The 71,372-nt window shown below is 49.1% G+C and overlaps 3 long non-coding RNA genes across 3 annotated transcripts in view; 1 reads left to right on the forward strand and 2 right to left on the reverse strand.

Annotated features, from left to right (window-relative positions):
- Positions 1-6,754: 6,754 nt before the first annotated feature.
- On the reverse strand, positions 6,755-32,504 carry LOC104865503. The gene is made up of 5 exons (XR_781172.1): positions 32,314-32,504; positions 17,384-17,463; positions 16,185-16,597; positions 10,940-11,047; positions 6,755-7,353 (listed from the first exon to the last, which is right to left on the reverse strand). It is a non-coding gene; the product is annotated as an uncharacterized LOC104865503 (long non-coding RNA).
- On the forward strand, positions 20,484-21,802 carry LOC104865502. The gene is made up of 4 exons (XR_781171.2): positions 20,484-20,780; positions 21,108-21,319; positions 21,515-21,576; positions 21,650-21,802. It is a non-coding gene; the product is annotated as an uncharacterized LOC104865502 (long non-coding RNA).
- Positions 32,505-67,211: 34,707 nt separating the features above from the next.
- LOC104865504 overlaps positions 67,212-71,372 on the reverse strand; it is a 32,430-nt gene continuing 28,269 nt past the window's right edge. The window contains exons 3-4 of the long non-coding RNA XR_781173.1: positions 67,563-67,711; positions 67,212-67,320 (exon numbers count right to left, since the gene is read on the reverse strand). This is a non-coding gene — a long non-coding RNA (uncharacterized LOC104865504). The remainder of the gene's footprint in view (positions 67,321-67,562; positions 67,712-71,372) is intronic.

The following is a 71,372-nucleotide window of genomic DNA, read 5'->3' on the forward strand; positions in this document are numbered from 1 at the left end:
AGTTGCTGTTTTATTCACAATTTCCATGTAGTTTTGCGGGGGGAACCCAAAGTATTTGTCTTCTGTTATTGCTCCTTCTTCCCTATGTAATTAAATGAAGGCATAAAATCTTGTCAGGACCGTCTCCTGACTTTTTAAATTACATGAACAATATAAAGCAGAAATAAACCGTTTTTCAGGTAAGGAATTAAGAAAAATCCTTCGAATTTCCAGTGGGGTCTTGAGTGAGAGCCAGCTGCATCATTAGCCCTCGGCAGAGAAACAGCACCGTCGCTATTGAACCGTTTCACTTCGCCCTTCCACCCCAACTCGGTTTTTTGCCCTGCTGCTGCTGTTCCAGATGTTCCCAGGATACCTCTTGATTTTACCCTTTCCTGCAGCTGGATAACTCAGGGGCTCTGCCACTCGCAGTTTAGGTTAAGCAACGAGGAACTCCGAGGCGTGTCTGTAAAATGCCCACAGAGCATGGAGAAGGCTCATAATATTGCTTTTTCAAGGTGCAATAAAACGCCTAAGTGTACCAAGGGCTAGTGGGCCCTTGCACACAACAATTAAACGTTAGCAGGCCCCGGGGCCCTGGGAGTAGGGCCTAGCAACCCTTTGAAGCCCTGTTTGCCAATTAAACACCGTCTGACATTCAGGTCAAGGTGGCAGGGATCCAAAGCAGAGATAGGAACGTCAAGCACTTCACCGGCATTCATTAGCTCCCAGACATTCCTGGCCTAGCCTGTTTCTTTACTATTGCCAAATCCGCACCCTGCTCGGGAACTCAGGGCTCTGAGAAAGTTTACCCAGATAAGCTTATTATGGAAATAGCACTTTGTCACCGAATACTACTCACTCCTTGTTCAATTATCTTTTATCTGTTTGGAGTGTTTGCCAGCCCTCCCCAGGCTCCCCAGGATGAAGCCGTTGGACTGAAAGTCCCAGGCTGCAGGGAGGTGGGGGCTGCACTGTTCTGTGCTTGCCTTTCTGATCCAGGAGTGCCGCTCTCTCCCCAAGTTGAGAAACAGCTAAATGGACTCTGGTAAAAGATCTTGCGTATGCTGATCACATAGCAAACCGCCTCTTCTTGAGACAGAGGCCCAAGGACCCTGAGGCCTAAGCCAACAGGAATGGGGGAGGGAGTGCTATTCTGATCACAATAGTGAGTATTTTACGCATGTGACTGGGTGGAGAGGTGGGCGAGAGGCTCATCCACCTCCCTCTAACCTGTGTGTGATGTTTCTGGATTCTGGGGTTTTACAGATTTTTTTTCCTAGGGACCCTTTCCATGTTCTTATTGTCCTGAACAAAGAATTGGACAAAACACACACCAAAGATGGTGAAATTTTACATTTATTAAAGGTAGGAGAAGAAGTATGTTCTGCAGAGTGAAAAGGAGAGCGGGGGAGAAAGGTTAATGGTGGATGTCTCTTACAGCTCCTGTTCTGAGGATGAACTCAGATCTAGGCTGTCCTATCAAAAAACCTGCTTCATTTTGTACCAGAAGATCTGAAGATGGGCTTTCTGATTGGTCCCAGGTGCAGAGATTGGGGCATGGTTTTCCTGCACGTATGTCCAGCATCTCTGTGATTGACCGGTCAAGTCCACTTGCCCAGCCAGCTGGTCATGCCCAAATCTCCTGCCTCGGTGAGGTGCTCTCTGCGAACCCATAACTGTGGAACCACACAATTGAGTTCCTTATCTATAAGCCTTGGTAGGATGCTCATCTACCTCTCCCGCATAATTTCCAGGGAGTCGTCAGAGTCTATTGTTGCCTGAGAGTGCTGTTTTGTATCTTAGCATGAACTGTAGTGGTTGGTGGGCAGCTATGCCGACAACTTCTTTACTGCTCCTCTCAGCGCAAGGTTGGAGATTAGTTCCCCTCCCTCAAGTGGGACTCACTGCTAAGAGTGAAAGTGGGAAGTAATGGAGGGCACTTCCAAGCAGAGTCTGTGAGTGACTGTAAAAGCAGCTTCTTCTATTTGTCTGCTGTTTGTCGCCTAGCACTTGCTCTGGAGGAAGCCAGCTACCTCACCCTGAAGAAACTCAAGAAGCCCTGTGGACAGTCCACATGGTGAGGGGTGAGAAGCAAGGACTTCTGCTATGAAGCATGTCTGAGCCTTGACACGGACCCCACAGCCACTGCCGCTGGCATGACATGTCCCAGTTATTTGCCGGGAACCTCAGCCCACGGCATCACTCAGCCAGTCTGTCCCCATATCCCTGATCTGTAGAAACCATGAGCTAATGCATATTTATGGTTGAAGTCATGACTGGAGTAGCTTGTTACATAGATAATTTACCTGCCTCAACCAATTGCCAAGACAGAGCTGCACCGAGGACCTGAATCGACCAAATGTGTTCTTACTTACAGTCTGTGTGACCTGAGAAGAATAACCTGCTGGCTGGCACTAAACAGCTTCAAGGCTGTTCTCACCTCAGCGTCTCTGGGCTCTTGCCTGGGAGGCAACTCCAGTGGACTTCAGAGAACTCAAAGCTCTGTTCCTCGGTCAACTTTCAGTGTACTGAACGCCCAACCTCCATCACACTGAGGAACTTCAGGAAAGAGCATGGGTTATTTATGTCTGCCTTCCCCATCCACCCACTGATCCTGAATCGGGGTGTGTTTGATCAAGCCCAAAAGGTTCCGTTGAAAATTCCTTTAAGCCAATGGATCCCTGTTGGCTTTATAGTTACTTACAGAGACATATCAGTGTTTCCTCACATAATATGAAACATTTGTTCTAGGATATTGCCCCTTCTGCCCATTCAGAAGAGCAGCTAGCATTTGTAAAAAATCAAGCTGCTTGTCAATCACCTCATTATAAGTGGCTGAATCCAGTAGGCCAAGCTACTTACTTTCTTTTCAAAGACCATTGGTTACTTTTCCTTAAACATGTATGCAGGAAATTATAGAACTTTCCTCCAATACTATGAGAACTGAACAAGAGAGTGCATGGAAAACCTTTATGATAGTGCATGGGAGTGAGGGCTGTGTGGACTGGCGGACACCTGGGTCGTACCGGCAAGGCCAGGTGTAGCTTCATCAGCTGAAAGGGAGAACCCAGTTCCAAAGGATCGCTGCTAAGCCATGAGCCATCCAGGGCTTGCTGTGGTGACTAACTGTGGAGAGTGACTAGGGCCTTCTTGGGAGACACAGAAGGCTGATATGTATCACAGCCTGATTCTTTATAACTCCAACTGAAGCTTCCCTTCTGTTTATAACTTAGAAATAATTTTCTTTTCCATGCAGAGCCAAAATGTAAATGTTTCTGTCCTAGTTAATTTGTCATTGCTAGGACAAATATGCTCTAAACCCATGATGTAAAGGAGGGGAGGTTTATTTTGGCTCATATTTTAGTCCATTGTCTGCTGGCTCCAAGGTGGAAAGCGCATGGCAGAAGGGTCTGGCGGAGAGCCGCTGGCAACATGGTGGCCAGGAAACAGAGAGAGAGGGGAGGAGCCAGAAAGGGAGATGAACCCTCCAGGCCACACCCCTATGACCCACTTCTTCCGACCCATCAGCAGCGAGTCAGCTCTAAGCCCTTATAACCTAATCACCTTCAGGCACATGAGGCTTTGGGGCCACTTTAGATCCAAACCACAATGTCCTTATTTTCCCATGGTTGAATAGTGGTCATTATTTCTAATTTAAAAAGTCTTGAATGAAGAAAGTAAACAAATTTTCTCCCAGATAACTAAAAACAATTGCTATTAATCATAAATAGTGTGCATTCCTAATCTTTAAAGTTGCAAGAGTAAGAACTCTTACAAATGCCCTGTTTTGGTGTGAGTTGGAATTAGAAATTTAGTGTTCAGGGTATCTGATTCTGTTCTGGGATTCATATACTCAGTTTCCTTTCTTCTTTCCCTAGAAGCAAACTGGTGTTTCCTGAAATGTAAATTGTAAGAAATGCTTCCTGCGGACTATAGTTGAGAATATAGTGCAGGAGTTTAGGTTCAATAACCTCAAATTCATGTCATTCCTCATAGAACAAGCAACCCTAGGGCAGAGGACCGCTGCTCAGGGGCAGTGAGGAAATGGGGCTCACGTGCCTGGACCATGTTCTTCACGGGCCATGAGACCCCAGGACGTGAACCTCAGGCTGGCTCTGTCTTCAGTTCTGTCTCACATGTGTGATGCTGTCTGAGACACACACTCAGAGCAGGTTTGTGCATTAGACAGTTGTTGCTGTGAATCTCTGTGTCCCCTCCTCAAAACCAGTGGGACGCTTACCGTTTAATTGCTCAGTTTAATAAATTTAGAAATGGTGGCTCTCATAGGAAATTGAAACAATAATTAGAAATATTCTGAAATATGCATCAACTTTAGATGTTTTTTCTGTAGCATATTAGCCTGAATGTTTTATGGGAGTGAATTAGTCGCTGCAGGCAGAGAGAGGAAAGAGAAAATGTGTTCATGTTCTTTCCCATTGAGTAGCATTAAAGCACATTAAAGACCCTCAAGTATACTTGTACGCCAGCAGACTTCTGAATCAGTTGTTTGACGAACCACATAAAAATCTAAATAATGTAAAGCTCTTAAGAACTTACTGGCCAAAAATATTTGGGGAGCCAGAGGAGATAAAATATATATGCAATTTATAGACTTGACAGATTTTATAACCAAATTGGGTAATACCTACAGCTGAGAAAGAATATTAAAAAACTGTGCATTGTGGTGTTTTGTACCTTCTACTTTCAAAGAAATGTTTTGAGTTAGAATTTAACTTTGCTGTTGCTATCAGTTCATAAAAGAGTTCAGTGGGTTTGGGTCTCTAGTGCAAAATTCCAGATTTGGAAAATGCATGAATATTTTCTTCTTACCATGAGAGATTCAACCAGTTATCCTGGATCAAAACAGGAAAGAGACACCCCTTTGGCAGTTTTTCTTACCAACGTAATGATAAAGCCAGACCCCGTTTGTTCATGACAATTCTTTGCCAGTAGAGTTGTGAGACTTCTTTGATCCCACTTTGCCATCTACTTTGCAACAACACAGCTTCTTTTCTATTAAAATATTAGGTGAGTCCTGCAACAGAACCACAAATTCATTTTTTGCTGATCGTCACTCTAGAAGACTTTGTATCTGGAAGGTAAATTCCTCCACCTCTTTTTTCTTCTTATTATTGTTATTTGAAAACAACAGTTGAAAGCAAACTTCAATAAAAATTTCAATTATTTATCTGCTTATCACTCAAATTCTCAAATTATTTTGAAATTTTTTCTGGAATACCTAACATTACCATTGTATTCAACTGCACATCCCTTAAGGTGGGAAGAGCTAATATATTTGTAATACACTGTGTTCTTTCTGAGGCTATCATATTTTTTCCTTCCACGTGGATCTTATTAATTTTTGTTCTTGTACATTTATTATTTAATTACTACTGGGTGTTTTGTATTATTTTGGTATTGTAAGTAAATTGGTTTCCCATTCCTAGCATGTGCTTACTCCTGAAACATACGATATTCATACAGTATTCTATAATATAGTTTTTTGTGAAACTCTTAATTTAAAAAAATTGCTTTCATTGCCTGTGGTTTTTCTGGATATGTAGCAGCAGTAACAGATACTGAAAGCCCCTTCAATGTAAGCTTTCACACATGTGGTAACTGCTGGCCAAACCTGCTTACCTCCCTCTGCCTGCCATCCGGTCCTAGCTCACATCTACCAACCCTTGCCTTCACAGAGGCAGAAGCCCCAACAAGTCTACCACCTTCCTTCCCACTCTCATTCTTCCAGTTTGCTCTCACACCCAAGTCATCTTTTCAACATAGAATGCCTAAGCCACCCTAGTGCATCAAGAGTCAGCCTCTTTCTATTCCTCCCCAGAAAAGAAAGACAGTGCTCTCCACTGTGGCCTGCTCTCCTGGCCTAGCTCACAATGTAGCCCCAGCCTCAGTAACCCTTGACTCCTGTCCCTCTTTTCTTTGCAGGACTGGGGATTGAACTCAGGGCCTTGGCGTTGAGCTCCATCCCAGCTCCCTCCTTTTCTTATTTCATTTTGAGAGTCTTCCTATACTGCTAATTTGCCTGAGCTGGGCTTGAACTTGGAATCCTCTTGCCTCAGCCTGTGACCTCCTATTGTGGCTTATATTTAGATATCCCCCTAATTCCTAATGTGCTCACAGGTGACGCATTTGGGAGGTGACTGGATCGTAGATGTGTGATATTGGATTATCCTGTCTTGCTTTCTGCCTACCCTGCCATGGACTGTTTCTCCTTCACCTGGTCCCTCAGCCACATTGCCCTGCCTTGCAACTAGCCAACTATAGACTAAAACCTCTACAAACTGTGAGTCAAAATAAACCTTTTCTCCTCTAACAAAAGTGTCAGTATTTTGTCCCAGGAACAAGAAAGTAACTAAGACACCCCTCTTCTTATATGTCCTTTCTTCACTGCCCCAAATACCTTCCTTACTTGGAAAGCTCCTAACATCTCCCACCTGATTCTAGATGGACTTTCTTTGAGAAACATTTCCTCTATATCAAACTCCCAGTTACACAGACTCCAATGACCTCAGGAGCCCTCCTGTGTAACATTTATCAGTAATACAACCTTACATGTTCTATGTGACCATTCAGTGAATATCTTCCTGCCCCTCTTACAGACTGTAGACACCAAGAGGCCAGACAACCATTGCTATTTTTCACACCATTTACTATTTACTCCCAATGCTTAATACCTAGCACTTACAAGCCAGATTGAATAAACATCTGTGAAAAAAAGTTAAGTAATAATTGTGATTTTTATTTTTATCTTGACTTTGGGAAGAACGCCTATAGCATCTCACCACTGAGTACATTCGCACTCAGCAGCTAGCAGAGATACTGTTTTTCGTGTAAAGGATGCCTTCTCCAGGTCCTAAATCAAGGTGTCACCACCGGGGCGCAGACGGAAGCCCTTGTCAGGTCACCGATCTCTGGCCTCTTCTCTGTCCCAGTCTGCACCCACAGTGCTTCACTTCAGATATCTACACCGCTCGAGAGGCAGCTCTGCGGTCCATTCCCTTCTGCCATTTGGCATTTGTTTCTGGCATCAAAATCTCTCGGCTCGGGCAGAGGCTTCAAATGAACTAGACGGAGAAGATCACTGTTTCCAAAACGATCATCTTTTTAAAGTGGGCTCTATCAGGAAAAAGCATCACTAGAAGGGTGGTGTGGAGTTTTCAGGCTCAGCTCTTCTTCTGTGACTAGACCCTCATATGCAGCTCGAAGGGAGAGCACAGCACTCCCCTCTTCAAGATGGCTGTGTCACCCTCTTCAGATGGCAAAGCATTTGTTGCTCCAATTTGGGCTTCTCAGCCTTCTCTGCCCAGCCTGTGGTCAATGCGATTTCTTCTAGTTTCCCAAGGGTTCAATTCCCTGCAAATGTGAGATTATAAAAGTTTATGTTATGGGGTTCTTTAAAGCAGGAGTTTTTAAATGATTTCAAGAACTGCTCTCTCCACACATGTGTAAATACCGAATAGTTTCTCTGGTGTGAATAATCTGCAATAATACATAAGATCCTAATAAGATTACTGACATTTAGAAATGGGAAGAAAGGAGCTAAAGGTGTAGGGAAGGTGGGATGGGTAGGGGAAGGGTTATGAGGGAAAAGAAAAAAATGTGAGATGACGAAAAGCTGGAAAAAAAGTGTTTTTAGATGGGGAGGGGAGGAGGGGGTGAAGGGAGGGCAGGGGTAAGGGGAAAAAATGAGAATCAAGACTTGTCATGTAGAGGTACAAGATCCCAACAATGAATGCAACTGTACTGTATCCCTAAAATGTACCAATAAACTCAATTAAAGCTGAAAAAAAAAAGAACTCTCTCAAGGAGGAGGAAGTCACAGATTTTTAACTCTCGACTGATTGGTACTCTCTCCTGATGGCAGGCATTGAGGAAAACAGGGAAGAAACAAATCTCTAGAAACTTGGAATTTACAGAAGAGGGAAGAAGGAGAGAAACTGACATCATAAGCAAGTACCACACTCTGGGACCTTCAGATCAGGGGCTGGGGCATAACCTCAATTTCTTTGTTCTCTAGGACTTAGGTAGCTCATTTATGGAAATGAAACATGCAAATTTTGTTGTGAGATAAACTGTCTCCTCCACTAAATTATCACAGCATTGTCCCATTAGGAAGCTGTGTTTATGCACAGTATCACGCTGCCCTGCATTTCACGGCCAGGAGCACTTTGGCTTTCCAGCAGCGGCTGATACTGAGAGATTTTACACTCTTGTTATCACACATCTGTAAAAGTGTCATGGAGGACTCAGTTCAGAACAGTACCACGATTGTCTTTATGGGACCTCAGGGGAGAAATTTCACAGTGTCTCATTTCTGGGAACTGGCGCTCTCTTGGAGAGCTGATGTGCTTTTATTCTGTGTGATCGAGTTTGGTAACTGATCCTCCTTCCCCTCACCTTGGCTTCTGGGAAATTCAGAGTTGACACTGCAGATCAATACATGTGGATAGGCAGAACATTAGAGTATGCAAGTGGGTGTGAGCAAGATTTTCACCTTGCAAGTCTTGCTGCACGACAGTAACAGGTGCCTTTACTGGTGTTTTATCTTTCTTTTTCTATTTTTCTTTCCATCTTTTTGCACCTTTGTAAACTACCCCAGATCTTTTTGGAAAGGTACTGAATATAAGCAATAAATAATCATCACCATACCCCTCCAGAGGATAATCTCAACAAAACTACAACTGAGTCAATGCCCAGAAACAATTTATAAAAAAGAGGAAACATCCAGAAATATCTAGATTCATGACTCTCTAATTGTGCCTTGCACCTACTGTTACATGCTGCTCACCACTTCCAGAACAATCAGCTCAGAGTGTGACTAGGATCCTGCCACTAGGATACAATACTTGATACTCACAACTTAAAGAGGAGAGGTTTTAAAATTTTGGCTCACAGTTTTTAGAGGATTCAGTCCACAGCCAGCTGGCTCCAAGACAGAAAGAACACGGTGGAAGGGCCTGGTGGAAGGCAGTTGCTCACATCATGGCAGACAGGAAGCGGAGAGAGAAGGGAGGAGCCAGAGAGGAAGATAAACCCTTCCAGGCCATGCCCCTAGTGACCGACCTTTTCCAATCAGAACCCCCCACCTAGTAGTAAGTCAGCTTTAGTGCCCCCATCAACTACCTTCCAAAGGTCCGACCTTTGAATGCTTGAAGCTTTGTGGGAGTCATCTAGGTCTAAGTCATAACGGAGGATAGAGGGCATAGCCCTGTGTCTGGCAGGTGGCAATAGGTGCTTGAAAACAAGAATGGTCTCCACATCAGAGCTCAGGTTTACGCCACCATCCCCTCCAGAAAGAAGGCATTACCCAACATTACAGGCTGAACGAATGGGCCTTGTGAGGACCGTAGGGCCAGGAGTAATTTGTTTGACCTCCAGCACCCTTTCTAAATGATCTTTAATTGGAGCCTTATGATTCCAATCCCCACAGAAATAAAACAGGTAGGGAAGATGGTCTCTACTACTCTTTTCCCACCTTTGCTTGGCCAGGAACAATGTAACTTGTCCCTTGGTAGGGGCAAGATAGGATGTCCCATGGTAGAATGTTGGGGGCCTCTCTGTGATGTGCACACCCATGCACAGACATTGGTCCCTAAATGTCCACGGGCAAGACATGTGCCGAGTAATACCACTCTCCATCTATGGAGGTTATGAAGCCCATGTACGCCAAAGGATCTCCCAAGTGAGCACAACTATAAGGCCACTGTGTTACTCTCCCATGTGCCAACTTGTGCACCAGGTTGCAAATAGGGATGCAAGAAAATGTTAAACGTGTGCTTATATTTTCATTCACTGTGTCTTTTGGGAGGACATGGATTTTACATAATTCAGTCTGGATAAGTCTAGGTCTGCAGATATGATAACTGCAGTATGATACACAGGTGTGAAAAGTCATGGACACCCATGACTGATATATAGTTCTGTCCCGGGGCACATTAGTTATGGTAGATTTGCTCCTATAGAATTAAACCCAACACACATTAGCTTAACACGGCTAAGGAATTAAACTCTTACAGGTGTTGGAGCAACAAAAATCAAAGGCTTTTTCTAGTTGGCAGTCCTGGGAAAGTGAATAAATACCCATGGTTCTCTCCTTCCTTGCTCATTCTGGGACCCAGAACTCCTTCCAAATTGTGGCCCTGCCATCACAAAAGCCTCACTGTCATCTGCGTTGGCTTGACAGAGAGGGATAAGTGGGAGGTCGCTCACACTAGAGGACTTTATAGGCCGGGCCTAGCAGAGGTTTGGCTTGGCCTAGATTTCCTCAGCTATAACTCAGGCTATAACAAGTCCACACCTAGCTGCAAAGTATCCTGGGAAGTGTAGTCTCACTGTGGTCCAGGAAGGTGAACATAAAGGATTTGGTGAACAACTGGCCATTTCTATTCACAGGAACAACAATTAGTTCCAATGAATGTTAAAAGAGGACATACTTGAGCTTAACTTTTACTGGTGCTGGGTATTGGACCCAGGGCCTTCTCCCTGGGCTATGTTCCAATCCTTCTCCCCACCCCAACCCTGCCTGTTTTTTTTTTAATTTTAAGACAGGGTCTCACTAGTTCACTAAGTTGCCCAGGCAGGACTCAAACATTCTAGCCTCCTGCCTCAGCCTCCTAGAGTGCTGGGATTGCAGGCATGTCAAAATTTTAAATGTCCCGCAGTGCAACACAGTGCCTTGGGCCATGTGAAAATATTCACATCGCCATACCACAGTAAGGTGTCCACATGGCAGGGTTACTACTATGATCCTTTCAGCCTAGAGTGCAGATTTTGTCATAAAACTAGAGGACCAGCACTGCCTCATGGTAACTTGGAGAACAAAGAGTTTCTTTGTGAAAAATGTCTTCATTCAAATCTCTACTTAAATATTTTCACTTCACAGAGGCCTTCCCTGACCGTCCTTTCTTATAAAGAATCTTTGTCTCCTCTGACGTCTTACCTGAATTTATTACCTGCTGTGCTGATTGTACTGAGTTTCCCATTCGCATTCCAGAGGGAGCCCACTTTGTTCTGTTGTTCGATGCCATTTACCTATTCCCGGCAGTACCTGGACACAGATGTTTACAAATATTGAATAAATAAATAGAAGATAAAAGCAGAAGCTTAAAGAATAAAAATATTGACCTACAGCACAATGTTCACACACATTTAATATAAAAAACAGCTGGAAAAACTTAAAGTTCTTCTAATTCAACATCTTCATTGTCTTGTTCTTTTTTTCCCCCCTCCTGCTACTGGGGATTGAACCCAAGCCTTTGTACTGAGCTACATTCCCAGTCCTTTTTAATTTTTATTTTGAGACAGGGTCTCACTGAGCCACTAAATCACCCAGACTGGACTGGAACTTTCGATCCTCCTGCCTCAGCCTCCCAGAGTGCTGGGATTACAGACACGCACCACCACACCCAGAGCTTCATTCTTTTGACATGACTGTCAGTCAAAACAAATCCTCTGAAAAAGGAAAAAGATATGGAGAGGAGAGTTCCCTAGGGTCTTTTGTGTAAGGGCACCAGCCACATTCAACGGCTCTGCATCCCATCACCTCCGAGGCTGCCTTGCAATATGGAGGTATAAGATCACAACACGTGAATTCTGAAGGACGCCGAACTCCAGCCCACTGGAGCAGATGTTAACGCAATAGCACGTGTGTGTGGATGGGAGGTTCTCAGTACCCGTGAGGCCTCTTGGCAGACTCCACGCTGCCATGAGTGAAGAATGATGTGTGCGTACAGGTGGGGTGTGGAAGAGAACCCTGGGACTGGGGACCAGCAAAGCTCAGAGCTTGCTTCTGCCTCGCAGTAATTATGCACAGTACAGGAAAACCTCTATACCCATCAGCCCTTACGACTCCTCGCCTCCAGACTAGGCCTGTGAATACTTCCCAGGTGCTGTAACTCACGAAGCAGTGTGTCTTTTTATTCATTTATTGAGACAGGGTCTCACTGTGCAGTTCAGGCTGACCTTGAACTCACTGCGTAGCCCAGGCTGGCCTTGAGCTCACAGCGATCCTCCTGCCTCAGCGCCTCCACTCCTGGCTAAAGTAATGTATCTCAGGGGACCCACAGCACAGCGGTAAGTCAGTGCTTATCACCTCAGAGCCAAATCCCCTTGGGACTTTGGGGATGGTGTCCGGCCTTGCTCCGTGACCCCAAGTACGTCCCAAAGCAGGTCACTCCTTGAGAAAGAAGATATTTCCAGGACCTCCTGATCCCCACAGTGCTGAGCACAGGCTGGGTGGAATGCAGAGCGTCAGCGACTGGCTCTTGATCATCAGATTGTAGCACGTCAGTGTTCCACAGGTTATCATTAGTCCCTCGTTTTCAGCTTTGCGCATACTAGAATTTACGTTGTACTCTAAAATGGGCGAAAGCCGCCAGGCGTGATGGCGCACGCCTGTGACGCCAGCACTCAGGAGGCCGAGGTAGGAGGATCGCCGAGAGCGTGAGGCCAGCCTGGGCTACACAGCGAGTTCAAGGCCAGCCAGTACTATGTAGTGAGAAGCAGTAAAATGCACAAAAGCATTCAGCTATTCTTTTGACCTAAACTCCACCATGAACAAGTAGACACCCTTTATCCCCGCTGTTCGGGAAAGGAATCGGGTGCCTAGTGATTAAGCGACCTGCTCCGGGTAGGGGCCTTCACACGTGACAGAGAATAACCCCAGCCCTGCAGTGACTCGAGGTCTGAGCCTGTGGCCCCCAGAAGAGCTCCCTGCATTGCCCTGGGGCACCATGGGAGCACAAAGGGACAGAATGCACATTCCTTCCTGGACTCTCGGCACCTTCTGGGACTGACAGGTGCCTGGGTGCGGGCAGAGTTCGCCGGCCTCCCGAGATGGCACGTTTCAGGCCTTTACATCACGTCTGTGAGATTAGCTTCCCTCTGTTAGGTAAAAATAGTCCTGCACTCAGAGAGCCATGGCAGGGCGCATGACGCCCTTATCTAGGCCATGCAGGCCTCCCTGCACTGAGTCCCACAGAGCGCCTGTCCTGGGAACCACTGAGCTCGGTTTGGAGCCCGGAAGCCAGAACGCTGGGTCGAACTGACCTCCTCTTCCTGACAGCTCCCAACCCTATCTTACCCCGCCAGTGTTTTCTTTGTAGGAGTAGAGCGCGCCATCCATTCTCTGAAAGGATCCCTGCCTCAGACTTAGAGATTCATTAACTGGACAAATGTTTGTTGCGTGCACTGGCTTCGTCTACGGCTCATAGAGAAATCAGGGAGCGGAGGAGACCATGATTCCTGTCCTAGCAGATCCTGCTTGTAGGAAAGGGAAATGAGCAGTCAATAATAGAGATCATAAATAAGGGGAGGGAGACACTGCTTGAAGCGGGTGTGTGCCAAGGCGGGAGTTGGAAGGGGACCAATGTGGGAGAGACAGTTTGCAACTGCAAGTAAGCAAACACCCTGCATTGCACAGGCGATTTCCTAGCGGAGGCTGTACAGCTACTGGAAGCAAGTCTCAGACATTGGGGACAATCAGTGCAGAGGTCTGTGACATCAAGATGCCTGGTACACTCGAGGCATTGAAGGAGGACAGGGCAGCAGGAGCAGGGTGAGTGACGGGTGCAAGGGAAAAAGTAGGACCACTTCCTTGAAAACCAAGCCACACAGGGTTGCCCCTTTGAGGGTTTGGATTTTATTCTGAATAAAGTAGGGAACCAGTGAAGAGGACTAAGAAAGGAGGGAAATAATCTGATGAGGTCAGAAATAATCTGACAGGTTGTTTTGGACAGGGTCTTGCTATGTAGTGCCTTGAACTCACTATGTAGCCCAGATCGGCTTCAAACTCTTGATCCTCCTGCCTCAGCCTCCCATGTACTGGGCATCTGGCTAATCTGACTGCTTTTAAACAGAGTAACTATTGACTCCTCTCTGAAGAATAGACTAAGGATATGGGTTAGGCTGGGAGGAGAAAGTGTAGCGGCAAAGAGACCAGTTAGGAAACCAGGGAGTCATGGGCAAGGTGGTGGAACAGGTGTGTAGGGTACGGAAAGATCTAACCACATTAGCACCCTGAGAAGTAAATGTTGTTATGCGCATTTGTTCCAGCAACCCATGCTGACTAAGACAAGACCAGGAGCCAGAGAGAAGTGAGGGGAGAGAGGACAGAGGGGGAGGACCAAGGACTGTGCCCTGGGCTTTCCCAAGGTCAGACTGCAGGAGAAGTGGGGACCTCAACAGAAGACACTGAGGAAGGGCAGGGAGGGTACAGGGTGGTAGGAAGATAGACGTGGAAGAAGATGATTCTACAAGCCAGGTGGAGGAGAATAAGAGCCAGGACCATGGTGCACACCTGGCACCCCAGGACTCAGGAGGCTGAGGCAGGAGAATCACAAGTTCAAGGCCAGCCTGGGAAGACCCTATCTCAAAAGAAAAGGGAAGAAGACAAAAAAGAAAGAGGAGGGGAAAAGAGAGAGAAGAGGCAAAGGAACAGGAGGAAGAGAAAGAGAGCGGAGAAAAAGAAGAGGAGGAGAAAGAAGAAGAAAAAAAAAGTGGAGATGGAAGAGGAGAAGGATGAGGACAGGAGAGAGAGGAGGGGGTGAGGAGGAGGAGGATGAAGAGAAAGAGGAAGAAGAGGAGGAAGAAGAGAGAAAGGAGGAAAAGGAGAATCTGGCACAAAAGTGGAAGACATGGCTTTAGATAGAGGCACTGCAGTTCATTTAGAATAAAAGCTTCCAAGGCCCTGTCTATAGTTTAGGGCTGAGTAACTCCCTCCAAGAGTAGCCAGTACTGTTGTAGGCTCTGCTGAGTTCTTCCTTCTGCAACTGCTTAGCGCTTCTGATGAAGTGCTGAAGTAGTTACAGGCAACATGCATGAGGCAGGCAAGATTAGGTTCAAATCCAGCTTGTCACAAATGTGATGTTTGGTTTGCGTCAAGATTCGTTGACCTTTGGCCTAGAGTTGATTCATGGGAGAGTATTCTAACATCTGTCCTTGTCCTTTAAATTCAAGCATGGTGCATGAATGAGTTAGAAGACGGAGCTCACGATGAAATAGTTTCATAAACTTTGGAGTTGGAAGAGCTGAGAATTCACCTCTTTATAGTCAATGAAGTATAGCATTAACCAGACTCCTTGAGCAAGGAATGAAACCTACTCACCTCTGTTGGACCACCATCCAGTCCAGGCCTGCACAGGCATAGGAGGTGTTCTGTTCAGTATCTTGTAAAGTCACTGTGTATTGTATAGTAGTAGTGTAGTATAGTAGGGACTGTTTATTGATAGGGAAAATGAAATCACTATGATTCGTGCCCTCCCAGACTCATTTCCCCCAGTTTCTCAGATAAAATTAGGCCATTCCTGCTGCCCCCTGATAGAGACGAAAGAGAAGATACCAATCTGGATGAAATGTTGATAACCATTTCTATACTACATATTTTAGTTGCTTTTCTCATTGGTGCAACAAAATACCCAACATCCACAAATTTAAGGAAGAGAGGATTATTTGCACTCACAGTTTGTAGAGGTTTTAGTCCTTAGTTGGCTGGCTCCAAAGCAGGGCAGCATGGAAGAAGGAAGCAGTGAGTCTTCCTCTCCCTTTTTATTCCATCCATTGTACAATCCTATTGGTTGGTGCCACCCACATCCAGGATGGGTCTTCCCTCTTCAGTAAATCCATCACCTACACCCAGAACTATGCTAAATAAATCAATGGACTGATCCACTATCACACACCCATGAGCCAGTCACTCCTGAAAGCCCCACCTATGAGCACAGGAGGCTTTCGGGGGGACAGCTTGATATAAGACACAGCACTGCAAAATCACCTTCTATTATTGAATAAAAATCATTTACTAGTAAGTGAATAAAACCGAATTCAATTTTTAAACCTTTTTATTAGTACATGTTTTCAACAAATCATGAATATATTCATCATGGGGAGTTGGTACCCATTGTATCTTAGTCCTCCTTATTTCCCCTTCCCTTTTACTCCATCCTTAGATCCCCTTCCCCTATGGGTCTACTTCCCTGTTTGCTGTCATTTTTTAACTTTGCTCTTTAAATTACTTATAATTGGAATTTCTCATGTAAGAGAAGCTGTATGATATTTCACCTTCTGTATCTGATTTATTTCACTTAGCATTATGATCTCAAGGTACATCCATTAAGCGCACATGGTACCTACTGATGGAGGTAAAACTGAGAGGAGAGATGCCAGTTATGGCCAAGCAGTGAATTTACCTTTAGGATGAAGCAGATGACAATGGTGATGATGGTGGGATGAGGAGGATGACAGTAATGATGAAGAAAGGGAAGAGGGAGGACTGGTGGCCATGCCCACAGCATCTCCGAAGGTGGTGTGTTCTTCTGGCTGAGGCAGTGGCATATGACGGAGCTAGAGTCAAGACTGGATTTAGCAGTCCTTTGACACATTAGTTGCTTATCCCAGGCTTTCCAGAAATCTCTCAGGTTCCTCATGGATATAACAAGAAGAAATATAATCCTTGCATACCTCACAGACTCGTGGTGAGGGCAGATTAGCTCATGGATGAGGATGAAAAGCAGTGTGTGAGTCTCACAGTTATGACCACCTGTCCCTTCTCCACCACACCACTTCATTCTGTAGAGCACATCTTCTTCTGCTGAGCCTTGTCCTTTAAAGGAGAGAAGCCAAGTAAAAAGTTACTCAGAATGGATTATTGTTGGTTCTGGTATCACTTTATAGGAGCAAATTGCATGCAGCTGATCTCAGGCTTGTCAGTGGGTTGTAGAAATGTTTGCTGCCCCTCTTATTGATTCCACTGGGGAGGAATTCATCACCAGACTCCTGCTCTGACTGAAGGCCACAGCCTCCCTCTTCCCTCATTGTAGCCCCTGGTCTCCTTACTACTGGGGCCCTAACCAGGTGGTCTCAAGTCAGTTCCTCCTGTGGCCAAACCCTAGCTCTGCACCCCAGCTTGAAGTCCTGTGAGCCCCTTGTTCAAGGGCCTTCTCTGGGCACTGATGAATCTTCCTGATCGATGTTTGGCACAGAAATTCCAGCTTGATGCTGAAATCAACTGGCATCCAAAAGCCCTGCCTTCCCTCCCCTCAATCCCGAGACCAATTCCTGACCATGTCGGTGCTGCCACACACAGGGTTTCCAGGCTCTTTGGGGACTCTGACATCTTCACCAGCACCCCTACACCCTGCTTCACCCAGCACCTGAAGTCCAAGAGCTGAATCTCACTCCTATGCCACAGCACAGGGTCAGGCATCATCTGTGTTGTTCCCTTGGACAGGGACAACTTTTGCTCAGCAAATAGCTCGCAGAATTTCCCACAATGCCCGGCGGCTTCCATGGTGATTGGGGTGGAGCTGCATTGACAGCTCATATCAGAGTGGTTGAAGAACGTCTATCAATTCAGGGCTGAGGCTGTCAGGGTCTTCGTATCACTTACATCACTTTCTTCCCAGCTCGAACAGTTCTCAGGGCTAGCAGTCCCCACAGCATGCCCACAAGTTAGGGTTAGGATGCAACCTGCAAATGACATCAGCCTTATTGTGTTTAGCAGTTACAGTTTCAGGGCCTCCCTTGGGGACAGCTAATGATAATGACTTTCACTGGTTCATCTGTGACTGACACTTGGCCAAGCACATGTCTTTAACACAGTTCTCCTCCGAGGTATGGAAAGGCTTCAAGGAAAACCTTCTTGTGAAAGAATTTCAGGACACGCTTCTGACTTGCTGTTATGAACAAAACTACCAGGAGAATGCATGCGCCTTTTATAAATCAAAGCTTCAAAGTCCTGCAATTATGTCACCAGTTACATCAACAAATGTTTTAAATTTACCTGGGTTTTTAGATAACAGAATGGAAGAACACCATGATGAGATTGTCTTAAGTTCTTTTTGTAGTGCTAGATGCCAGGGACACAAAATACAAACACCCTCTTTCTCAAAAATAAGATGTAGCTAGAAAATAAGCAACCCAGAAAACTAAAGATCGAAGTGCCAGCCCCAATGGCCTGCCCTCGCCTCTCCTGCTGTCTCTGTTCTCTGGCTCAGTGGCAGCTCTTTGAGGCAGCGGGGCCAGGATGGGCTGATGGGGCTGGAGATTTTGATCTCTAGTTTTCAAGGCTGATTGTTTTCTGGCTTGGACTTATTTTCAGGGAGACGTAGCATCACTTCCTGTAGTCAGATATCTATGGAAATGATGGCATTGCTTAATCATTTGCTTGTAACACCTTGTTGCCCGAAAAGCTTTCTGGTAAGCCTGCCCTTGCAGTACATCTCCCTAGCTTCTCTGCTATAAGAAGGTGCTAACCCTTCCTCGGGTCTGTAAGGCTGACAAGGATCACAAAAGATTCTGCGAAAATGTTACATAAAGCTAGAGAAGAAGAGGCGATCTTTGCAGCCTCTTCCCAGAAATGACATCTATTGGGACCATACGGCCCAGAGTGCTCTCGGGGACCACGCCAAGCATCTACTCAGCACACACCTTGTGGCAGCCCCTTTGCTGAGAGCTCTCATCCCAGCCCTGCAGCAGACTGAGAAGCAGACATGCTACCACTTTCGTCCAAGGGAGACACTGCCTCTCAGAGGGTCTGGACACAAGGCCGGTCATGTCGCAGCGCCACGCTTTCTGCATGACATCATGTGCCTTCCATTCAGTTCCTGCGCCACTGGCCAGGAGCCTTGGAGACATCTGGCTCTGGACAGAGGAAGAAGGGGCAAAACAAGGTGCCCTACTAAGTGCTAGGCTGGGTTGGGGCCTCTCCTAGCTCTCCTTGCTGCCTGGCCTCAACCTTGGCCCTCCAGTGACCCTGGGGATCACTACCAGGTCCCATGTGCATCCTTTATAATGTGATAGCTGCCACCAAACTTCTTTGTAATGAAATGTTTGGGGCCACTCAATCAGATGTTCGGGTTCGATAAGAAATGGATGCCTCTTTATTCAAAGCTCTATGGGGATCTTGGAAAACATCACCCTACTCTGAAAAATGAGGGATTTTAAAGATTTTAGGGGAAAAAAGGCCCCAATGATTTGAGAACTTCTGTATCTGTCACTTGGCCTAGCTCCTTCCCAATGGGGCCACCCCGGTAACAAAAGCACCCCCTCCCTCTTCCCAGCGGCTTTCAGGAGAGGCCAGAGGAGGGATTGGTAGGCTCTGGTTTTAAGGGTTTTGTTTTGGGGGAGTGTTCTTTTTTTTTCCTTGCACTCAGAGAATAAGTTAATTATGATTGGTTAAAATTTGTGGGTTTTTGCTTTTATCCCTGAACCACAATTAGAGCTCCTGACAGCCTCCTGGCCCTCAGAAATTCCAGCTGGTATAATAATTGATAACCGTGGTTATGAATAGATTGGAAACAAGACTGTGAAAGAATGTTCAGCCACTTCAGAGGGCCATTTATAGCGCGCTGAAGGGAAAGGAGAAATTCAGGCCTGGAAAGCTTAGAAACAGAACGAGTTTTTATCAGTTTCCTTGACGCTGGCAGATCAAAGCCTGGGTTGTGCTTTCTAACGGTGGCAGATAATGGGGTGGCTGCTAATTCATTCTGCTGCCGGCGCAGAGGCCTATTCAGAAGGGTAAACTGGGGAGTTTTCATAGCTCTGCTTTGTAGTCTTTATCATAGTACCAATGCAAGAATCACCTTTTTATTTTAATGAGGCATTTGAAAAGTATTTGATTCCCTCTGGCTAGGGGCTCTTTCCCCCGGCTGAGACTGTAAGAAAGCACTGCCCAAGGGAGCCTCATTTTCTGAAAGCAATAGTATGCGTGTCCAACCCACCTGCCCCCCTTGTCACTTTAATAATTTCAATGTGAGAAAAAGCTGGGCGAGTGGGGAAGGAACACAGCGAGATGGCCATGAAATCAGAGCTGTTTTCGTTTGCTTTCTTTCTGAGTAGGCGGTTGGCTGGAGAGACACAATTTCAAATCCCTCGTGTGACTCCAGGAATAGCCTGATGACTCCCCGAAGCTGCCCCATGAGTGGAAGAAGGAATGGCCACCAGGTCACCTCACTGCTGTCTTGTCTAAAGTGCCCGAAGTGTCTAAAATAGAGGCATTTGAAAGCATTTGATGATTGAGATTGACAAAATCAATGAGTGATCCCCACTGAGCCTCCCAGAATTCCCTTAAGTGTTGTATCAGTCAGCTTTACGTCACTGTGGCAAAATGCCTGCCATAACTTACAGGAGGAAAGAGTTATTGTAAATCACACTTTCAGATATTTCAGACCAGGGTCAGCCAGCTCCACGACTCTCAGCCAATGAGGGGCAGAAACACCATGGGGAAAGGGCACAGCAGAGGAAGGTTGCTCACCTCATGGCAGCCAGGAAGCAGAGATGGAATAAAAGAGCCAGAGAGGAAGGGGCCAGGGTCAAGATATAGCCCCCAAGGCCCTGCTCTCTTGATCCACTACTTACAGCTGGGCCCCATCTTCTGTTTCCTGCTCCTCCCAATGATGCCATCGAATTATGATCCCATCAGTACATTGTGATCCGTTTCCTTCCCCCAGTGCCTATCAGCAACCAAGCCTTAAGCACCGTGACTCTTTGGGGAGACAAACTGCATCCCAATCATGACAGCCATGTTGTTTAGATATTTTCAATACTGTAAATTTTGTTTAGCACTGTTATGGGCTGAATCCTCTCTCTCTGTTGAAGTTCTAGCCTGCAGCACTTCAGAATGTGGCTGCATCTAGAGGTAGGGTCTTTAGGGAGGCCGCTAGCCATAATGCTAAGTAAAATAAATCAGACACGGGATGTTAAATATCACACAGTTTCTCTTATATGGGAAACCCAATGTATAAATCATCTATAAAGCCAAAGGAATGAGAAGTGGCAGGAAACAGGTAGGCAGACTTTGTGGAAATGGGAAGAGGCTCTGAGAGTGGGGAAGACAAGAAGGAGGAGCGGGGAGGGAGAAATAAAGATAAGTAAGATGTGTTATGCATACATACCTATCCCCCATGATGAATGCATTTATATTTAATTAATTAATTTTTTTATTTATTGGTTCTGGGGATCGAACTTGGGACGTTGCACTTGCAAGGCAGGCAGCAGCACCACTGAGCTAAATCCCTGGCCCTGCATTTATTATGTATTACAAAGGTATACCGATGAAAAATTTTAAGAAGAGAGAAGCAAAGTAGGTAAAATCTATTTTCTCCCTTCTCAAGCACTCTTAGTCATTAGAAGAAGTAAAATGTTGGATATTACCATTCCTGGAACTACAAAGATGTGCAAAAATGTAAAAGTAAATATAAAATAAAGTAAGGTGATTTAGGTGTACCCTGATCCTCCCTGCATGGAGAGAGGATCAGCATACCTGCACACAGAGCAGAGACCATGTGAAGACACACAGAGGACATGGGCTCTACAAGTCACAGAGGTAGGCCTCAGAGAAACCCCTTCTGTTGTCCATCCTGTTGATCGGCCCCTGTTCCAGATCAGATTGGGGTTAGGGGTGGGGTTAAGCCTAACATCCTGGCCATGACTGACAGGTCACGTCCTGTCGACCAGTCTCCATTCGGATCAGGTTACATCCTGTTTCCCGTCTTCATTCCAGCTCTTTGTAATTTGACAGGTCACATCCTATTTACCAGCCGGTCTGCCCATGCCCTGATCGCCTGCCTTGTGGAGGATGTGGTGAGGACTAAGATTCACCTCCTCTGTGTCGTTGTCTTTAGTTTACAAATTCTAACACACTGGGTTTTCTCAGAACTGCAGAAGGAAGATGTGGGATGAGGAACCAGATTTGCCACACAGGTCTTTGGAGCCAGGGCCATATCCTCTTGAAGTTCTCTCCTCTAGAAAATTCTGAGCATTAATAAAAATGTCCTACAATGGAGGAATGTTGCACATTCGTCCTTGCCCCTCGATTTCCACTGGTTGGATTTAGAGCAGCCTGCAGTCTCTCTCCTCACCTCCTCTCAGAGGCCCTCGAGATGCAATGCTTACCTTGTAAGGTGGTGTACATTTATAATCCCAGCACCCAGGAGGCTGAGGCAGGAAAATTGCCTCAAGTTTGAGACCAGCTAGTTCTACACAGTGAGCTCAAATCCAGCCTGGACTACATAAGGAGACCCTGTCTCAAAACAACAACAACAACAACAACAACAACAAAACACCTGAGTTTATTCCTGGTACCAAAAAAAGAGAGAAAGAAAGAAAGAAAGAAAGAAAGAAAGAAAGAAAGAAAGAAAGAAAGAAAAAGAAAGAAAGAAAGAAAGAAAGAAAGAAAGAAAGAAAGAAAGAAAGAAAGAAAAGAAGAAAGGAAAGAGAAGACATAATGTTTCCATTGCCCCAGAACAGGCTCTAAGTATAGGGCCTCAAATAAACCACCTACAGTCATTCAGATTTCAGGAGGAATTTTTTTTTTTAAATAGGCCAATGATTCTTGCTTTTGGACCACCAGGGGCAGATGCTCTGGCTCTGTTCCGGCCGACCCTAGCAGCTGACCACATCCAAAGTGACTTGCTCCACCTCCAATGAGGAGCACAGCCTGCACCGCTGAGAGGTGCAGACACACACTGCCTGAGCCCCAGAGGTCCTGGGCCTGCTCCCCAAGCTGTAGCCCCCAGGAGAACATCAGGGTCCCAGTGTCAGTTGGGAATAAATGCCAAGCTACCCAGGTGTTGTCCCCAAGCCCCTCTTGAGGAGCCTCTTTCTCCACCCATCTCCACCGCAGCTCAACTGCAAGCTGCCTGTTGCCACAAACCTTGTCACCTCCACCCAGAGCCCAGCAGGAAAAACAGATCCCTTGGGTGTGGAAGAAGCTCGGCTTTTCCTACCAATCCCATGAGAAGGAAGCAAAAGGATAAGCAAACCAAATCTTGAATCTTTTCTCCATCCTCCGCACCAAGTCGGGTAGCAAGGAGTGTGCATGATCTACCTCTTCCCAAGTCCAGGTACACACAAGAAACCATTTACTGAGCTTTCAGTTGGATGGGAAGAAATGATTGAGAAAATCAAAACACAGAAAGTAGTTCATGAGAATGGACATAATTACAATTATTCACAAGAAAACCTGATCTCTTACAGCAAAAGTATAGCTGTCTCTGAAAATTTCTCAGTAGCAGTCGGGCTAACTAAAAGTACAAAAGATTATAAATAAATCAGAATGTGAACACATTGATAATGCGATATTCATGTGCAGGCACTAAAGCACTTGAAAACCCTCACAAACTCTAAGCCTCTGCCTCCCATTAGAGCCCTGGTACCTAAGAACTGAAATTCAGCCCACCAATGCTTGGTTAGCATAAGTAGAATGATGTAAAGTAGGCACCTTGCTGAACTCCAGGAGAGAAGGGGCACCTATGTGCAAATTCCCTGGACAGTGTTAGGATTCTGACACTTAATCCTGACTCCTAATCCTGATCTTCTGTGCCCATGATTCTTCTGTTGGTATCTTTTTAAAAAAATATATATTGACGCTACATCTAATTATAATCAAGCAATAGGTCTTGCTGGTCGAGAAACATTCTGTAACCCACTGTGCAATGAATATTTATGTCACTGCTCTAAGAATTGCAGGTGGTCTTTTGCCTTAGAGCGATTTGTTAGGAAACGATGTCTCTCAACCTTGACTGAGTACACGATGATGAAAGGCCTTGTACTCTGTCTCTGTCCTTTGGTGGTCAGCCCACGGTTGGGCATGGTCGATGGACTTTGGGGTGAATAGGTGGCCTAATGGATGAATGCATCTGTGGCAGGGTGTTTGGATAGAGGAGTGGACAGGTGACCAGATGGATGGAAGAATAAATGTTACTGGAATCCTGATTCTATCTGGACTTTAGAAAGAAACTCAATAGGAAAACAAACAAACAAACCAAGCACTTTGACTTGCACCCATGATGGATGGTGTAGAATTTCCCACAGTGATAAAGCAGGTGGCTTGGAAGAATCCAGCCAATGTCTTCTTTTCTGGCCACACACCACCTAACGTTGCCACAGAGTTACAAAATACCGGCTACCTCGCTTGATGGGGAAACCATGTTTCCTGGGGATCCAATGGGAGTGTTTCTCAGGAACCCAACCAGCGTGCTGACCGAGAGCTGCACCACAGTGCCCAGTATTTGGGGCAACTGCACACCAGAACACACCTAGGACTGACATTGCACAAAGCTCAGATACATCTGCCAGGAAATCCAGGAGGACTTCGCGTTCTGCTCACACTAGGAAATCTGACTGCAGATCAGCATTGGAAGCCTGACGGAACCACGTATTAGCTGTGTGACCTCTGGCCCGGCTTATCCTCTTTGACACTGGTGTCCCCATCTGTCAAGTGAGGATAATAATTTCTGCCCTGCGCAGCTGACAGGGTTGGTGTGAGGAGATTGACAGCCACAAAAGCTTTTTGTGTGTGATAAAGTACGAGCTGAATGACCATACAGAGTGGGCAGCTATCCTTGGCCTCTCTCTGGCCCCCCTTGGAAATGCTACTCCCATTCTAACTTGGGGGGGTCCAGATGTCTACAGGCCAGCTTCGTGGTTTCACAGACTCAGCCTCACTCTGCCACTCTGGCAGACACAGGGACGGACATCGGATCCGTGGGTTCATATGGCCTTCCTCCCAAGGGCAGCGTCGATGAGGACCAAGAGAGAGACCCATTCCCGCGTGACAGTGACACGCGGATGTGTGAGCCCTAGGGACGCCAGCAGGCATGATTTGGGGGCAGAGGCCAGAAGGGAAGAAGATACACTGCACCCCAGCAGCTGAGGACCGGGTTGCAGATGTCCCTGAGAGCCAGGAAGCACGCGTCACAGTGCCCAGGAAGCCAGCAGCGCTCTCTCTGCCTGCAAACCAAATGTGTCTGGAGCCACAGAGTCACCAACAATGGGCCCCGCTTCCCCGGAAGCTGCATGGAGAGGAGGGTGCTTTAGAGTCGCTTCACATTTGGTTCCTGGGCATAGCGGGATCACAAGCAGCATCAGTTTGATAAAGCATTGCATTATTCCGATGACGATCTGTACTGGTACAGAATGAGCTGTAATTATCAGCAGGCAGAATCAGAAAGCTCTTAAAGAACAACAAAGCCTTCTTGGAGTCTTCCTCTCTCCACACCAAGCACACACATCTCCATAATCTGTCAGCTAAAAGCAAATGATTGCGAACAGTACTGGCAGAAAAATGCCAATGGCTGGTCATTTTATTTATTTATTTTTAATTTTTTTGGTACCGCGGATTGAACTCGGGTCCTTGTGCTTGCAAGGCAGGCCACTGAACCGCTGAGCTAAATCCCCGGCCCTGGCTGGTCATTTTAAAGTCAATCTTTCAGCCGGGCGTGGTGGCACACGCCTGTCATCCCAGCACTCGGGAGGCTGAGGCAGGATCACTGTGAGTTCGAGACCAGCCTGGGCAACATAGTGAGTTCCAGGTCAGTCTCAACTACATAGTGAGGCCCTGTCTCCAAAAAAACAGACAATAAATCAATCAATAAATAAAGTCAATCTTTCTATGACAGAAGTGATGTTTTTACCATGGTGGGAACCAGGGGTGCTGGAGAACTAAGCTCAGATGTGAAACCTGGTTTCATAGTTGGTAAGTTAAACTCTCAAATCCTCAGTGTCCACACCTGTGAGAATGGGTTTGCATCAGGGTTTGTGTACACACGGTATACACACAGCGTCGAGACTGCCTTTCCATGGATGGCACTGGGCAGCAGCACTCACTGAACTTTCTATCACACCTCATTAAGACCCTCAGGAAAGAGGGCCCCAGAGCTGCTGCAGGAAGTGGCGAGGACGGTGGGAGGAGTGCGTGCAGAGTGAGGGGAGAATCAAGGGATCCGTATTTCTGTCTTTCATTGTCACAAATGCTTTTTTTAAAAAAATGTAAATATTCCCAATACTTTTTGATTCCACCACGTACCAAAGGGCTGCAATTTCCTCAGCATTAAGTTCTCAGGAGCATGCGATTCAACCCCCATGGCACCCTTGTCAGTGAGCTCTGCAGCACTTCACCTGGCTTTCACCGGAAGTGCTTTATTACCAGCGAGCAGTGCATTCCCCCTTTTTCCTGCCTCCAGTCCCACCCGGCAACAGCCTGCAGCTTCCCAACCTTCCTCTCTGTAAGCACAGGAAAATCGTTGTCAGGGCAATTGTCAGGGTCCCACTGCTTTGAAGAGCTGAGCTTATCTTTATGGCGCCTGCTGGGCCTGGCTGAGTATAAGAAAGGTGAGGGCCCTTCCAGTCTCCCTGGGAAAGAGGGAGGGGAAGGAAATGAAGGGGAATTGCAGGAAGAGAGACTTTTGTCCAATAAACATGGCAGCTTCCCAGCATGGAGCTCAGCTGGCGGGTTCTGCACTCAGCTGTGCTGAGGGCTTCTGCAATCCCAGCTCTTGGGGCTGCAGGAGCTGATCCCAGGCTCTCAAGCAAGGCCTACATGGGATCAACATGAGCCAACATGGTCCCTTCCATGGAGCCCATGCCAGGGGCTCTGCCTCTCTACTCCTACCTGTCGGCAGGCGTGCTCGCGCCCGGCACATGGGAATTGGGGGCCCTGGTTTACTCCAAGGGAGACTCACCGAACACATGGGCATTGCAGTGTAATTCAAAACTGGGATTAGCATGGAACAAGCATGTGCTGATATTTATAGCCACAGAGAACATGCATGTTGCATATTTATTAAGGTCTGTGTATAATATAAGGCTTTCATTACATTAGACCCAATGAGCACCGGATGTCCAGGGGGCACACAAAGTAAACGGGCACATGCTGAGCCGTTATGTAAGTATATACAATATCTGCAGGTCATGAGGTCAAAAATAGTCATTATATTACGCATATTTACAGATATGCATCGATTACACAGCAGTGGTGGGGAGCCTATGGCCTGCATGCTGCAGCAAGCTGTGTGTATCATTGAAAGCTCTAAAAAGTCCTTCACCACTGGCATGTAGCATTTCTATAAACACCTCCACCTCCATGCGTGGACACAGACCTATAACCTTATGTCTGATTCATAAAACTTATGTCTGGCTTACACTTTGAAATCTCGACCTACTCAGTCTACTTATAAAAATGGAAGCAACCCTTATATAAATTGAGTGTGATAATGTGACTTTAATATCATACCAAGAAACAGTAAAAATCCACGGTGAATTAAATTAAGGCAGAATGGATAAAATAGCTCCTCTCTTCATTGTATGTTTTCATTTTTTTGTAAATCATAGGAACCCAATGTTATATGAACTTCTAATGCTTTTCTTCACTCAAGTATAAAGTGTGATCACACATATGGTGAATGCTTAAGTTTTAAAAATTTTAGTATAATAAAAGACACCTTGGTGTTAATGTCAGTCAAAATCCTTCCCTCTCTTCACCCACACTCATCCCATCGCTGTCCTGGCTGCCTCGATGTCCTGAATGGATTCAAAATATCTCCCTTTCTTGGTCCCTGTGACTTTGGCAAAGAGCAGGAAGTCACCTGATGCCACATCCGGCGACTGAGGTGGACGAGGACACAGCGTCGCGTCTTTAGAGCCCGCCTTCCCACTGGATGGCGCTCGGCAGGAGTCACTATTTTTTATCACACCTGGGAAGACACTGAAAAGAGGACCCCAGAGCTGCTGCAGACAGTGGCGAGGACGATGGGACAAGTATGCTCGAAATGAAGAGGAGTATTTTGAGGAGGAATCATGGCAATGGGACTTTTTACTGTAATCACTTTTTAAATTTAAACATTCACTGTATATTTTGGTCACCCTTGAAATAATATCAGTGCTAACAGATGATACGGTTTCACATCTCCTGTGGACCGGGTAGGATGCTGGGCACATCCCAGACGCTGTGTCTTTAAGCCTCCGTGTGATCATGCCCGTTCAGATTGTAGAATTCCCATCTTACAGGTTAGGAAGCAGGCTCAGCGAAGTTCAGAGAAGCCCACGTCGGATCTCGTGTGGCTGTGATTTGAAGTCCCGAATGGAAGAGCACTGCTGCTCCCTTCCACACCGCACTACTCACCACTGACCCTGTCCTTCACTGACCACTGCCTGTGGCCTGTGACCTCCTGGACAATGGCCCTGCGGTCACCTGTGCGGCCAGAGGAAAACAGCAGTAATCAGGCCAGGGTGCTGGTATTTTACTGGCTGAATCACGCTGGATTTGTTAACAATTCAAGACAAATGCACACTATGCAATCGAGAAACTGCTGGAAAAATGGTCATGTAGGGAGTAACCCCCTGTATGTCCAAGAAAGCATAAAAATAAGACTTAAAAAAGTAGTAATTTAGTCTTCACGTGGTGGGAGCATATTTCTGTTTTAAAAGCTCTTCAAATAAAAATCAATAGAACACATTCTATTTTAAATTTTGTAATAGTACGTGTTTGCAGTGCATAATGATTCCATTCCTTACAGGGTCTTGGCACATGTACACAGCACATCTTAATTCTTTTTCATCCCCGCTCCTCCCCTCTCCCTCCTAAGCGGTCAGATTTTACTGTAAGACTGTTCACTATTTTTTAATACCTGTTTCAACTCTCACCAAAATAAGAGAATCGAACCCTCTCTGTGCTCCATGCTGTGCGCATCTGGATGGGGAGACTGCTTTGCAAATACTGCTTCTCTCAGAACCTTCATCTTTTTACTACAGAAAACAATTAGGAAGCGGGGCTGGGGGACCTCTGACGCCCGCTCCTCCAGGAAGCTCCACCACACCTTCGGCCCACTTCACCCCTTCTAAAGCACCTGTGCAGACCGAGACTGGAGGGACAGGAAGAGATTGCGTGGGTGGCTGCAGGCGCCAGGCACAAAGGGCACGTCTCGAACGGAGTGCGAGGTGGGCTGTGACAGCGCTGTGTGCACGGGGCTGCGTGGGCTTCCGGGAGACAGAGGCCGCTCAAACGAGGGCTACACACCCAAAGAAGAAGTGTCCGGTCCGTCTCAAGCAGACCTGTACTCCGAGGGAAACCCGAGTGGACACACGCCAACTTCTGGGGCCTCCACAACACCTCACAAGGCCACGATTCGTCTGAAGGTCAAACACTGCCGAGCCACAGCCTCCCAAGGTTAAAGATGGAAAGCGCTCCATCTATCCCTCCCCAACCTCCCCACGGGCGGGGGAGCGAGTGTGTTGCACAAGTGTTATGTGGTGTGGGTGTGCATGTGGCGTGTGCTGCGTGCGAGTTGTGTTCACTGTACGCTGTGCAGCAGGGGAAGCGTCTGCAGACATCCTGTGTCCTGCAGTGGGTGTGACCTGTCTTCTTTGGAGCCCCGCAGTGTCTTTGCACATCACTCCCGCAACACACAGTTCCAACACCAGGCTCCCTGCGGCGCTCCTTTGCCACAGGGTGTCCGCACTGAGACAGGACTGGCAGAAGCAGCAGTTAAGTGACCTGGAAAAAGACTGCACATACCCCAGGCACCGTGCAAAACGCTGCGGCTAACATACTCGGAGCCCAGCGGGGGAATCAGACTCACTGCCCCACCCATGCCTGGTGCCCAACAGGGTGTCGGGGCCCCAGGGGCTCAGGCAGCTTCTGCACAGGAGGAGGCCATCGGCTTGGGTCTGCAAAGACCTGCTAGAATTTCCAGGCACATTTGTTCACCTGTTCCCACTGGTACCCCGCTAGGTGCTAGGGATGAGATGGGGTGGGCAGACCAGCAACTGTGCAGATCTGCTCTGCAGAGAAGGCCCCGCAAGAGAAGCCTGGGCTGCCGGCCACCAGCTGTCCATTCCTCAGCGCCTGGCCCTGAAGGCTGGGCAGGCTCCACCCCAAAACCTGCTCTGACTGTCTGCGTATTCCCTTCCAGTCATCTCACTCCTTTGCCCAGGGACTCCAAAGAACCCGGAAAACGAAACTGATTACGCTGCAAACACTGTCGGAAAGTCAGGGACCAATGTTCACACCAACTCTTGCATGCAGTGGTGGTCAAAATGACCACAAATGTAACAATAGGTTGCCAGCTTTTTGTTTTTCTACTAGGGATTTAACAACTCAAGGCCTTCACCCCAAGCTCTGTAGCCACCCCATGCCCCTTTTTGAGTGATTAAGTTGCTCAAGCTGTGCTCAAACTTGTGATCCTCCTGCCTCAGCTTCCCAGAGTACTAGGATTGCAGGCGTACACTGATAGGCCCATCATACCCTCAGCTTTGATGGCATCAAGCACTTCTGTGCCCATTTTCCCTTACTCACTTTCCATTAATCTCAGAGGCCCAGGACAAAGAGATTCTTGCTGAAGTGCCTGGCACGCCTCCCTCTCAGACCCATTGCAGGACAGGTGTCCCTTGTGCTCTGCTGCACCCAGGTCTGGGACAAGCTGCCCCCGCCTGCTTTGCCCTGCACCTGGCAGCACTGCCTTCCCCTCTCAGGTCTGAGCCACCGCCTTGTGTGGCCCTGCGGGTCTTTCCACGTGTGCCAGTGAGCAGGGAGGATGACGCCCGCTTCGGGGGCTGCGTGCCCACCTGAGTGTCCACGCAAACCTGCAGAGTGGGGGCTGGAAGTGCGCGTGTGTGCACAGTAAGCCCTGTGCTGCGGAGTGTGGGCGGTGTGTAGGTGTCCCTGAGATGTGTGTGTGTCAGGTGTGTGAACAAGTGTGCAGGCATCCTTGTTGGGGAGGCGTGCAGATCACTGCTGACCTGGCTCTCCCGAGAGCCGCGCAGACAGCTGAGGCAGGCAGCGCAAACACAAGTGAGAGAGACGCCTGGGAGGACGTCGTGCGTCGTGCCCGGCCCTACTCCTGTGCGCGGTGAGAAACAGCAGAGCCACGCATATCAGCGCCTCTCCCTCAGAACCAGGGACCCATGGAAGGTCAGAAAGGCCAGGCAGAGAGTGCGGAGGGGGCAGACAGCTCGGCCTGGACGTGCCGTGCAATCGGGCAGCGGGGTGCTGGGGAGGGCGCTGCGAGGAGCCACGGTGCGGAGAGGGTGTGAGGATGAGCTTGCTGCGCTGTGCCTGATTAGTGTGTGGACACGTGTGTGTGTGCACTGTGCTGTGCACACGTGTGTTGTACATGTGTTATACGGCAATGCATCATGTGTTCTATGCTGTGTATGTGTTGTGTGCTTGCATGCATGCATTGCGGTGTGGCATGAGCACATGTGTTCGTGTGTGTTGCGTGGTGTTCTATGTGTCGTATGTTGCACGGTTGTGCATGTGATGTGAGTGGTGTGTGCGTGTCTATGTTGTGTGGCATGTGTGTGTTTGTATTGTTCACACAAGCCCTGCCCACAGGCCCCCACATCCCTGTCCCTCCTCTTTCTCCTTCCATTTCCACTCCCCCGAGCAGAGTTAGTGCTTGCTTCCAGCCCCCTGAGTCATGCTTAGCCCCGTTCCCCTCCGTGCCTCCCGGCAAGAGGACAGCCTGTTATTCCGTGTGGCCCCTCATCCATTGTCACAGGCCTGGCTCAGGACACCAGTAGCCACCGCTTCTCCAGGCAGGCGGGCCTTTGTTCCAAGCCAGTTAAACCGCTTTTGTGTGTGGGTTTGCCTTGAACAAAACCCTGCTCAAACGGTGCAGACCTGACCAGAAGCCCAACTTTCACATTACAGCCTGGACTCGGCCAGTGGGGAGGAGAAACGCAGCTTCCTGTGCACTTCCCAGAGCCTCTCTGAGTAGCCCTGAGCCCCCTCGCAGGCCTCCATCCCCATGGAGGGACAGCAGATAAAAGGCCAAGGGCACACCATTCTCTCAGAAACTGATGCAAATAAACAACCTTGGTGATTAAAGCAATAGAAATCCTGGAAGATTGATGGCTTGGAAAGTGCTGCTGGGAGAAGGAATAACTTCCCCCTTGTTTCCAAAAGCTAATATTTGTCCACATTGGCTGCCTTGTAGGGAAAAGTGCAGCCTCTTTTCGTCCTGTGTATCGGTCCGAGACAAACAGCCTCCACCCAGTTATTACCTGAACTTTAAACCCATTTGTGAGCGACAGGCTGCGGGTCAGCACCTGCCCATTGGTCAGGCTCGGGCCAGAGCCTGCCCGCCCAGCCATGGACAGCACAGAACCACCTCCTGAAGGCCTCAACCAGCTCCAGGCTCTTTGCAGCAGCCCCAGGTCCCTGAAATGTTCTCAATGGCCACACTCATTCTGCCTGCAAGCAAAACTCTGTCCATGACTACCACACAGTGATCTTCTGCCCGTGATGGCCTCGCTTGCTCAGTCCTGGCTGTCCCGGGGCCAGTGGTTACCTGACCGCCCAAGGGCTCCATTGCTGGGTGGATTTCCACCTTCAGGGACTGTCCCTGCTTAGCATGGGACCGACCAGCCCAGCACCATAGTCAGGGTCTCTGGAAAGAATCGGGCTTTACACAGCCATTCTAGGAGCCAGAGAAGAATAACTCGTTGCCAAGTTACCACGGCAAGGGGGCTGAATCCCTCTCCTGCACACTCATGCTCACATCCCGCTTCTTCCCCAGACCTGAGGGCCAATGGACTCACATCCTCAGCAGCTGCTCCCCATCCTGAACACCGTCCTGCCCCGAAGATCCTAACTCCCACGTCTCAGGGTTGCTGTTCGCTCCAGGACAGCCTTCACCCGCTGACTCAGCTGCGCAGGGTCTTCCGGTTACAGTGACTTCCCTTCCGTCTCAACTCCGCCACCCACTCCCATGGCTGCACAAGGGCCAGCCACTCCCTGGCATTGCTCCAGCTGGGAAACCCAGAATGCAGTCCTGTCTGTCTCTGACTGCACCTGCCAAAGTCCGCCAGCTGCTTCTTGGCTCGTCCCACTACGACTAGTGACGACTAGTGCTTGGTTTTATGGACACCCAGCATTGTCCTGACTTTGGTTGTTCTTTATCCTCAGTTGGAGACACGGAAACCCTGAGTGCAGCCGTCATCTTTTCTGCACCACACCTGAGTATGATGTATCCGTGTAGAAAAGGACAGCTGGGTGACTGACCCTGCCTCAGTCTCTCTCTCCCTCTGGGTCTGTGATGCTACTGGAAATTTCGCCACACTTCCAGAAATCCTACCATGCCTCCTGTGCCTGCATGCAGCCCACACCCTACAACCCCGGTTAACTGTCCCTCCTCTCCTGGAGGGAGCCCTCACCTTGCAAACCTCCTCTGACTATAAGCAAACGGCAGTCACATTGTCGTGCATAAATCAGAAACTGTCAGAAGGAGAATCCTATGTATCCTACATCTCTTTGCCTTCCAGTTTAGAAAAGTCAGGCATCCTCTCATCGAAGGCCACACCTTCTAGACTTACGATTCCTTTCAAATTGTTCTGGCTGAGTCACCAAGAACCTGTGTGTTGCTTGGCCACCTGAAATATTAGCACTGCTATCTGCTTCCTGGAATTGTGCGGGGTTCACAACTTCCAGGCCACTCTGGTCTTGGTTTCCATATGCTCCAGTTTCCTCCTGCCACAGTGGTGACCTCCACCCAAGGACTCCTCTTTGAGCTCATTTAGATGGTGCTGATCTGTCCTCCATCCTGGGGCGCACTGGACGTGAATGCGTGAAGAGATCCACACATGTGCTTCTGGAGTTTCTCCTGCATCTCTTCCAGTGCAGCCAGGATCTCTGTACAAAGCCGCTGCATGGCCCCTCTTTTCTGCCTGGCTCCTTCGCCTCATGAACCATGACCTTGTCTTCCTGGCAAAAGCCTTGCCTGCTTCCTCTTCCCCGAGCGTGCTCCTGTCCTCTCTTCTGTTCACTGAGGTTTTCCAGGGACAGGGAGCAGCTGAGGCATCCGGGCAGGTCCCTGTCCCACCTGGTGCCCGGGACTTACGAACTTCCTATACCGCCGTATGTACGGGTGACTAACGCTTTCAGGCAAGTGTTGCCATCCTGTTACGGGTGTCCAAGGCCCAGAAAAGTTAAATGCATTGACTGAAGTCCTACAGTTAGCTAGAAAAGCCAAGATCTGAACCTAGATTTGACTTAAATCTAGAATCCAAACACATTTTTGTCAGGTTTCGGGTTGTATTTTCATGTGCCAACAATTCAGCTGATATTTATGGAAAGCTGAGAGCTAAGAAATTAGCATTGTGAGTGAAACTTGGAGATAAACTTTGACTTTAGTCTCTCTGGCTTTGAAATGTGATGTTTTCTCTGCCACGATTCCTTCTAGATGAGGCCCAAGACCTTCTGCCTCTGACTGGTTCAGGCTTCTCCTCAGGCAACCTTACCTCCTTTTTTCCCTTCTCGCTAGGGCGTCACATGCCATGTGGCAGCTGTGCCCAAAGCTCCCCGATGCCACGTGTGCAAAAGCCACAGAGTCCAGAGCTGCACGTTCACGCACGCATGCGCATAGACCTGTGTCCACACATAGAATGCAAATGCTTGTACACACCAGGCATCAGGCTGTCCTGGTTGGAGTTAAAGTTCATGCTTTACTACAGTGTGAGGACATTTGGGGCTCTAGGGAGGATCCAGCCAGAAGTATAAACATCTACATGCTCAACCCTAGGTGGATTAAATGCACTGAATGGGGAATGAGAGGTAACAGTGGAGAGAGAGAACGTTCTTTCAAGAAGTTTGGGTGGAAAGGAAAGAAGAGAGGCTAGGAGGAATACAGCATCAAAGAAGGGCATGTTGTAGTGTGGAAGAGATGTAAACAAGTTTATAGTCTGAGGAGAGAGACAGAAAAAGGTGATTTAAAATGCCAGAAAAGTAGACATGGTGGGAAATGGACTTGTGTGGTTAAAAATTCCAATCAGAAGAGGAGCCATCAATATTGTAGGAGGAAAAGGACTTTACTCTCAGAGCCTAGAGAAAAGGGACTGAGGAGGGGAGGGATGGATGGTAAATTTGTGGCTGATGGATGGGAAGTAGAAGAAAATGGCAGTAATTTCTTTAATAAGAAAGATCATTTGTTAGAGGAACTAAAAGGAAGCTATGCCCACAATAAGCTAAGTGACAGGTCTTCAGAGGTCCCCTTTCACAGGGGAGCACATGAATGTGTACTTGCTCCAAGCTCAGTTTTATCACTGACCCTTCAGCTATCGAAGAGTTAGAGCAGAAAGGTGGGTCAGTACCTCCTCCCTGCACTGGAAGATGTGGAGATGCTATAGTGGGAAGATCCAACCCCACCTAGAAAATTTACGGAGATGGTGCGGGTTGGAAGCCAGCATAGCATTTGACACACACTCATCCTCACCGTGCACCTGCAAAGGTTTCTCTGCAGTAACATAAAAAGCATGCATTAGTGATTCCTCGCTCTGATGGCTGCAGTTCATGTGGTCATTTCAGAGAAGTCTAAATTCGGTGTTTCTCACTTCTGAACAGGGAGTTTCTAGAAATGTAGGTTTTGAGCTGCTGTGTACAAAAGCAAGAATCTTGTGCCAAGCCCTAGGCACAGTTGAGTCGAGAGACACTGTGCCCTAGTTTATTCACATTCTCCTGTCTGGCTACGCAGAAACATACCGAGTGTTAACTCTGACATTAGCTGAGACCGGATACCCAGAAATAACAAGACCATAGGGGCTATGTGGATGGGCAGAGACTGAACTGTAGGTAGGTGAGGCCTGAGGAGAGAATCCAGTCTCTCTCAGCTCTTTTCCTAGGTCCTTCCTGGTGATTTGGGAGCAGGCTGCTGGTTTTCAGTCCCCTGCGTCCTGGCTTCCCCTCCTGCACCTCAGAATCAAGCATTTGTCACATACCCTTTCACCCAGCTCTGCCCTTGAATGTTTTGTGTGCAGACAGTGTGTTTTATTCATGTTTCTATGAGGAGAGGACCTTTAGAGGAAGATCAACAAATGCTTCTTTGATTATCTTTCATTCCATTCTCATATTCCTTTAAAGGTTACAGAAGTACTTCTACACACATTATTCTCGTATCTCACAATGCTGTGATTTATAAGGAGATTATAATTTCTGTTCGAAATTTCATTAATGCCCACAGTGATTAGGCAGCACACACACGTTGTCTCAAAGTTTTTCTCAGAAATCAAAAATTAAAACCAGAACAAGAACTTCCGGTTGCCCTCTTAGTCATGAGACTCAATAGCTATGACCTTCTTAGGATTATGACTGAACATCATCTCCCCAGCACCAACCTTGTTCTCAACAACATCGTTGTTGGTCTCCAACCATCCTGGTGCTGCAGATGTAATATCCCTCTGGCATCCTGGTGCTGCAGATATAAAATTTCCCCCAACATCCTGGTGCTGCAGGTGTGACAGCCCCTTGACATCCACACCCATATTTTTCTGGACCCTTCCATCCTTTTCTTCCACCCCTTGGAACAAGGCCCCAGATGCTGCTATAGTGCACTTCCTGGAGACAAGAAGAGCCCCACAGGGAAGAGGAGCCAGGCAGAACTGTGCTGGTCTATTTAAATGGTTGCTAACTCCCTGACTAACAGTTCCAAAGCTGTTTGGGGAAACTTTAGAAAATGCATGTGAAAGGCTATTTAAATGGCGACTCTTTCCTGTCAAGCCCCACCCCAGCACATAGTTTTACAGCCCTTATAATTCCTTGAAAAACTCAGTGCATATTAGAAGTGCTGACAGGCATTGGGCCAGAGCCGCCGGCCCAACAGCTCAGCTGTATTTACTTTTCATTACACTTGACTCTAATTGGTGCCAGTGCAACTGCGGCACACACCAGCCAGAACCTTTTAATTCAAGCATCAGCCCAGGGAAGTGCTCCTCCCCCCAATCCCAGCTCTTAATGTTAGCAACCTCCCATATTTCTTTCCCATCAAGCTACCTTTATGTTTGTGGAGAGACAGATGCATCCTTTTAAGGAGCATGCGAATTTAAAATAAAATAGACCTAAACTTTACCCCAGGCTGCTCTTCGGGGGTGGGGGTGGGGGCTCTGGAAAATCACTGGATCTCTGCGAAACTCTCAGTTCCTGCATCTACAGCGTTCAACCGCTGTTCCCACTTCACCGAGCCGCAGTGAAGATTGGCTATAAGGCCGGTACGGTATCTAGCACAGTTCCTGGACTGGAAGTTTGATGCTTTGTATCATTCCCTATGTGACATACATGATCAGTATGATAATTAATGATGATAATGCCATAGAAAAAGGAACCATCCAGTCCCTGTGGGCTTCTCCACTACAAGGTGTGATAGAAAAATATTATTACAGTAAAGGACACATTGTCATGAATCCCCCTCAAAATCCTCCTCCCGTCACTCTCAACACACTCCTCCCACCGCCCTCACCACTTCCTGCAGCAGCTCTGGAGTCCTCTTTCCTGGGGGTCTTCAGTTGTACTGTTCTGGTTGCCTTGATGTCCTGAATGGATTCAGAATGTTTTCCTTTTATGGTCATTGTGACTTTGGGGAGGATCCGGAAGTCGCACGGTGCTGGGTATGGCGACTGAGGCGGATGAGGACACAGTGTTGTGTTTTTAAGGGCTGCCTCTCCATTGATGGTGGTCGGCAGCATCATTTACCTTATTTATGATCACACCTCATGAAAACACTCAGGAAAGAGCATTTCTAGAACTGCTCCAGAAGGTAGGAAGAAGGATGAGATAAGAGTATTGGAACTGAAGGATTTTGAGGGGGATCCACGGTAAGGTTCTGTTATTGTAATAAATGTATTAAATGCAAGTATTCAACATTTGTTCTGATCACCCCTATATATGATGGGAGCAAAACCAGTAACTCACACCCAGGGAAGCCCTCTGACAGTTCCCCATGGAACACACCCCTTTCCATCCAAAAGTTCTCATTCTGAGCAGGACCGCTGCCTGCCAGGCCTTCCTAGCCACTCTGAGACACACCCGGGCGTAGAAGCCCTTCCCCGGAATGACTCTCAAGTGGGTCCCTGAGGGATGCTGACGGGTCCAATCAGATGCCCTTCTCCTGGGCCCTGAGATGAAAGCCCACAACAGAGGTTGCTGGGAAATCAAAATGGTGCCCAGCGAGGCTTCCTTGGGAAGAGAGAGCAAGGTAGAGCCAACGTTCTTCTCCCTGGTGTGGGCATCCACAAAGAGGGAGCGTAGCAAGAAGCCACCTGTTCATGTGGATAAAACCATTCTGGAGCTCAGCTCCACAGCTCCCACCCCACCCTGGGGACGCCAAGCCACCTGGATTTGCTTGGGGGAGGCTGCACTTTTTCCTCACCAACCTCTGTGCACAGGGACGCCACACAGGTGACTTTGACCCGGCCTTACCCTCTCCCTCAGAGCCAGTGTGGTTATCACTGTCTTGCTGCTAAGCACCTGAGACTCAGAGGGCCATCGTGGCTCACCCAGGCCTGGGTCAGCACCTAAACCTGGTCTGTTGACGTGAGGCTGCTTGGCCACGGTCCAACTGTCACAAAACCAACAGAACAGGAGAACACATTGTGAGAGCCAAACTGGAAATTCTAAAATGAAAAGACAGAACCAACAGAATCCCACCACCTTATCAAAGCACCGAGCATGTGTGTGTGTGTGTGTGTGTGTGTGTGTGTGTGTGTGTGTATGTGTGTGTGTGTGTGTGTGTGTGTGTGTGTGTATGTGTTGCATGCGTCCTTCACCCTGGGTAGATGACACACACCTGTAATCTCAGGAATCTAGGAGGCTGAGGCAGGAGGTCACAAGTTAAAGCCACACCTGCTGGCCTGGTCAACCTCTCAAAATCTCAAAATTAAAAATACAAAGGGCTGGGGAGGTAGCTCAGTGTGCACATCCTGGGTGCAATCTCTAGTACAGAGGGAAAAAAATGTAATGATGCAAGCGAGCATGATTTCAGAAAGACTGCATTGAGTACCTGCTGGGTGCAGCAGCTCTGGGCCAGTACGGTTTATAGCAGAACCAGAGCACACGCACCTCGTCTCTCAGAGGAGCAGAGCGTGACCGGCTGCCCACGGAGCACGCACACATGCACAAGGAGTGTTAGGACTCACAGACCGTGTGGGCTGTCACCTCAGGCTCCACATCCTCCAGCTGTGGCGTCATGTGAGTTGAGGTGTCCCCAGGTTTGGTGCAGCAAAGAGGGGACCCATTAGGATGAAGCGCCTCCTCCCAGGTTAGCCCAAAGCAGGAGCGAGTGGGTTGTCGCCTTTACTAAACCCCCTGCTCACGGAGGAAACGTGTGTGCACTGTGACAACCTTACAGACGTGAAAGTGCTTGTTTAGCAACAGGACCACTCACCAACACATTGTGTGGAGAACAGCAATATTTCACCTTAATTCCTTCTAGGCTGTTTATGTGTGACCAGGCAGCGTACACTGTTTTTACTTAGTTAATGTTATGGTTCATGTGCAGTTTTAAACTCTTACTTACTCCTCCCGTTACCCTTATACCATTAGAATGTCCAAACGTCATTAAAGTTCAGACTGTGTCACAACACACGAAGCCTTGTTTCGATTCATGTCTGGACTTTCCCGCAGTGCATCAGGATCGTATATTTTTAGCAAAAAGAAAAACCAAGGACTTCATGCATTTCTCTGAAGGTTTTGATGCTTACATTCATCTCCTTTGACATCCATTCTGCCATCATCCTTTTTAAATGCGCTCTCCTCTGTTTCAAGTGGGCAGTCTCGGCCAGTTACTGACTTGCGTGTGAGACCCAGTGGTGTCTAAGGCCCTTCCATCCACTCCAGGAAATCTTACCTCTGGTTCGAAATGACCATTCTCCTTTTGCAACTGATTTGGACCATATGCTTAGCAGTTATAACAAATAACATCGAGAAATAGCAAACAACCGACAGCTATTAGAGCAACGAATAGGGTATCTGCTGGTGTAAAGTGTAGAAGGGGATGTTTGAAACTAATTTTATGGATTACTGTTTCAAATGCTGTCACGTCCCTTTGAAACCTACTAACCATGAGACTTCGGTATGATATGCTGGCCTGACAGTGAAAACTTCTCCTTGCATGATACGCAGGGCTGATACATGCTCAAATTCTACTTAGTTCTGTGACTATATACCTATTCATGAAATTTTCGTCAACTGTGTCTTTCTTTTTTAACACATTTTATTAGTGCCTGCTTCATAAAATACTGGGCTTCAGCGTGGCATTTTCATACACGCATGTAATGTTTTGTCCGTCTTCCTCTACCCTATTTTATACCCCTCCCCCCCACAGTATTTCCTTCTGCTGCTTACACTGCGTATTTCTTATATTTAATTCCTGCCACCAAGCATTTCCTAGACCTTGCGCTGGATACTTCAGACACAAAATTAAGGCTGAACATACCTGCAAGAAAGCCCCAAACTTCTTTGAAATAGCAGTCCACTGCCGTATCCGAGCTATTTGATTTTAAATCCCTGCCCGGAGACGTAGTCCTGGGAGAAAGACACAAAGCAAGCCCCCATGCTGCTATCTGTCTCAAGCACAGGTCTGAGAGTCTTACATTGCCTTCCTTTCCTTCCTAAAGGGAAGCTCTACGGAGCCCCATTTTCTTACTACAGTGTGAGTTCCTTTGCACCCAGGCGAATAAGCGCCTGTGTCAGAGTACTTTAAACTTGGGGACAGAGTGACTGTGGTCACGCTGTGTAACATCTCAATACCACAGCTTCCCCAGCTTCCGAACTGGAGAGGCGCTCATGGTACCTCCTTCATAGCACTGCAGTGAGGACTGCGCGAGCTGAGGCTTCCACGGCACCTACACTTGCCTCGTAAATGCCTCACACACATGAACTGTTCTACGGGGCTTGCAGATGCTGTTAAAAAGCTGCTGGGCGCCAGGGATTTAGCTAAGTGGTTCCACCGCCTGCCTCGATAAGCGTGAGGACTGGAGTTTGATCCCCGGTACCAAATAAATAAATAAAGCTGCTGGATTTCAACCAGGCTTTATACGTGGCACACATCTATAATTCCAGCATGCAGGAGGCTGAGGCAGGAGGATCAACAGAAGATCAAGGCCAGGCTGAGCTATATAGTGAGTTAAAGTCCAGCTTGAACTACAGAAACAGCCCCTGTCTCAAAAATCAGAGCAAATAAAAATTGTTGAATCTTTTAATAACTATTTTAGACAAAGCTAAAATGTAGGAACCAGAGAGCAAATGAGTAGGAGCATCCCTGGCAAGATAAATCTTTCCCGTGGGTAAGAATATTTTTGGAGAAAGAGCCCCAGGAGCAGGCTGGAAGAGCGGCTTCCTGCTCTTATCTCAGCCACTCGTGAGGGGAAGGAAAGAGCTGTGATGTACTAATTGCCTAATATGTGCCAACCACCCCGTGAGACATTTAATAGATAGTTCCCGTTTGACAGCAAGCACACAAGGTGCCATTTGTTTTCTCTGCTTGTAAATGTGGAACCTAAAGCTCAGAGAGGGAAAGTGACTTCCTAAGAACACATAACCAGAAACAGCAGCGCTAAAGCTGCCTGCGATCTTTCTGCCTTCTGCTCTTTTCCCTCCAGCGTGTCGCCACGGGCTCTACCTTACCTACCCCCTCCCCGATGGTGGGTGACAACCTCCCCCTGCCAGCTGGCAGGTGGCAAAAGGAGCCAGTGGCCCCGAGCCCATGCTGTGAACACCAAGGACAAGCCTACAGATGCCTCCCCTCTCATCTCCGCTCTGAGTTCCAAACTGGGTCTTCCAACTCTACAAAGTGCCTAAAACGAATTATAGATTCATCCTTACGTTGATCCTACTCCAGCTCCAGTTCTTAAAGATGTGAATTAATTCCATTTGGATGCTTCACGCAAAGAATATAGCAGAGCAGAAAGAATACAGAATTTGGATTCACAGCTTGGCCTCCACTACTTAGAAACTGGATGAGACCCGACAAGTCGCACGATTGCCCTGAGATTCATTTTCTTCACATGTGAAGTCTGAGTCATGATGTCTGACCCAAGGACGCTGCCCAGCACGGGTTTGGCAGGCTCTTGGTACCTGCCGATCCCTCTTCGGGTCCAGTCATCATCGATCTCTCACACTGGCTGACAGGCTTTTATGGCAGATTATCACCATCCCATCAACTCTCTTTCTTATGAGGGAAAACAAGGTCCATACCGGAGCAGAGCTGAGAGCACAGGAAGAGTTCCAACCATATAAGGGTTCTTCACATATGGGAAAAGAAGCCTGGAAAAGCAGAGTGAAAAAGGAGGGGAAATTGGTCCAAAAATGATTTCCTACATGGGAAAATTAAATGACAGCACTCTCGCACCATACACAGATGGCAACCTTTTGAACTCAAACTTCAACAGCAAAATTTAAAATTTTTTATGGAAAAAACATAAAAGCAAATACATTTGGCTTTAGCACAAATACGAATTTTTCAAAGAACGTACATGTTAACTGTAAGATAAGATTGATGAATTTACTCCATTGAAATATAAAAAGTCTGTTCATAGAAATTCTCCTTTAAAAAGAGCTTTTAAGCCGGGCATGGTGACGCACGCCTGTAATCCCAGCACTCTGGAGGCTGAGGCAGGAGGATCGTTGTGAGTTCAAGACCAGCCTGAGCTACAGTGAATTCCAGGGCAGTCTCAACTGCATAGCAAGACCCTGTCTCACAAAATCGATCAATCAATCAATCAAATAAATAAATAAATGTAAAAAGAGCTTTTTAAAAAATAAACAAGTAGGGCCAGGGATTTAGATCAGTGGATACCTCGCCTGCCTTGAAAGCACAAGTTCCTGAGTTCAATCCCCAGTACCAAATAAATAAATGAATAAATAAATCAACAAGGTGACAATGACACATTCATGACACATCAGACACAGGGAGGAACATGTACCTGAAGAATTTCTGAAAATCAAAGTGAAAAAAAAAAAAGACAGCTCAGTAGAAAAGTAAATAAGAGCAAAGTGAAAGAACGGAAAAATACATGGCCAATGAAAATATGAGTGTGTTCTAGCTCACTTTTAATTAGACAAACACAAATCCAGACCACAAGGATGGATCATTTCCTGCCCTCGTGATTGACAAAAACTGAGAAGTTAGACAATGTACAGTGCGGGAGAGATTCTGAAAGAATGGGCTGATACTGGTAAGGATTCGGGCCATCTTTGGGAGTTTAACTCATGCGTGTTTTATGGTTGTGCAATTGCATTACTATAGCAAAGTAAAATTATCATGCAGAGACACAGGAGACATTACGAGAGAGTTCACGGAGACACTGTGCATAGTGTTAATAATAATAGAAACAAACCAAGCCCATCAGGGGCCACCAAGGAAAAAAGTGAGGTTATTGTGGGCTTACGGGAATGCAATTGGTTTTTGTGTGTAGATTTTGTATCCTGCTGTATTGTTTAATTTATTTATTATCTCTAGGGGTTTTTTGGTGGAATTCTTTTTTGCATTTCTCTGTAAAAGACCATGCAGGGAGGGCCTTCCGAGAGCACAATGGAATCAGAAAGGAAGGCTGTGTTCCCCAAGTCTACATCCCTGACCCCATGAAACCCTCCCAAGCGGACTTGCGCTGGAGGGTAACCCTGCGGCTGAGGGGCCCAACCCGGGAGGACAAGAGCACACTCGTGCGCAGCCCCAAGCAGCGGCACTCACCGCGAGGACGTGGATGACTCTCCAGGAGAAGCGTGGAAGAGAGTTTAAGCGGTCGACGGCTCATGGGGTTGACCTGATTCCGGGTCGGGTGGTCGTTCATGTTCATTGCATTATTGTATCATATCCTGGAGGAATGTAAAGCCAAAGACAGCCATGCGCGATGACGGATGGGACTGCATCGTGCAAGGCTTCGAGTCTCTGAGGTGTGATCACAAAGTAGAGTGAATGCTTAAATTTTCAAAAGCACATTCAGTGAAAGACACACTGTCATGAATCCATGAATTTTAGAATTCGTGGACGAATGCTGTGAATTTTTAAAGCCTTGCTCTCACTTCAGACACACTCATCCCATCGTTCTGGTTGCTTTTTGCAGCAGGTCCTCCTTCCTGAGGGTCCTTAACAAGGTAAAATAAAAAACACAGTGAACGCTGCTGCCGCCCGAGCGCCATACAACGGAAAGGCCCCTTGTAAAAGATGACGCTGAGTCCTCCTCTGCCTCAGTCACCGAATCTGGCACCATGGGACTCCTGGCTCCTCCTCAAAGTCACAAGGACCAGGAAAGGGAAATGTTTGGAATGGATTCAGGACACTGACGCAGCCGCAACAGCTCGACTAAAGACACTGGGGAAAGAGGACTCCAGAGCTGCTTCAGAAGGTGGCGAGGACAAAGGGATGAGTGTGTTTGAAGTGTGAGGGAAGATTTGGAGGGGAATTAAGGACGATGTGTCTTTTACTGTAGTAAATTTTGAAAATTTAAACATTCACTGTGTTTGGTGATCAGACCCCGTATGTACATGAGTTACGAAAGGTGCATTTAAATGAAAATTAAGTTAAATAACCAAAATCAGAAGCTGAGAAGTTTTCACGATTACGTGCCTCTCTTCAGACATCATCTTTCAGCTTTCCCTGAACTGCAAAGATAAATATTCTCTTTTAGAAAGACGTCCCCATTTCCCTGGTGCAATCTCATGCTGTGCTCCTAAGCCTATCAGTGTCGGAGGACAGACTGCTTTGTCTGTGCGTTTGTTTTCCCCAGGGTGTGCTCACACTTGTGTCATCTGGGTAAGACGGTGAGTACAGGTCTGATCTCTTCCTGTCCTTTGCTCTCTACTGGGATGGACAGGTTATTTTAATTTTCTTAGCCTTTTTCACAGACAAAATGAGAAGAAAACAATATTTCAGAGGAAGCTTGTGAGGCAGGCCCAGGACTAGGATGCTACTCACTCTTGGGATGTTACAGATACAGTGTGGAACCCAAATTTGCACCTGAGTTCCTCACTTCCTCACTACTCCTTAAAATAAATCCGGTGAAATGCTCCCTCACACCTGCTCCAGAGTAAGAGCCTCAGCGATAATGCTTATCATCGATTCGGGCACATATTTACGTGTGTGTCTGATTATTTTTGTTGTGTGATTGTCATCGTCAACCTGATGGCATCTCTGTTCTCTGAGCTGAAAACATAACTAAGACTTCTTTGGAGGAAAAATGCTCATGTGGAAAAAGCAAAAGACTCAGTGTCAATGTGACCTCTTCCGTCTGCTCATTTGCCAAAGCTTTATAGGGCTTCTGTCATGTGCCAGGGCCACATTGTTCACTGGCAAAAAGAGGAAAGAAATAAGACAGTCTGCATCCTCAGAGGACGCCCTGCCTGGGTCCAGGGAGAGGACAGACTCAGGCACTGACAGCTATCCCGAGGTATATGGTGGGTCTAGGGCGACCCAGGGAGGAGTCATCTGAGACCAAAGCCTCCCAGAAGGCAACAATCATGGTGCCTTGAGTCACAAAAATGAATGCTATTTTAGAAGACAGCCAGAGCACAATATGCATGCTTCCCACTGCACCTCCTTTCATGTACTGAAGTAACACTAAATACTTCCCAGAGATGAAACCCACTGCAGAGATAAGCAGGTGCCATTGGTAATCAACCAGAGGAGGTGCTGCCCTCTAGGGGACTTTTGGAGAGCACTGGCGTATTTCTCCTTTTTTAATGAGTATGTTTGTAGTACAGAATAAATACATTCATCGTAGGGAGCATGGCACCTTGGCCCTTATTTCCTCTTCCCCTTCCTTCGACCCTGTTTCTCCCTTACCTGGATGCCCTTCTCATCTCCATGTAATCTGTCTCCCTGTTTCCTTTTATTTTGCTCCTTTGCGTTGAGATAACAACTGTAGGCATTTTGCAGGCAATGAGTTGAAAATGGAAAACTTCCTGTGATACACAAACAATCCAACGCAGGAAGAATTTACAAAATGCCATACTATTTCCTTGGAAAAGCACTAGAAATAATCTACCCACTAAACATGAGGTCTAAAAAGGAGAGGGGCTGGGGATTTAGCTCAGTGGTGCCGCCACCTGCCTCACAAACACAAGGTCCTGAGTGCAATCCCCCGAACCAAAAAAACAAAAAACAAAAAGAGACAAAAATACCAAAGCCATTTGTACCTCACCGTGGCCCAGGCTTTTCTGGAGCTGGGTTGAGCTGTCCATCCTCCCCTCCTCCTTCTCCATGAGCCACAAACACCTTTCCTACAAGCACACGGCCCTCCCTGCCACTCTCCCACCAAGCTGCACCTCCTAAAGCATGCTGATAGGCAACTACAAATTATAGCTTAGAAAAATGTCTCATGGTCTTCCGTTCAGCAGCTCTCACTTTTCCTCTTCACGGCTGTCTTTCTTAGGCCCTAACAGTGTCTTTGTTTTCCTTCCACTGATATCCCGTTCCTCTTCAGAGATCCACCCTTGGGCTGCTTGCTGAATCTAAATTAGAACGTTTGTTTTTTTAATTTTATTTTTGTCTTACTGAAATGCACTAATGAAATGATCGTTAAACCAAGAGGAACTATATTTCAAGGTTTTTTGTTTTTCTTTTTAATCAGATTGTATTTCATGAGGAGTGGATTTGCATTTGGTTAAGACCCTCAACTCACCAGGAAACTTTATACAGCACCATGAAGTTTTGCTTAGACTGAAGTATGACCACAGAATTTTGACCTAGAAATTATAAATCCTTTACTATACAGTCTTGAGCAATATTTCCCATAGTTGTCTACAAATCAATACTAATCTTTATGACTATAAAAAATTTACTATAAAAGATCAGTGTTACAAGAACTCACTCCTAATGGAAAACTCAACATACTCAATACGATTTGTGTTTTATTTCAGGAATAAAACAAATGAATAAAATCACTTTTGAAGATTTTGCTACTAGAGGACAGGCCCATAAAATTTTAACAGCATACACTAATAAAGTTTATGTGTTTTATCAGTTCACTGTATTTCTTGAGATGGCAAACATTCGTATGCTGTATAGAAACCGTCGTGGTGGTAACCAACCGGCTGGCAATCAGATCTCTCGTTCTGTGTTTTATATAAGAGTCCAAAGATTCGCTTGTACAGTGATTGCAGCGAGATCTTGTTTGACACCACTGAAACAAGAAAAACCAAGGTCATGCGGGATCTAAACTGGGAGGAGCTGGCACTTGCTCCTGCCTGAAGAGTGGTATCAGTTGCTTTGTATCATATCACAAATACTTCTGCAAGACCATAGTGTTATAGAGCTGGAAGAGACTAAACTTCTTCCGGCTCTGAAAAACTCATTTTACAGAGCTGGAAGGGGCTCCAGAAATATATTCCCAAAAGAGGAAGCAGAGAACCAGGAAAGATAATGCCTCTGTACCAATGCACATAACGAAAGTGTGAGGGAGCCACAGTGAGAAGTCAAACGTATCTCATGAAGTTATACAATCAGTGTGAGCAAAATGCTCTGGGTCACAGGGTAGACAACACCACCAACCCTGCCCGCAGCTAGTTTCTGAATTCTGACTCTGAGCCGAAGGCTGGATCCAATCCCATGACCTTCTGAAGTCCACACTCAAGGTAATTTTTGTATATACATACAAAGGATTTTTTAAATTCACTTTTCTTCACTGAAATGTCCAAATGAAAGTCTTTATTTATTAAACCAAGAAGAAGCAAGCAAAACATTTCATTAAGTTCATTCTCATTCCTCCCCATCTTCCAGGACCCACATGGAGCCTATCAACTGCTTCTTTAAGGACGCTTTGCCTAAACAGATCACCAAGCAGAAGCAGAAGAAACGAGAAGCGACAGCTGACAGCTGGAAATCTGGCCACGGACTGACACAGGAAAACCAAAGAAGGCAGAGATGAACACAAGAAGTAGAAGTGTGACCACTGTGGGGTGGAAATGCAGCCAGAAAGCCAGGAAGGGGCCAGAGAAGAAATACACCCTTCACATGCACACCCCACCGACACACCCACTTCCTCCAGCTGGGCCTTCTTCTCAACAGCCCATCAGCCGTGCGCTCCTCGATGGATTAATCCACTTGGGGAGGTCGGTGCCCTTGTGACCCAGCCTCCACTCCAGGCCCCACCTCCAAACATAGCTGCTCGGTGGATCTAAACTTAATCCATGAGTCTGTGGGAGATGATTCATATTTCAACCATAAAATGGGGCTTATGTCCTACTTTCCCCCAAAGTCTCTGAGCTTCTGAAAGAGGGAGTCTGTGGATAGGCTCCTTTGATCTGTTCACATCGTTCCCATTCTTCAAGGCCTAACTCGCCACCCCCCAGTCACCATCCTTACCACCACAGCTCACACGACTTCCACCTCTTCTTTGATGGCTCTGACCTGTGACAGCCTCAATGAACACAGAGTGAATGAACCAAAACCTACAAGAATGCAGGCACAAATAAATAGCATTTCACATAAATTATTCTCTAGCACAAATGCCTACCACTGTGAGCCAGGTTCTTACGAATACGAGAAGAATAAGGTCTGCCCTTGAGAGAAACATGGAATGTTGATTTCTTTCAACAATGGAAGGCTGTACATACAACCATGAGAACACAAAGAAGCATCAAATAAAGCGACTGAGATTCAAGGTGCAGAATAGGTTTTGTGGAGAGGATGCTTTTTGAGCTAAAAAAAAAACATAAAGCTTTGCAAACATATGTGGCAGAGACCTTGTATTGTAGGCAGTGGGAATGATTGGGCACAGTACAGATCACAAAGTAGCTGACCTGCCCAGCCTCGGGGAAGCGGAGGAGTGTGGGGAGAACCTGTGGCCAGCTCTATGTCCCCAGGCACAACTCTTGTGGCCGACTCCCTCTCATACTACTGTCACATGCGTCCCTGTGTCCACCAAATGTATAATGTTTGCCCCCTGCCTTTACCTGCAAGAGCCCCACCTTCTTACCCAGAGTGCTTGTCTCCCTGTTCCACTTCTGAGACCTATGCATATGTAGGTTTCGGTCCCAGAGGATGTAGATTTGGCTGGGTGGGTCAGCTAATCACTCAGGAGAGAAAGAGAGTGATTGCTGAGGGAAAGAAGGCCTAGGCCTGCAGAGATTCTGAACATAATGCAGTGTCTTTGATTTTCCCAGCTGTTAGTCATCAAAGTGTTGCGGTTTCAATATAAAGCGTCCCCCAAAGTCTTGTACAATGATGCTTGATCCTCAGTGCCACATAGTGTTGTTCAGAGGTGGGCATAGAGGGGAAACTGTGTCCTGAGGGTACTAACTATGACCGGGCCATAAGGACAGGGTGCCAGCTTGAGGAAGTGAGTGGCTGGAGGCATGCCTTTGAAGGGTCCATCTTGCCCTTGATCCTTCCTCTCTGATTCATGCTCCTTCCTGTCTCTGCCTCCTGGCTGCCATGAGGTGAGCAGCTTTCATCTTTCACGGCCCTCTGCCATGTTGTTTCTGCCTCACCTCCAGCCCATAGCCACAGAACCAGCCAACCTTGGGCTGCAGCTTTGGGAGCCAGGAGCCAAGATAAATCTTTCCTCCTCTAAGTTGATCTTCTCAAGTGTGGGGTCACAGCAATGCAGAGCTGAAGAAAACACACAGTGTTACAGCCGGAGACTCGTCCAGTCCTCCAGAGGGAACAAGCAAGTTAGGGTGACACTTCCATCAAAGATGGCGCACCACACATACACACTACCCTCAGCTGCTTCCAGAAACCCCAAGAAAAATGCCAATAATTTATGCCAGGGTTTAAAAGGCAACTGTGGGGTCGGGATTTAACTCAGTAGCACCACCCCTGCCTTGCAAGTGCAAGGTCCTGAGTTCAATTCTCGTTGGGGAGGGGGAGGAAGTTTTGAAATCTGGAAAATAGAAGGATGAGGAGATTATTGACTCAATCCACTCACAAATGCTGCAGCATAAACCAGTGGTGGAGAGAGCTTCTAGTACCAGGAGGCATCTCAAAGGGTTCCAGAGTCCGTGGCTCGGTGCGTCTCTAGCAGTGGAAATAGAGGCGAAATTAGAAGCAGGAGGTTGTGTTGAAATTCCATGCAATGCCATAAAAACCTCCATCTCCCCCCTCCACCAGCAGAAAAATTAAAATTTATTCTCTGATGAATGCAAACGAGAGATTCCCTTGGCACGTGAAAGCCGAACCCCTTCCCCCAACCTTACCACCATCCGTCCTTCTTCTCCCTCTCAGCCTCCAAAGAGGAAGTCACATTTTCAAGGCTTGGTGCTAATTTAGAGGAGTCTCCTCTGTGGAAGCCAATTGATCAGCCCAAGAATAAATCTAGAGGCACTGACAGAAAGCTCTCCTGCGCACAGAGGGTCAGCCAGGAGCCCAGGTTGCCAAGCCTCATGCTCCCCGCATCCATCTCACAGCTGCCATCCCCTCTGCTGGAGCCAGCCTGGGTGGGAATGGGCAGTTCTGCTCCCACTGCCTTGCACGTCTCAGCTTTGATGAACCCTCAGCCTTTTGAGCAGCTGTGCCCACCTGCTGGCCCAACCAGAGTTACACAGCACAGAAACTCGAGGCCACCGAAAGCATCAGTGTTACAACGCACGGCCAGGGCCATTTTTGCAGTCACAACTAAGACCGAGAAGGGCGACCTGAGAAGCCAGAGAGCTTTAGTCTTGAAATTGTGCCTTGACGGTCTCTGAAATAAGATTCAGTCTTTGAGTTTGAACCTAGTTATTCGCAGAACAGCAGTGGACTCCCAGAAGGAAGGCAGATGGAGAGCACTGTCCCCAAGTAGGCCCTTGTGCCTCACAAAACCAGTGCCCCTACTGTCGGCAGGATCTCTGGCTCTCTGTCTCTTCTTGGTGTCCGCCGTGAGCTGTCCAAGTGTGGCACACACCTACCACAGCCAGAAACTCTCTGTAGCTTCACAGCAAGGAGACACCAGAGAGCCAGGTGGGGCAGACAGGAGAGAGGAGACCACAGCTGCCCCTTATTCCACCCCATCCTGTCTTCTTCAGTTTGCAAAGGGTCTTTCTCTCCTTCCACCCTGTTATGCTTTCCCCAAATTACCAACCAGGTCAATATCATCGATATCTACGATCAAGCAAATTGCATCCCACAGAAATCCGCAGTGATGCAAGATCTTTCTCAGGTGAGCCTTGGAGTGATAGTCAACGGGGAAAGTGTGGAACAGGGCCGGACAGTTTCCAAGTCACACAAGGAGCCAGGCGTGTGGCTAAGGTGTGGGTGTGTGGTGACCTTCTCTTTGCCTGGCTTCCTGAAACACCCCGGCGGTACGGGTTGGAAGGCAAGGAATCCTGGTCCCCACATGGTGGGGTGGACTTGGGCAAATCCCAGTCCCTCCAGATTTAGAACATCTGCCATCTCCATCCTTCTAGCATTCTGTGAGTCTAAGATTTCTGAAAAAAAAACAAAAAACAAAAAAACAAAAAACAAAAACAAAAAAACCCAGAGATCTGCATGCCAAGCGGCCACCAAGAAGGCAGGCCAGAAGGTGTCTGTGTGGTGACCCTTCGGTAATTGGCAACAATACCTTTTCCCTTTTATACTTTCCAAGAATTCTAATGGACCATCAAGTATCAAATCAGGACCACTGGACCGTCCTTAAACGAGTTATCTTTAATCTTCCTCCATTCTTAAATCCTGCCCGTTTCAGTGCAGCTGAAACTTGCATCCTCCTCTGTGGTTTACAGAAGAAGCCCACAGTGGTATTGTGTCCTGGTTTCAATTTAGGGTTCTCTCTCCTCTAATCATCAGATGCCAGTACGTTTTCTAATAATTCACGTTTTGCCAGTTTTTGAGTTAACAAACTTCCTCCGCCCTTAGGTCTGAAGCTCTGCCGGGTGTGGTAGCTGAGACGCTTCAGTTTTAATTAGGAGCCTTCCTTCTAAGCCACCAAGGCAGACAAAATAACAGTTCGCTTCCTGGAAGCACTGAGCCCGCAGTGCTGCTTTCTCGAATTCTGAAGGCACTGACAGCCTTACAGTGGGGACGCATCTGAGTGTCCCGTGGATTTAATTCCTGTGCATGGTTGCATTGCATCCCCCAACCGGGGGATGCAGGATCCCCTTCGGGGCTGCACTCACTGAGCAGCATTCACTGGGTGCTGTGGCTGCAGTGGTCCCGGCCCACCCCTTGTCACTGTGCCTGTGATTTCTGTGCAGCGTGGGTGCCACGGTCCCTTTCTGTCTACAGAAATTGTGTGCTGTGGGCTCCTCAGCCTCCTTCCATGTAGGGGAGCTGCTGCTCTCAGAAGGAAACAAACTGTTTGTTTGTTTTCAGAAATGCAAATGCGTAGGCCAGTTTTCAGTCCTGAATTGGCCTTTGGGCTTAATTCAATACAGTCAGAGCAACTGCCTGGGCTGTCTGTCTAGATTAATCTGATTGTGTTCCCAGAGGCTTCTACCCAGAGCAGCCTGCTTAACTCCTGAGTCTCGGGCATCCGCTCGCATGGCACAACCTCCTCCAGCTGCTGTCCCTACGGCTGTGGGTGTCCTAGCTCATGAAGTCCAGGGCTCCCGTGATGTCGCCAAGATCCTAGAGGCCCAAGAGGGACAAAAATTTCTCAGCTGTCACTGACATCCGTGCAAGCTTTTACCTTTCCAGATGTTACTGCTAATCCTTACAGGGGAAGGAAAAACACGGGCAAGACAGTGTCCTGGGTGGGTGCTCCAGAAGCAGCTACAACAAGGTCAGGGAACAAGATGTTTATGAGAGACCACTGGACAGAAGGAGAGGAGGAGGAGGGCCAAGCGGGAGGGCAGGAGGAGAAGGAGAAGCCCCACCATCCTGCAAGGGCCGCACCCTCAGAGCCTCCCTCCTTGGGAGGAAGCCTCGGTCTCCATGGCCCTCTTGCCTCTCCCTGACACCTGTTCCAGGCTGTGCCCGGAGCTGTGAGGCCTCGCGTGTGGTCAGTTGCGCAGCTGCGGCAGCCCTTGAAGTAGCTGGAAGTCATCGCCTGAGCGTGCGAAGGCTGGAAAGCGAGTCCTTCTTGAAGGCCCCGGGTGGCTTCGCTCCATGCCTGCTTCTGCCAGGGATGTGAAAAAAATCCCACAGCTTGTGACAGCCTCGACCTCTTGGGTGCATTTCTTCCCTCAGCTCCAGTCTCTGCCCTCACAGCCGAGTGGTGAAGGCCCAGAGGTGAGCCCCTTTTCTTTCACTAGATGCAATGCTTGCCAAACAGGGTTGGAAATGAGCACATTTTCAATATCCACAAGTAGGCATTGTGTGATATGGAACAGAAGACATTTGCTTCCCTTAGACTTCTGCAAAAGTGTTTATTTTTACAAAAAGAGTCCATCAAGCTGCAAATTAGCATGCACGCGGCCTCCCCGCTCCCTCCGCCCATCTGGCTCTCGTGAAGAAATTACACCCCTTCTCAGCTTGTCCAAACTGTTAGCACACAATCCAGCTCCTGTTTGCGTGGTGTCGATTTAATATCGTATTAATTAGACAACCAGAGAGGGGCAAAAGAAGATGTTAGGGAAAGGACCTATGGTGGGAGTCAAGTTGATTAAAAATGGCTCCTTCCCATTTGAAAATGTTTGTTTGGTTTTGCCCTAGCACAGAAATTTTAGTTGATTAAAGTCTTAGAAGTTACCTAATGAATTTATTCCATAAGATGTAAGTATTTACTTCAGCTCTGAACTGTAAGAGAGGCATGAAACTCCCCCGCAGTCACTGTGAACCACCTCATAGGAAAGAACTCATAGCTTTGTTTATAACAGGCAAAAACATTTTTTAAAAAGACAAAAATGAAGACGTCTCGTCTGATGAGCCACGCATGGTGGTGTATGCCTATAGCCCCAGCACTAGGGAGGCTGAGGCAGGAGGATCACCGCAAGTTCAAGGCCAGCCTGAACTGCATAGTGAGTTCAAGGCCAGCCTGAACTATAGCAAGTTTGCTCTGTCTCAAAAAAATAGGCAAACAAAAAAATCTGGTCTGATGGATGACGCAGCATCTCCCACGTGACAGGACTGGGTTGAAGTCAGGACGCGGGAGGACCTGTCTGTCACCTGGTACCCAGCCCAGGCGCCACCCAACACTCTGTGCTGTGAGGTTGGGAGTGGCTGTGTTTCTCTCTACCTGGATTCCTCACCTGAGAAAGGTGTGCACGCCCGCATCCTAGGCTCGGCACCAGGACCTGACTGGGAGATTAGGTTGCAGAGACCTGGAATGTTCAGATGAAACCAAACCATCAGAAAATGACATGAAACTTTATAAAAACAGGTTTAAGCAAAGGGGTCTTGTCTCTCTGTTTTTATTCAAATCCTTGGCAACCTGGGGACTATTATATTTAGTAATAATAATTAAACTATTCCATGTGTCCTGGCGCTCTCGCGATATCAAGCAACATTCCCTCTGGAACAGATCTTAAGGCTAATCTACTCTAATAGCCTCATTTGAGGAATGTGCCAAGGGTTAGAGGAACTTAGACGCACATGGAATGTGCGGACGGCAGCCCAGGCCCTGTCTCCCAGTCAGTGCCAGGCCCTGGGCGGACCTTTCCCCAACCTGTCGGTGCCTGTCCGGTCCCCTCCCAGGAGCTTGTCCTCGGACTTCTTTACGGGAGCAGCATGGGGTTTCTCTGAGTGTCAGATAAAGGCGCTGCGCTGTGGCCTGCTGCATCCCTCTGCCTTGGCCCTTGGCCTCTCTGGCTCACTCTCAAACTCTTCGTCAGCCAAGATCTCAGAAATCAATGCAGCAGAACCTCAAGCCCTAGGTTTTCCAAAGAAGTGCATCGAGCCAAGTGTTTTCCACTTGTCTCGGTCTTGTACTGCAGTAGCAGCCTGCTGCCCCGCCCAGGCCTGGATGTGATCACGCCCAGAGTCACTGCAGATGCCCCCAGGATGCTGGGCAGAGATGGTGACCGTGATGGGAACCACGGCCATTTGGGGACTGGTATCCATCCAGGGTCCCCTAGTGGGGGCACCTGTCCTGCTGTCCTGCTTCCAATCCAATCAGATGAGCTGTGCCACCCTTCCCTCCAGCAGGACCCCCGGCTAGGGCCTGGATAAATGCCGACCTGAATGAATTCCCTAGATGCACAGTAATGGAGCCATAATCACAGTGACAAATGGGGGAGCGGGGACCCTAGGGCCTGGATGAATCAAATCAAGTTGTGTTGCTTTGAACTTTAGGGTTTGATATTTTCATCTAGACTTCCGAAAGGGGGTCTTTCCTGAGCCCAGTAGCTACAAAAAGTCAAAAGGGGGTTAAGAAATTAATTTATGTGGGATCTGTTAGACAGCTGATTCTTCCAGTGTGTTGACCCGCAAGATCCCCCACGAGACAGGCCTGAGGCTGCCGAAAGGAGTCAGTCGGAGCTGTCTCCATGTGGCGAGGAAGCCTGTCCCCAGGCCTCGAAAGAAACACCGAGCCCAGGGCAGGAGCTTGGAGCACAGATCTGGGGGTGCTAGAAGCCCTGCAGGTGGTGGCACCACCCCCTCCCCAGCCTTCTGCATCCTGGGGGTGGGGCTACTTTCACTCCATTTCCGGCCAAGCCTGCCCTGCACTTTGTCCCAGCTCTGCCCTGTCCCCGGGCGGCGGCGGAAGCCCGGCTTGCACTCCCACCCCTGCCACCCTGAAGGCCCTCTACTGAGACTCGCTTTCCCTTTCCTGGGCTTCCAGGGTGCAGGCTGTAAAAGGAAGAGGTGAGACTAAAGGGTTACACTCTGGGAAGGAGACGGGGCGGGGACATTCCTGGGCAGTGACACCATCCCAAACAGGCAGATCAAAGGGGCTGCGTAGGGGCCCAACCAGGAGCTTGCAGGTCTGGGCTGGGGTCGTAATTAGCTCCTGCCACCACCTCCCTCCCGGTGGGGCCCCCAGTCCTTCCTCGAGACCCTGGAGCGGTGGGGGAGGGCAGGGAGAGGCCCACCGGGAGCCCTGACATCTGGGTTGAACTTTCTGTTAGACATATGCAAAGTTTAAACATTTTAACAAAAAGCAGTCCACTCCCCGTGCTCCCCGCACCACTGTGAGAACTGCCCTGTGTGGATCGCTCTTAAAGTATTTGATGAGAGACTAAAAGGCTGACAGGCTAACACTTCACTTCCTTCCAATTAGGGGCCTTTCACATCAAAGGCCCAGGCCCCACTCAGCCGGGCTTACTTGAATGAATTAGGGGACAGAATGAATCCTGGGGCTGCTGGTCCTCTTCCTCGCTGGGGCTGGGGCTCTGGGGGCTTTAATAAGATGTTGGGGGTCAGCGGGGTCAGCGCTCTGACTGGGAGCCCCGGGAAGCTGCCAAAGTGTTTCAATATGTGTGGGGTTTGTCATGCAGTGAGGCCCACCGCAGCCCCTCCTGGGGACGTCTGAGGGGCACCACTCACTGATGGGGATGAGCCAGGGTTTCTGGAAGTTGGGTGTCCCCAGCGCCTGTGCTGGGAGCCTCGCAGAAGCTGTCCCTAGAGCTCCCAGGGGGCACCGGGGCTGTGTAGAGGGGCAGTGATTCCCAGCCACCCAGTGGGGTCTGAGCAGGCATCAGAGAGGATACAACTCCTTCTTCCCGCCAGCAACCACTGCTGGAAGAACAGAGTTTCTTTTGGTTCAGAGGGTTTCCGGGTGCTCCAGCACCCTCAGCTCCTGCCTGTGGTGCTGAACAGGCTCCGGGCCCTGGCGGGTGGTACAGTCAAGAAGAGTGCCTTCTCATTGAGTCGGGAGAGGTCTCCTGGCCAGGTGTGGTGGTCCATCCCTGTAATCTCTGCAAGCTGGGAAGCTGAGGCAGGAGGATGAGAAGTACAAGCCTCACCTTGGTAACCGAGCAACTTAGAGAGTCCCTGTCTCAAAATTTAAGAAATAAAAATTTTAAAAGGCTGTGGATGTAGCTTAATGCGAAGTCCTGGGTTCAATGTCTAGTTGCTCAAAACAAGAACAACAACAACAAATAAATAACAGGAGGATATCAAGAGCATAGATTGGGATTCTAGCTGGCTGCCAAGGTCTACACACGCAGGCAAGTGATTTCATATCTATAAACATCTGCTCTCTCTTTGGCAAAACAGAGTACAGGGACTAACTTTTGAGGATGAAAAATGATGTTTATAAAGTGCCTATCACGGAATTGTACCCATAGCAAGTATTCCGTGACAGCCACTTAATGCTGCTGCCTGTTATGGCCTGTCTGTGTCACTTTTCCTGTCTCTAACACACAATATCTGACACCCACAAGTTAAAGGAAGAAAGGTTTGTCCTGGCTCGCAGTTCTTAGACGTTTCAGTCCATGCCGGCTGACTGCAAGGCAGAGGGGCCTGGCGAAAAAGAGCTGCTCACAGCATGGTGAACAGGAAGTGGAGAGAAGGGAGGAGCCAGGAGGAGATAAACCCTTCCAGGCCACACCCCCAGGCCCTGCCTCCTAATAGCAAGTGATCCTAAGCCTCCATCCTTCAATCACCTGCCAACCACTGGGGGCTTTGGGGGCCATTTCAGATCTGGACCCTATCATGCTACATGAAGTTTCCCCTCTCCTATTTAACATTCCCCACCTCCTGTGGGGTCTTTGCACACAGCAGTCTGAGAGGGTGTCTGGCGGGTCCCCAAAGAGAAACAACACTGGCGTCTGGCAGCAGATGGTCGATAAAGCAGACTTGTGCAGTGAGCTGGTTCCTCAGCCAGGTGGAGCTAGGTAGACTGGGATGCATGTGACAGGGAGAGGGACAGCAGCACACAGAGGAGGCCTTTGAAAAGCACAGGTGCATGCATCTTGTCCCCACCAAGGGAGGAGGAAGGAGGGAGGGCCTCGAAGCCAGAGCAGGACCACGCTCCCACCACCACAGCCCTGCAGGAGCACCTGTGTACCCTGACTCCTCACAGCAAAGCAAAGGGCAGAGATGGTTTCCCCACTAGACAGTTGTGGGTGCTGAGGGACCCGTCCTTGTCACTGTAAGTGTACAATTCGCTGGGATCTAAGTCTTCTTCTAACATCAAATCCAGCCTCGTGAAATGACTTAGGGTCTTGCTGAAGACGCAAAAGCTATGCAAATAGTTAGTAAACTGGAGAGAAGAGCTCAGGGTGGGCTGGACTGCCCAAAGAAAGCTTCCAGGTGGACCCTCCACGAGGGACTCGTGACACTAAAATCCTGTTACCTGCCAACCACAAGCTTCCAAGGACAGAGCCAGTGCTCAGAGTTTGCCTTTAGAAATATTTAAGAGATCTGCAAAATTTATGTCATGGAGGAGGCACCTCTGAGGGGTCGACAAACATTCATTTGTTTTGCTAGCTCTTCCAAAAGCTGAGTCTGCTAGAGTCTCTATCTAGCTGCCCCCCTTATGCTTCATTGCTCATAGATGGGGCTTTGGGAAGGTGATTGGGTCAAGGGGTGTTATAATCATTCCTGGATTCGTCCACTGACAAGTTTATAGATAAATACGATGTTGGGAGGTGGGGAGAGGCTTATCTCCTCCTGGCTCCTCCCTTCTCACTCCAGTTCCTGTCCACCATGCTGCGAGCAGCCCTCCTTGGCCAGGCCCCTCTGCCCTGACACCCTGCCTTGGAGCAGCCAACCACGGACTGAAACCTGAGCCCGAATAATCCCTCTTCCTTTAAGTTGTGGGTGTTCAGTATTTTGTTCCAGTGATGAGAAAAATAACTAAGACAGGGTTGGCTGCATCTGTTCTGGGATGGTACACATCTTCATCTCTGCTGTCCAGATGAGAAGCTAGGCTGACCAAAGGCTCTGCAGCCAACCCTATGTCACACCTCTAGTCTAAGATGTGGGTCCCTCACCCTGCAGACTGTGGGCTGTGACCACCCCTACTTATCTCACTGCCGAACCTCGAAGTAGTGCTTGGTCAGGTTTCACACCATGGATCCCAACGATCTCATAGCCACAGAGTCCTAAGAGGGAACAGAGTGGCCATCACATCTCCCTACCTTCTTGGCTGGACGCTGAGGCTAGGCTGCGGCACACTCGGTGACTCCTCTTGTATGCTTGATTCACAGATCTTAAGGATTTCTCTGGGAACTCTGCTATCATTGACCATTAATTCACTGGTCAATGTTTTTCCAGCCCGTCTATATCTCCCCTGTGGCAAAGTCAGCTTTAAGCCATGACATTCACATACAAATTGAAATTCATTCCTACCCTGAGTCACTGCCACTAGGACGAGCCCTGGAATTCCTTTGTCCCTCCCCTTCTGTGGAACAATGAAAGAGAAAACCCAGAGCCTGTGGAGCCCTATGATTCCCAGAACACCTGGGTGCCTGGGGACACTGCCGTTAAAGAGGAGAAAATAGGGACAGAGACAGACAGCATCAGGGTGTGTTTCTTCAGACTGGGTGACAGCACTAGCAGCTCTTCAGTACCACACTGCCGTGGATGCTGCAGTCACTCCAGGGTCCAGGAGCCAGCGGATGGGGACAACCACTCATCAACAGCCGGGTGGGTCCCATCGTTCCCACGCCGGCATGAAGCTCAGCCTCAGTGCGGTCTCACTGCTGAGTGCTGACAGGCCATCAGCCTCCCCTTGTCTTTGCCCTGGCCACCAGAGTGACATCCACTGATGGTGACCTGGAATTCTGTGCAGTCTGGAAGTAGCGGAGAAGGCAAAGCCTGCGGATGACCGCAGTGTGAAGCCAGGGAGGACTACGTACCTTGTGTAGGAATGATGTGTAATATACAAATTATTACACTGCGGATGGCTGACGCGCCTCGGTACCCATCTGGGCCACTCCGCTTTGGTCACTGATGGTGTTGAGTGGCACGAGGAAGGATTCATCCAGAGGGCTTCCTGGAGCTCAGTGTGGGCCCCTTGGGGAGTCAGGTTCTTCTGGACAGTGTAGAGCACTAGGGAAGAGGGGCTCAGCACAGTGGGAGTGAGGTGGACAGAGCAGAGGTTTTGGTGAGGCCACGACCTGCCCCTGGGGTTCCTAGAGTACATGCAGGCGCGCCCTGCTCCTTTCAGCCCCACAAACCCAGTCTGCCTCCACTTGCTCACCAGTGAAGTGGGAGCCGAAGTGGCCTCCTCCACAGACTGTGAAAGGCCCACTCTGCACCGGAAGGTGGTGCCCGGGTGGGGAAAGGACAGAGAGGGCCCCATAGTCACCCAGCCCTGCCTCTTCTGAGGCAGCCGTGGAGCCTCGTGGTCATCAAGAGACACAGGGGTGGCAGCTCCTGCTCCCCACAGCTGGAGATCAGCGAGATGCAGCGGGTGCCCCGGCAGAGGGGCTTCCCGAGTGGGCACCGGTTCCCACTCGATCCTCCTCGCTGCTGTCGCGGCCTCTTTCCTTCACCCTCCTTTACTGAGCCATGCCCCGTCTCCAAGCTGCCGTCCCAAGGACGATCATGCTGTTTCACAGCTTGCTGAGCTGGCCCTCGGGGGGCTGTGTCCCCCAAACTGTGGGGGCTGACAGATTATTCCCTGGGGCCCGGGGCTGGTGACAGGGTGTGAGGGGTCCCTGAGTCCCCTCCCACTGCGTGCGTGCCCTGGCCTCAATGGCAACCTTCAAACACGAGCTCTCCGAGCCTACATCTTCCAGGGCACAGGGCAGCTCCTGGGCTGCATTGCACGGGTTTGACCTGCGAGTCCCACCAGGTCACAGGGATTTATTAGTTGGAATCTGCAGTGCAGCGGATGACATTTTAAAAGGCGTTTTATTGCTCTGTGACCTGTGTGCACGGAGGGCAATTCTGTGGCTTTGTTGCTGCGGAGAGCAACTAAACTGCGCCTGGGCCAGGAGGTCTGGGCGTGGCTGCCCTGTCCTGGGCCACAGCCTCCTCTTCCAGGGATGGGGCTTCCCTGCAGAAATCCTGGTGGAGGAGATTCTCATGGAATCTCCTTCAAAGGCACAGAAGGCAGATGGGCCATGCATATGGGAACCTGAGGTTCCGCAAGATGAGGGATCTCTTTGCAGTCAGATAGCTGATGATGCTGCAGGCCCTGGAAGCCACAGCACCGAGGCACCGGCGAAACCTGCAGAAGCCTTCTCCTGCCTTCAGACCCTTGCTTTGAAAGCAGGGATCCCTGGGCCACACCTGAAGGGACTCCTGGGGTGCCTGGCATCAGCAGTGACCCTCTGCAGAGTGGCCAGGGTCAGGCACTAGGGAGCCCCCAGGGCCGCAGATCCTGTCGGGTGGGACTTGTGCTGCGGCCTTCGCTCGTGTGCCCCTGAGGGCCTTTCAGAATGAACCCAGAGGTACAGTTCTTTAGACCACACTCAGCTGGATCCAAAGCTTCCGGACAGCCCTAGGGTTTCCCGTGTGTGTTGTTCCTATCCTACCTTCTGACCCCGCACCTCACCCAGGGACTTCTGCGGGTGGAGATCGGGACGGCGCATGCGCGTGTCCTGCCCCCCACCCTTCCTCAGCGCGAGGTTTTGAGTGGGTGGCGCGGAGCAGGCGCTTTTCTGTAGTGCTTCCTGGAGCTCAGCTGGGGATCGCAGCCCTGGGGGATTGAAAGCTCCTGCTCTGGGTAGTCAGGAAGCGATGAAACCCTCACGTGAGGGAGGCTAAGTGTGTGAGTCAAATCCTGGAGATGCAGCTCGGTCTTGGTTTGAGACTGAGATGACCGCTCCCGTGCGCACTCATATACAGCTGTTTTGTCAAACACCAGCCTCCTTGGAACCAGAAACCAGAGAGGCGTGGAGTCCTTTATTGGTTTGCACTCCCGAGCGATCCATCAGACCACCGGAACAGAAAGGGGAAATCAGTTTACCAGAATGCAGAACGGTGAGATCCCGGCCCCAGGGCACGGAGCACAGGAGGGTGGCTGTGAACTTGGGCGGCCATGGTGTCCGGTGATTCAGAGCTGCAGAGCTGGTCTTGCGAAGGAGAACCGGAAGCCACCCTGAGCAACCGGAGCAAAGGTGTGAAAGGGAGCACTTCATACCGATCAGTGTTGCTGGGTGAAGAATCCAAGTTAGGAAGTGGGAGACTCAGAAGAAGTAGACAGAGAGCCTGCTGCAGACCATCTTGCATGTGAACCTTGGGTTACTTACGTGGTGGGCACCACGGAATCACTGAAGGGCTTTAAATATAGAAGTGAGACGCAGGTGCCCTGGAAGGTCCCTTTGGTCACCGTGGATTGAAATTAGAGGAAGTGGTGAAAGACAGATGAGAGGACACAGGAAAGTAGACCTGTGGAGATGGGAAAGGGCTGTAGTGCTGGGGGAGACAGGAGGAGGGAAGGGAAGAGGAAGTGAAAAGGGATCAAGAGCCGGACATGGAGGAGCATGCCCATAGTCCCAGCACTCAGGGGGCTGAGGCAGGAGGATCACTGTGAGTCTGAGATCAGCTGAAGGTAAGGCTGCACTGGATAGCAAGACCATCTCAAAAGTGAAACAAGACAAAAAGGATCAATATGTGATATGTATAGATACCAGCTCCCCACAATGTGTGTATTTATTGTGCATAGCAAACCTACACTAATAAAAAGGGCTAAGAAGTTTACAAGATTTTTTTTTTAAATGCACTTAGAGATGGTGGAGGAAGGAGGTCATTTTGGAGGCATTTGAAACACTTCAGAAGGACAGTGATGAGGTCCACAGCGGAGGCAGTGAGTGGGGAAAGGCTCATGGGTGTTCCCTGGCGGAGGGGCCATCTGCTGTGGGTCTTTCCCTTGGAAGAAGCTGCCACTCCGGGGCGTCCCTGGGTCTGACCAGGGAACACAGGACCTCAGAAAGGGAGGGGAGCGCCAGCGTCTTAAAGGCAGGATCGTAAAGACCACATGTGCTGCCCGTCAGGGTCCGCGGCTGCTGTCCCTCCATAGTGTACCGTGGTTACGGGCCCCGCAGGGTTCGTTTCATTGGCAGCCTTTGAAATGCTGCTGCTCCCCAATCTTCACAAAGAGGAAATGAGGGCTGTGGTGGGTGTACGAGGTGTTGAGCTGTTCTGGCCACAAGGTAAACCAGCCGGCCTTTGATGGGCCAGGAGGTAATCAGTAGCACATGTCCCGACACTGCGAGTCACTTAGGGCTGGGCGGGGGAGGTGGGAGGAGGGCCGGGCCCTGGCAGGTGGCAGGGTCCGTGCCCATCAGAAGGGGAAGGCGTGGGGATGCTGGAATTGGGGTGGAGCCTGCCACAGAGCTCCTGGGCACGGCGCTGAGCGCTAGATCGCTCTGGGCCTGTCGTGTGACCTTGTGCCTGCCTCCTGGGTTTCAGCAACATCCCAGAAAGGAGGTAGAGTGAGGGCTAAGAGAAGCATGAGTTTATGGGGTGGCGGGTGCTCATAGCCCAGTCCGGACTTAAGAGAAGTGCTACCATGATTAAGTGACCTCACCTTTCTGAATTGACATCTATTCTTCTAAAACATAGGTGACAGGTAGTAGGCACCTTGTAGGATGGGTGCTAGGATTAGAAGATAACACCTGTGTACCAGGCACGGAGGTACACATCCTTGATCCCAGCACTCTGGGAGGCTGAGGCAGGAAAATCACAAGTCTGAAACGAGTCTGGACAACTGAGTGACCTAGCAAGACCTTGTTTCAAAATAAAAAATGAAAAAGGACTGGGGATATGGGTCAATGTGGAGGCCCCGGGTCCAGCCCGCAATATCAAAAGCAAACTAAGAGGTGACATTTTGCGGCAGTGCTCCCAACCAGGCACCTCCTGCAGCCCAGGAAGCGATGCTGCATCCAGAGGGGCGAGGCTCTCTGCCCTCCAGGCACTGGTTCTGCCATTGCCAAGGGGCAGCACAGAAGGGGCAGGGACTCGAGCGCACCTTCCACTTTGCCTTTCAAGACACTTTCCTGGTCATTTCTTTCCTCTACAAAGCAGGAAACGTCATCCTGACTCTGCAGGAGGAGACCGTGACGTGCCGAGGTCGCAGAACGAGACTGCAACACCTGGCTCCTCTTCTCCTTGTCAGAAGACATGGGGGGCAGCGCTGAACTCACAGCCCCTCACCAAGGCAAAGGCATTTTCTGGGTCATCTCCCGGACAGCCTAGTCCCTCTCAGAACCCAGCGGAGCCACTGAAGAGGGACAGGCCACGTGGCCCCAGCCCGGAAGAGCTACACACGAGGCCCTACCTAGGGGCTGGCAGCCTCGGATGCTGCTTTAATTAGATCGCCATGGTAACGAGCTGCAGGAGAACAATAGACAGTTGTGTACTGGGGAGAATCGCTGTGGCTGTGTAGCGGGGAAGCCGATCTTCATTTCTGGGGGAGAATAAAGCGCCCCCCCCCGGTTTGCCTGGCTCCATTACAGTGTTATTTGGACAGCAGGGCTCGGGACACCAAGCCAGGTTGCCGCTTGGGTTTATCTTGTGCCATGTTCAGGCCCATGTCTCGAGATGAGCATCCTACAGGAGGCAGAGACAAAGGCCATGATGGCCGTGTAGGTAGCTTTTGCTGAAAGTACACGTGGCCCAGATGTTTCCGGCAGTCCCGCTCCCAGTGGCCACCCGTGTGGCTGTCCTGCCCTGTGCTGCTCTGTCACCGGGAGCCCCAGAAGCTGTGACCCTGAGTGCCTGGTGCAGGCTCCGTGCTTTGCCCTGAACCTCATGGCTCTTCAGGGACAAAAGGAGCCAGGACCCAGCAGATCAGCCGCACATCTGAGACACCCTGGCATGCGTCCTTCTGATTGAAATGTGAGCTTTTCCCTTTAATCTGCTTAGTTTTGCTTATCTGATAAGATGCAGTTCACTTCAGCCGTCACAGTCACTGAGACCCATAAATAACAGAGCGATCTTTTAAAAATAAATTACTGGCTGCAAGCGGGGAAAAGCATCCTTGGATTGGAGCTCTCCAGGCCTGCTGTAAATCTGCTGTCTTCTCAGCGCACAGTGGCCAGGGTCGCAGACCGCAAATGGCTTTCACAGGAAAATGGAAGCCCCAGCAAGACCGAGCCACGGAAAAGACATCGGTCCACGCCTCAGAGTGGAGCCGTGGCCAGCGGTGGTGTGGGGTGGGCGAACTCAGAGAGGCCAGCTGCTGCCCACCCGCCGGGGCTCAGGTCACCGTGGATCCCTGCTCCGAAACCAGGCTGCAGCCTGACCCACTTCTGCTGAAAGGGAGAGACTGCAGGCTCACCGCCGCAGGAAGCTACATTTCCTTTGGAGAGGGGACCCAGTGACCTGGATTCATGTGAAATGAGGAGACTGTGACTTCTGATTTTGTTATTTCGAGAGAAGTCAGCTGTGTGAGAAGAGAGGCGGAGGCCGGGCAGGGACAGGGTGGTGGCGCTGCAGTGTCAGAGAAATGTGCCCGGCTCCCAGGGGGCGGCTATTCTTGCAGCTGTGGTGAGCAGGCGGCAGCCTCGGGCCCTCGGGCAGGTGACGGAGTCATTGTCACATCGAGCTGCCTGCCACCTGGCAGGGTTGCTGTAGGTTAGGGTCACTCCTTCCTGTCCTTGCTGCCTCTTTGCCAGCAGGGGCATCCTGAGTCCCTTGGCCCCCTGGACATCCAAGCTGCAAGCCAATGTCCAGTTTGCTAGGATGAGAGATTTAAAACACTAGGGTATCAAAAGAGTCAAAGTCCTCCTGTGACACGATCAATGCACACCCACGTGTCCAATGCAGCCTGTGTGTCCATGGAGGGAGGAGAAGATAAATGAAGTGGTGTCCACACCCGCTGGAGTACTACTCGGTCATAAAGAAAGATAAAGTTGAATCATTTGTGGGACAATGGATGCACCTTGAGGCCATAATGTTAAGTGAAATAAATCAAACACAGAGGGTTAAATATCACACAGCTTCTCCAAAACTCAAAGTATAAATAATTTAAAGAGAAAAATAAAAGACATGGTAGGAAACAGAGGTAGACCTTTCAGAGCTGGGAAGGGGCTCTGGGAAGAGGTGGGAGGGAGGGGAAGGGACAGCAGAGAAGATGAAGAGGTGGTAAGGATGTGACCAACTCCCCTGAAAAACTGGAAACACATACTGCTGAGAAATCCGAAAAGCACTGGGGTTCGTACCTCCTCAGACATGCAAGAACCAGGAGCCCTGTGCCAGCAGGACAGCGGTGTAGGGGATGGAAGTCCAGCCCTGGAGCTCAATCTCAGCACTTGCAGCTCCCACGCCCCCTTCCAGCCAGGGCAGCAGTCCCTGAGTGGGGCCAACCTCTGAGTTAGAGTCGCTTACTCGGCAGAAGCATCCAGCCCCAGGTCACAGGTGCGTGGGCAGCGTGGGCTCAAGTTCCAGTCCTCCCTCTCTTCCCGGAAAGCCAGCCTATGGCAGACCTCTGATGCACACCTATCTCCATGCAGAAGACAGAATGCAAATCTCATGGTACACATCTGGGGAAAGTCAGGCCCAACCCTTTAGCATCTCATCTGGGTGCCCCCAGGAAGAAGGGCAGGAGGCACAACTGTGCTGGGGCTGCCTTTGAGGTCCCCTCACTCTAGCTGGGGGTCTCCTCTTGGTCCCCAAGATGTGGGAGTCCTCAGACCACAGGGCCTTTGCACAGGTCATTTCCATTCTTCCTACCACTCAGCCTTCCTTTCTACCTAGTTCCACTTTTCTGTCTTAGTTCTGTCGCCGACCCATGAAAACCTCCCCCAGGTCCGTCTGGGTCCAGCAAGACCCAGAAAACTGGTCCCACATGGACAGGACTTGACCCTGGGTGGTTGTTACACACGTGGGAAAAGGCTGAAGGGCTCTGACTCTAGACTGGAGGCAGCAGAAACTCAGGAGCAGCCCGTGGGGTGGGAACTGGAGGGAAAACGTGCCTGTTGGTAGCTAGGCCTGCAGGTTCCGAGGTGCGGGTGTGGTGTGCAGCTGGGTTGCTGGGAGGGTGGCATCCAAGCTTGGTCCCTGCCTGGGAGCGGAGCCCAGAGCACAGCTAGGTAGGGTGAACCTGTGTTGTGTTCCCCCAAAGGCAAGGGCTGGAGCTTCCCATTGCCCCTGTTAAAGTCAAGGGACCGGGAGGAGCCAGGACTCAAGCAGCTCACAAGGCTTGGGGACTGTGGTTCTCAGACTCTGGCCCAGCCCCAGAGCACGGCATGCATTTGGCCAAGAGACCCAAGCGAGTAACTGGCACCAACCCACGCCCCCCAGAGCTCATCTGGTGTCCCAAGCCCGTGCCTGACCGTGGCTGCACATCTCGGGGCTTGACCCAAGGCCTCAACCATCCCATCCAGGACGTGTCCCTCACCAACTGATCAGGGCCAGGGAGATTCTGAGCCTCAGGCCCCGCACTTGCAAAGCGGAGCTGAATCCTTCTGATATTGTACAACAGGGGCTACTGAGCAGCTCCCCGGCCCTCGCCTGAACCCTGGCAGCACCCAGGGCCACCCCCACCCGACACCAGCTTTGTCCGAAGGCCCAGTACCCGAGGAGAGAGAAGGAGAGCACCGGACGTGAGCCCCGCTGGCAGGGCCTGGAGCAACCTTTCTGCACTGTGAGTAAGGACCGTCAGCAGACGCCGCTGACCTCAGCACCCACCCATGGCACTCGCTCTGGAAGACCCAACGGAGCCACGATTAGGACCCTCACACCCAGTGCCTTCGGCGCTCTGGCCATTCTCCTTTGTGCAAGAGCCAGCGCTCTCACTCCGAGCATATGCTTGGCTGCCTCTTCCTGACATCATGTTCTTTTCACACAAGCACCTAGAAACCCACCTGGGACCTTGTCTCCCACAGCACCTTCACCCTCAGGATCGTTGGCCAGTACCACAATGGTGGACACAGAAGGGCTGAGGTTCTTTGGCCTCGGCCACCACAGAGCAGGGGACCCCCTTGTGGGTTTATTTACCTTCCTAGCTGCTTTTGCACGGGGCGTGAGGAGCCTGGGGCTGAGCGTGAAGCCCACTCACCACCTACCTCCTCCTAAAGAATTTCAGAAGCTCCTTCTGCCTACTTTTGTCCCTCGGTGCCTGAGTGACTACGTGGGTTATCGTGCTCGGCGGACGTTCGTATGTGAGTGCTGACATTCCGGGTGTTTCCTGATAGGGCTGCGCCACCTACAAAAGCCAGCAAACACCGTGACCTCAGGGTGCGGGGGTGGAGGCGGCGGCCTCCTCGCTGGAGACCAGAAGACAAGGGACACAGGGGATCCTTTCGAGGGGCTCTGTGCAGCCCCAGGCAGTGCGGCCCAGCCCGTCTCGGAGATGCTGGCGTTCTGCGCTCACTGTGCTGCTGACCAGCGCGTCACGTGCGGCGGGGGGGTGGCCTCCCTCGGGAGCTGGTTCTGGGTGGCTGTCACCTTGTCATCTTCCTGGGGAGGAAGGTAGGAGCCTAGCACTCTGCTCTTGTCTCATTGGCTTGGCCTGGACGAATCTCTCCTGCATTCTCCTCGATGGGCCCTCACCTCAGGTCACATGGGTGAGTGAGTCTTCCTGTGTTCAAATCTTCCTGTGGGGGAGGCGAAAAGTTAGAGCTTCCTATGTGCACTCAGGACAAGACCACCCTTCTGTGTGTTGGGGGGGATATACTAGGATCTGGACCCAACACCTTCCCACTGAGCTACATCCCCAGCCCTTCGTTATCTTTTATTTTGAGACAGGTTCTACATACGTCACTCAGTTGCCCAGCCTGGGTTCAAACTTGAGGTCATCCTGCCTCAGCCTCCCAGCGTGCACTGCCATGCCCAGCTGTTCTAACATCCTTCAGTGCTCATCAGAAGCTACGAACACAGATGCTCAGGCCCCTCACCTGAGAATAGGCATCTTAAGGAGCCCCAGGGGCTGCTGCATGGTGAGAAGTACTGCTCCAGCCCACAGCTCTTGGGGACAGGGTGATTTGCTCTGCACAGGATGATTGGAGGGTACAGGGAGACATAATTAGTTTTCTCAAGTGGAAAAGCAGAGCTGCTGGCATCTAAAGATGTTGCATGGGGCAGGGTCTCCAAGCAAAGAATGATCTATTCCAGGAGTCCGTGGAGTCAGCACTCCTGCGATTTCAATGTGCCTATGGGTCGACTGCAGATTGAGCTGGGTTATAGGTGTCACACTTCTGTAAACCGCAAGTACTCCTTGTGCAGCTAATCTTTCACAATTCAAGTTTCTTCCACTCCAGTGACAACCTCCTGTGCTGGGGATAATGCCATCATGCACCCAACTTCCTCAGAGCCCGCAGTGGTGTAACAGGTAACACAGGAAGTGGTTGGCATTATCAGGGACGACCGGGCTAGGTGCACACACCTGTAATCCCAGCACTCTGGGAGGCTGCAACAGGATTTCCAGTTCCAATCCAGGCTGGGTGTAATGACTTAGGGACATCCTATCTCTAAAAAAAAAAAGAAGGGGTGGGGGTGTAGCTAAGTGAAGGCCCTGGGATCAATCTCCCATATTGCAAAGTAATAATAACACATCAGAGGGGTTCCAGAATCCCAGGATGGCCCAGAATGGCCTGGAGGACCTGGTTTGCATAGCAAGAGGTAGCATTAAGGGGGCAGAGTGTTCTCTGGGTTTCCAGCCTGAGCTCCACCTCCTGTCGATCAGGGCAGCATTGCATTCGCATGGCAGCCCAAACCCCACTGCAAACTGTGTGCAGGGACCTAGGCTTCTGCTCCTTGTGAGAATCTAGCCCTGCTGATCTGAGGTGGAGCTGAGGCAGTGATGCTGGTGCCAGGGAGCGGCTGCCAATCCAGATGAACATTCACAGAGAGGTCTGACTGCAGACCATAGTGGGTCAGTGTTTGCAGACTGATATCAAAACCCCAGCAGTGAGTGGCAAGTGACAGCCAAGCTGCACTGGGTGGCAGGTCTACGCTCAGAATCTGCGCCTGTGTCAGCCCCTGTGTGGCCTGCCCATCATTCTCTTTACCACTTCCATCCCCGCCTCTTCCTCACGCTGTGCACTTGGCTCTGTCACTGTTGGCGGAAGCCCACAAGCCAACCCTGGTCGAAAAACTAAAACAAAACTAATTTCCTCGGAGAGCTTTTTTGAAAAGTTGGAAAATCCCAGGGCTGAGTCAGCAGAAGCCTGCCTCCCCATACAAAAAACAAACAAACAAAAAAAGAAGCTGCTATTGAAAGAGAGAGTCCTGCTTAAATTAAGGCTTCCCTGCAGCAGGCAGTTCACATTATTATACAATGATACATTGTATAATATGTGGTGACCAGCTCTCCACTGAAGCCACGAAACTTTCAACACTGCTAGCGTGTCACATGGAGACCAAGCACCCTGCATTAAAAGACAAACTTTGGGAATCTTTCTTTAAAGAAAGAAAAAAACCATGAAGATGAAAAACAGAAGCAAGTATTAAAGACCACCACTTCATCGAATGTGTCTACACCGAGAATGTCATTTTCAGTGGCTAAAGCCAGTTGCCAAAGCCAGGGATCCCATTACTACTGGTGGGCAGCAGGTCGTGCCCGCGGTGAAGGACAGCTGTTGTGAACCCTCAGGAGATTCTGCAGCTGGGAGAGGGGCATGTGTTCCTCTTTCAGCTGGCACCACCCCTACCTGAATTGCTGAAAGAGCAGAGGGGAGTAAGGAGTCAGCACGAGACTCTGCCCAGGCAGAGCGCCCCCCGACGTTGACAGCAAGAACACAATGCTTGTTTTGGGGCGGTATGTTTTTCAGGAGTGTGTGTGCAGGAGGGTACATTACGTGCCCCTTTGTTGCCACCCAACAGCACAGCTGCAGAACTCCTCCAGTCTTTGAGTGATTGATTACGTATCGGGAAAGCTGGACTGGTCCTTTTTTGTTGGTTTGTGCACAGAGGAACTGGCTGCCGAGATTAGGCAGCTGTCTGTTTTCACTACCTCAGGTCAAACAGGTCGCTCCTGAATGTGAGTTCATAGGCTGTGTCATCCAGAGAGAAAGGCTGGATTGAAAATGTCATCTGAAATGCAACAAGGTTTTGCAGGGTGTGATTCAAACTATTAACTGCATTAAATACATGCCCCGAACTCATGTTTGCTCATGCACCTCTGTGAGGGGACAGACACGGAGCACAAACGTCTTCTCTTACACAGAAGTGAGCTGGTTTCTGAAATAGATCACTGGTCAGAGCTTTTGAGTTATGAAAATTGCCTCAGTGATTTCTCTCGCAGCACACTTCCATGACACAGAATGGTTCGAAAAGCTTGCTTTATTCATTGTGACACATTCAACCTGCTCAACTAACCCTATCTGTCACTTCAGAAAAGAGTGACGACTGTGTTCAATTTGGCAGGTAAAGTGGCTGCATTCAAAGCCAAAAACTAGAATTATGGGGGTGATGAGTGAACGTTGGGATTTCTGACATGTTTCAAACATTAGCAGAGATTTTGAGTGGCAGGTAGTGGCTGCATTCAAAGCCAAAAACTAGAATTATGGGGGTGATGAGTGAACGTTGGGATTTCTGACATGTTTCAAACATTAGCAGAGATTTTGAAAGAGACTGAGCCAGGGCCTTCTTTCTCCCAGCTGGTGCATGATTGCCTCTACCACAGGTTCCAAAAGAGTTTGAGCATTGCTTCCCAACCACAAAAGACTCCTGAACTGAGAAAGAATAAAACGGTGCCCTATTGTGAATAAGCCAGTTCCACCGATTTGGTCCATTCTGGAGGAAGATCAACTGCTCGAGGCTGCAGAGAAGGTGGTCTTAAAAGTATGTTTGAGACAACTTCAAATCTCTGTACATTCTGGATTAAAGCTGAGGCAGAATGGCCTTCGATTGCCATGAAAACACTGAAAAACCTGCTTCTGTTTCCAGCATCCTGACTTTCTTTATAAAGCAGGGTTTACTGCAGTGACAGCAACCAAAAGGAGATTATGGAGTAGGCTGGACGTGAGAGACACACTGCAGTGTCACTGTCTCCCACCACGCCATAAGGAACCCTCTAGTTGTAGGAAAGCAAGCTCAGGGCTCCCACTGGCTTTACATTATGGCAAATTGTATAATTATTCCATTATGAATTGCACAGTAATAATACAAATAAAGTGTACAATAAATATAATGTGCTTGAATTATCTTGACCTCCCTACTCCTGTCTGCAGAAAAATTGTCTTCCCAGAAATCAGTCCCTGGTGCAAAAAAGGCTGAAGACCGCTGGTGTAAAGTGCTCACCCACCCACAGCTGCC

This window comes from Fukomys damarensis, unplaced genomic scaffold (assembly GCF_012274545.1).
Source record: "Fukomys damarensis isolate Sample0158 unplaced genomic scaffold, DMR_v1.0_HiC HiC_scaffold_25, whole genome shotgun sequence".
Taxonomy (NCBI): domain Eukaryota; kingdom Metazoa; phylum Chordata; class Mammalia; order Rodentia; family Bathyergidae; genus Fukomys; species Fukomys damarensis.